Consider the following 67,998-nt stretch of genomic DNA (forward strand, 5'->3'; position numbering starts at 1 on the left):
CGGCCCCGGGGGAAAGGCGGCACATGCCGGCCGGCCAGGGCCCGCTCGGTGCCGGGGGGATGCCGGGGGTCCGGCGGGCAGGCAGCGCTGCGCTGGGCGCTGGGCGCTGAGCGCTGAGCGCTGAGCTCCAGCCCGTAATGGAGATGCTCCTGCCGGGGCTGTCCTTGGGAACGCGCTCCCGTGGAGGACGCAGGAACAGCGGGACGCGGCTCTCCGGAAAATCCACCTGCGGGGCGGCTTCCCCCGGCCGCCGGGCGCTGCCGGGCCCCGGGCCGGCGGGCGGGGGACACGGGGGACACGGGGGACACGGGCACAGGTGAGGAGCCGAGGGCTCGCTGCCCCCGGCCGGCCCTGCGGGATGCTCGGCGTGGCTGCACCGTCCTCCTGCTCCTGCCGTGCCCTGCCGGCAGCCGAGCCGGCGGCGGGCAGAGAGCCTGCTCCGTCCCCAGGCAGCTGCTTCACCTTCAAGCCTGCGAGCGATGCTTAGGCAGCGCAGGAGATGGGATCATTTCCAGCAGCCCGCAGGACATCCTGACTCCCGGCCGTGCCGACGGAAGCAGAACCTTCCCTTCCTGAGTGCCGGACCCAGAGGTGACTGGTGGGACAGAGCCGTGCTGGGGTCGGCAGCCCTGGGGACTGAAAGTGCTGGGCAGTGTCTGTGCTGTGGGTGCTCCTGCTGAGGTAGCTTTGGGGCTGCAGTGCTGTGGGGAGAGGGTGAGGAGAGGCGCTGGGGTGTGGATCAGGGCTGCGTGAGGGAGCCTCTGCTCAGGAGGCTGGGGGCAGAAATGGCATAAGGATTGGCTGGTCATTTGTGGGAAAACAGGTCCCAGGCTACAGCTGGAAGGTGCTTTTTTCCCTTTTGCACAAAGGGAAGTGGCTATGAAATCACGGCCAGAGGTGCAAGATGACCCCATGCAAGAGGAGTTTTAAAATGCAAGTGAACAAACAGCAAGTACCAGTCAGGGAAAAATCCAGATCTTCTTTTCCAGAGCACCAATTCCACAGGGACCCAATATCTTGCTGAAAGTAAAGCCACACCTATAATGACTCTTCAAGGCCTCTGAGACTGTATCATGGACCTTACATCCCAACAGATAATCCTAATGCACAGATATCCACAGACAGAGGACACAGGGGATCCCATGTCTGGCACATCCCTGGCTGGGTCAGGGTGAATAGCTGGTGTGGTAACAGCTGGCACTCTTCCCTCCATGTGCATCCCTCCATCACCACTCGGGGCATCACCATCACCATCACCCCTGACACCCAATGCCACCAAGGTCAGAGCAGACAGGAATGCTGGGGGACAAGGGATGTTCCTGTTCTGGGACCTCACCAGTACCTCTGCACCAGGGGAGGGAGGCAGGAAGGCGAGGGGCACAGCAGTGACCTGCCTGGAGCCATTTCCTTCAGTGCTGCTTCCTCCCATCCCCTCCTGGGTTTTTCCCCTGGACACTGTCAGGTTCCTCTTCACTCACACCAGATTGCAGTGGCTGTCCTGGTCCTGTCCTTACAGCAAACTGACCCTGGGTTGGGATCTGCCCCTAGCCTGGACACTGTCTCCCCTCAAAGCCAGGTCTGCCCTGGCCCCAGCAGTCCCTGCTTGTAGGATCCAGCAGCTCTGCCCCCCAGGCCAGCCTGATGCAGCTGCTGCAGAGCTGGTGGTGTGACATGGGACAAGCAGGGCTGCACACAAAAGGCACAGTCCTGGCCAGAGCACCTCCCAGCTCTCTGCTGCCCACTGCACCCCTCTGTGAGCCCAGCCAGGGGCCCTCAGGAGGAGCCAGCTGGCACATCAAGCTCCAAGCAGGGGCTCAGAGGTGGCCAGAAGAGAGAGATGTGCCCAAAGGTGCATTCGAGGGCAGGCAGGGAGAGAGGGCAGAGAGATCTGCACTGATGAGTGACCAGGGACACTTGCAGATGTGCGTGTGCATCCACTGTATGCCTAGTGGGCAGGAGGGGCAGGGCTCAGTCCCAGGAGGGCAGCAGACATAGGTGGGTGCAGAAAAGGTACAGCTTGCTGCCCAGGTGGCACCGAGAACTGAAAAATGCCCTGGGTCAAGCACATGCTCTGACTCCCTCTGCTCCTGGTGTCCCTCACATCCAGTCTCTCTCTACCAGCTCATGCCTCATTTTCCACCAGCACCTTCATTTTCATGCTGTGGTCTCCACAGGTCTGTGTCCCCTCCCATGCTCTCCCTTCACATGCACTCCTCAGCGTGCTGGTGCTTTGGCAGAGGGGAGGAAGGGCAGCCATGCTGGCAGGTGGGAGCACACCAGGCTCCAGCTGTGCACCATCAGAGGTGTGCAAGGGTCAGGACATGCACCTCCTCAGCAGTGCAAACTTTTCTGCTCCTAGGAGCCTGGGCCATGGCACATCCCCACACAGCACCCCCACTGCATTCCTCCTGCCCTGGGTGGGTGGCCATGGCCAGGACACTCTCTTCAGTCTCCATCAAAGTTTTCCGCACAAAGAGCAGCCCAAGGGGCCAGGTGCAGGTTCCAGAGGTTATCTCCTGGGTGTCCTGCTCAGCTGCAGCTGGCACAGGCTGGTGTGTGACTGGCAGGGCCAAGCCAAAACACAGGGAGCTTTGAGCAGCAGAGGGAAGCTGCTGCAAGGCTTTTTTGAGGACATCCCTGAGCATGAGGACCTTGGTGCTGTCATGCTTCAGAGGCAGAGGATGCACTGCATCCCAGCATCTCAGCTTCCCCTTTTTACTCTGAGTGAGGTCCTTTGTCATGACCAAATTCAGGTGGAACCAAATAAGCCATTTTGCAAAGGAAATGCATCAGCATCTTTCCTGCAGCATCCAGAGGCATTTAATGGCCAAGGCAAAGCCTGGCAAGGGGAATGTCTTGGTTTGAAAAGCCAGGTGTCTGCCAAGGAGGGCAGGAGCCTCCCTTGAAATTGAAAATGTAATTTCCTTCCCTCTGAATTATTATGATTTTGAAATTAAGGGGCTCTCAGGCAAAGACATGGCAGTAGGAATAACAATTCTTTATTAGGAAAATTAAATATACAAATGCAATAAAACAAATAAACAAAACAAAACAAAAAAACCCCCCAAAAAACAAAACCCACTGCCAGAGTCAGAAGGGGAAATGGCCCCCTGTGGGTCAGGGTGGTGGCACAGCCCCATCCCATGGTGGCTCAGCCCTCCTGCAGTGCCAGCTGTGCTTCTGCTGGAGCAGGGATCCTGCACAAGGGGGGAGTTTTCCTCTGGAGCTCCAGGGCTGCTGGAGATGGGCCGGGTCTCCCTGTGGGAATGCAGGGCAGGAGAAAGCTGCTCCTCTGGGAATGCAGGGGGCAAAGGCTGCTGTGCTGTTCCAGGCTCAGATTGTATCCAGGTAGGAATGCTTGGCTCCTGCCCTGGGCGGAGCATCTCCCCATGGGATGCTGGAATTTGATCAGCCATGCAGGGACACTCAGTGGCCATGGACAGCAGAGATCTCCTGGAGGGAGGATTGGCTGTGGGAGAGACGAATAAAACGGCCCCATGACCAGCAGAGAACTGCCCCAGCTCTGACAGATGGGGACAGAATGCACAGCCCCATTTCCAACCTGAGACATTCTATCCTCAGGAACCCCTTGAGCTCAAAGACACCCAGACGGGACAGGTGCCCTCCACACTTAGAGCACAGACACAGTCCCAGCCTCAGGAAGTGTCTGTATGTCTAACAGGGTGTTACTCCAGCACAGAATTTCATTTGCTTACTCTGGTTCCTACTGGGAGCAAGTTTCTGAAGACACCTTTTTTAGTCCTGCAGTGCTGGTCATCCCAGCTATTCCTGAGCTCTGTCAGGGACAGTGGGAAGGAAGGGCAGTGTGTGGTGGGGCTGCCTCCGGCCTTATAGATGTTCTTTCATCCCACACAGGGCACAGAGAATTCCTCAGTCTATCCTCCAGCCACTCTAGGATCTGCAGGTGAGACACGGGTCCTGGATAAGTCTGTTCTGCTGCTGGCCAAGGCCAGCACTTTCTCTGGAGCTTGGGTCCTCTGATGTCCTAGCCCTCGGGTGGCACTGGGTGGCACTGGCAGGGTCTGGCAGGGCTGCCCAGGGAAGCTGTTCTGGCACACCTGCAAACACACAGGTGTGCACAGACACGCAGCTCTCCAGCGAGGGGACAGCACAGTCACCTCAGTGAGCTGGGCTGGGGTGGCTCTGGCCAGAGCAGCCCTCAGAGCAGACACAGGAGAGGTGTTTGGGGTCTGTGGGGCTGTTGGGGTGCAGCAGGAGCTGCTGCAGCACAGCGGGGTGGGGGCTGAGGAGGAAGGAAGCTGCAGAGCCCAGGCACGAGCAAACAGGAAGAGCGGTGGGGATGTGTCAGGAAGGATGTGCAGTGCCCCGAGGGCAGACCTGGCCTACCTGAGCCAGGCCCCAGGGAACTGCGTCCCAAATACATCCCTGCCCTTCCCTGCTGGAAGGACAGACCTGTCCTACCCTGAGGTACCCGGGGTGGTTGTGGGTGCACAGGGGTGTCCCCACGGGGGCAGGGATTGGGACAATGGGGTGGCACAAGGAGCACATGGGCAGGCACCGGGGGTGGGAGGCTCTGAGCGAGCCCTGGCACATTCCAGAGGGATGGGGAACAGCCAGGGCACGGCCTGGGCAAGAGGACAGCGGGCATGGGAGGATTCATCCTGGCTCCCTGTGGGCTGTGGGGTGTGATGCCCCCAGAGCAGCCCCACTGCACCATGCCAAGCAGCCTGCCTCACCAAAATGTCTGGCCTTGCCCATCCCTCCGTGCCCCATGGCGTGCCACAGAGGGCAGGGAGCACACGCCAGCAGCCCCGGCGGAGCTGCCTGTGGAGGCAGCCGGGCTCGGGGAGGCCGGGCCGGGCCCGGGGCAGGCCGGCCGTGGGGAGCAGGGCTGGGCGGGCGGGCCGAGCCAGCCGCAGAGATGTGGCCGGTATGTGTGTGGGCGGCAGCCGGGGTGGGGGAGAAGGAGGGAGAGGAAGCAGCAGAGGCAGCAGCTCCTTTGATAAGCGGCTTCCTGAGCACTTGCAGACCGTGCTGCCAGGCCGGGAGCGGAGCCCTCGCACGGGGCAGCAGGTAGGCAGCCCCCAGGCCAGCAGGGAGCCGGGAGAGCCCCGGGCCTGTGCCAGGGGCGGTGGGCATGTGTGCGTGCATGGCAGCGCCAGGCTGGCGGGGATGCTGGGCAGGCCATGTGGGCGCTCTCCCTGCCGCTGAGGTGCTTCCCTGGCACCTCCAGGTGTTTCCTGGCCGGACTGGGATGGGAGCCTGGGCTGTCTCTGGGCAGCAGCTGCTCTTGACCTGCCTGGATTGAGAACACCCTGCGTGGGGCACGGGGATGGTGTGAGTGGCAGTGGTGGCATTGCCACTGCCAGAAGTGCCACTGGGCAGCAGGGAGTCCTGGGGAGCAGCTCCTGCCCTAGCTGTGTTCCCAGCCACCATGTGGACACCAGCTCTCCACACGACCTCCCCAAGCAGATGGGCTGCCTGGGATCCCACTCTTTGCCCACCAAGAGCTCTGACTCTGCATCATTCCCTGCCTCTGGGTCTGTTTCCTCCTCATGGAGGAAGCAGGGGATGAGGGGGAGGTTCAGGATCCCAGGGGGCTGCCTGCACCATGAGGAGCTGTGCCCAGAGGTGAGTCAGCATCACCTGCATCTCCCAGCCCTGCCACGGGCTGACCCCTGGCTGGTGATGGAGGATGTCTGGCACCTTCCCCAGCTGGGCTGCCCCATGGCCTTTTGCTCAACCACACAGATAAAGCAGTTTCCTCTCGGCAGTTGCTGTGACCTGCAGGATGGAGGAGGCTGTACTAGGGCCATGAGGCTGTAGAGGGTGCTTGGTCTGTGTGTCCCTGCAGCAGGAGATGGCCAGGCTCCGTGCAGTGGCTACAGCCACCTTGTGTCACCTGCTGAGCGCTGCCGTGCTCAGACATTCCAGCTCTCAGTTCCCCACCATGTCCCCAGGATGAAGCAGGACAGTGATGGGGAAGGGCTGGGAGCACAGGGCATGTGCTTCCATGGAGGTGGAGAGCATCTGGGGCTCCCAAACCAGACCTGCCCTGCCACCACAAGGTGGGTGTTCTCCCCTCAGGGGAAGCAGGTGGTGCTTGGTGGCATGCCCAGGGTCACCAGTGTGGGCTGCAGTGCTGCAGGCATCCCCGAGGGTGACTGTGCTGGGAGCTCTCCAGGATATCTGCAAACAGGGGCTGGGGTCTGTTTTCAGGACAATTAAGCAGTTAAAATCCATCCCTTGCTTGCAGACCATCTGTGGGGGCTCCATCCAGCCTTGTGGTGTCTCTCAGATCTGACTTTTCTTTTCCAGCTGCTTCTCCTCTGATGGCTCCACGATCTCCCAGGAGCTGAGAGCCCCCTGTGTGGCCCTGCTGTGCTTCAGGACGAGGGCTCTGTGGTTGCTGCAGCATGGTCCAAGCCTGCTTGGTGTGCTCCAGAGTTCATAGGGGCAGCCTGGCAGCCCGGGCAGCTGCAGTGGACATGGACAAGCCAGACAAGCCCAGTCCCCCTGCCAAGAAGCACGTGCGACTCCAGGAGAGGTGAGTGTGCCTCAGGGTACCCATGGCACTGCTCATCCCAGGGCTCCCCTGACCTTCCTTCCTGCCAGCCTGTGCCTGCAGCTGCCAGGTCTGAGTGTGGAGGCAGCCCTGGCCCCCACCCAGCCCAGGACAAATCCCAACACCTTCAGTCCTTCAGGGGCTTCCCAGCAGAAAGGCAAAATGTTCAGCTAGCTCCGTTCCTCAATCTCCCCATCTGCTGGGGTCTCTGTCTGGCTTTTGCTCAGTGTGGGGTGGTTTTAACTGATGATGCAGTGGGGTGGGCTGTCCTTCTGTCCCAGGGTGGCAGTAGGTCAGCCAGGGACCCCTGTGCCTTGCAGGAGGGGCTCCAATGTGTCACTAGTGCTGGATATGAGCTCTCTAGGGAACGTGGAGCCCATCCAGCCTGTCTGCACGCCACGGGACATCACACTGAAGTTTCTGAGGACATCCAGCCACGTGCTGAGGAAACAGGAGCTCCAGCAGCACGCCCAGAGCCTGGCACAGCTCCAGGAGGAGTTTTCGGTGCGATGATCATGATTTTCTCTCTTCCTCCTCTCAGGAGGAGTGGCAGGGGCTGGCGGTGGTGGGGCTGATGGGGTGAACATTGGGCTCTGAGCCCAGCTGTGCCCCACAGCCCCAGTGGGAGAGCAGGCGGTGTGGGCAATGAGGGGAGGGGTGCCCAGGTCCCACCTGATCCCTGGCGCACACATTTCCTGTTGGGGTCCCTGGAAAACCCTGTCCTGCCCTCCCATGCCATGCTCTTCTCCCAGCACTGCCTCTCTGGAAGGACTCCCACCACAACTGGAGTAAAGGCAGCACTCATCCCAGGAGCTGCCATCTCTGGGATGCCCCTGGGTCAGCTCTGCCCTGCTGGGCAGCCAGGTCTGCCACCACCAGGGGACACAAGTGGCAGCAATGGGCTTTTCCTCATGGCTGTTTTCTCCCCCTGCAGAAAATCCCACCCAACTTTGTGAGTCCGGAGGAGCTGGAAATCCCTGGGCGTGCTTTCAAGGACAGATACAAAACCATTCTCCCCAGTACGTGCCACTGTGTCCCTTTGCCCCCCATTTGCCTGTGTTTGCCTGTGGGTGAGGGGTGGCTCAGAGCAGCCCTGGCACTGGGTGGGCACCCCTGGGTGCTGTTGCTGCTCCGTGTGCCCATGTTGCAGGGGTGTGCACAGTGGTGGGGGTACGTGAGGAGCTGCTCCCTGCACTCCCAGGTGTGCAGCACTCGTGGGGCCTTCCATGTCCCAAGGGCATGGTCCTGAGAGTGTAAAGGCTGAGGGTGTTCTGGAGGGGCTCAGCTGGGCTCTAGTCAGGTTCTGTGGATGTCCTGGGGATCACTGCAGGTGAGTTACCCCACCTGCTCACTAGGGCACCTGCAGGTTTGGGCTGTGCCCTGCCAGGGGAGTGAGGCTGAAGGGGGACAAGAACAGGCCTGAGGGAGGGTGCAGACAGCTCTGGGCATGGCACGGAGCAGGAGGACTCCGCCTCCAGCCCCTGGGGTCAAGGCAGGGAGGATGGGCAGGATCAGTCCCTTGGGTAAGTCCTGTGACATCTTTCAGATCCTGAGAGCCGGGTCTGCCTCAGGAGGGCTGGGAGCCAGGAGGAAGACAGCTACATAAATGCCAACTACATCACAGTGAGTGTTCTCCCAGGGCTGCAGCGAGGGCTCCCAGGGCATCAGGCTGCAGGTGCCACATGCTGGGGCACTGTCACCTGCTCTCCTGTGCCTGCCCTGGGGCAGCAGACTTAACTTTCCCCCCCTGTTGGAGCTGGAGATGTGGCTCCATCTGCACAGGGCAGATACACTGTTCCTGTGGTGGGAGAGTCTCACGAGGGAGCTGCTCTCAGCTCCTGGGCACACTGAGCACCCCAAAGGGTCCCTTGCAGTGGCTTCTCCATCTGCTGCTCACACACTGGCACATTGTCTGGCAAAGGCACGGGAGGCAACCTGTCAGCAGGTTATGGCAGCTCAGAGATCCTCAAACCTCACTCATCCTGGGATTTCCTCTCTGCTCAGGGAGCTTGCTGCAATTTCCCAGGAAGGGAACTAATGAAGATAGGGTGTGGCTTATGTTTGGCACATGGTGGGTTCCTTTCCAGAGACTGAGAAATCCCCAGACCCTAGGGTGTTACTTAGACAACTTGGTTTTGATTCCATCCCTGTGCAAACCCTTCCAGGCTGCAGTCTCTGCCAGAATGGGATCTCTGTGAGCCAGGTGCCAGCTTTGCCCAGCGGGCAGAGTTCTGGCTGAGCAACTGCAGCACCTGCCCATGGGGCTGCCCAGGGCCAGGGAAGCAGAGGGATGTGAGTGAGGCAGTGAGGAAAGCAGGACTTGGAAAAGCAGCCCACAAAAAGTGCTGGCTGGGGTGACACACAAACCCCTGGGAGGAGCTGGAGGGCTGTCAGGAGCATTTCTTTTCTGATGGTGCTTGTGGCTCAGACCCACAGCAGTAACCAGCACCCAGCAGGGAGGGTGAAAGCTCTGTGAGACAGGAGCACTGTGCCCAGAGCTGCTGGGAGCTCCAGGGGCAGTTTGCCCACGGGCAGAGGAGCTGTGTCTCCTGAGGCAGCCTGGCAGCATGCAGCTGCACCTCAGGTGACACTGGCACCCTGTCCCTACACCCCGGGGTGTGGGACACCCAGGAATGCTGGGTTTTTCTTTACAAGGTCTTTTAAGACTAAACTATTTAATTAAGAAATGACACCTAAATTATTTTCACTTTTAACTCAATAACTCAAATAATTACTCAAAGTCTGCAATATGGGCTTGTCTAATTACAAAACACTACTTAAACTTATAAAGAAGAAGGTGAAGAAGAAGGACTAGTAACTGCTTTAAAACTTCCATTTTAGTTCTATATATACTATTGTATTCTAAAACTAAGTTTTCTCCTCAGTGATATTACACACTTCTAACTAAACTACATACTCATAGTCCTAGTGCTGTCAATCAATTTTGGGAGCCCTCTCTACAGCCCCAGGTCAAACAGTGTTCCCCTGGGGGTCTGTCAGCACAGAAATTTTAAAACTCTCAGCAGCCAGGGTTCCAACATCTCCCCCTCTTGTTGCATCCCCTCTGCCTCACCTGACTGCTGGCAATGCACAAGCACTGCCCACCCCTGTGTGCAGCTGGTATTTCCTGCTCCCTTCCTTCCCCTTGCCTCCTCAGAGGTGCAGTGCTGCAGGAATTTGTGGGCACATCAGAAAATTGGCAACACAGCCTGCCTGGGCCTGCCTGGGAGGCACAGGAATCTGGGAGGGCTCTGCAGGAGATTGATCACATCAGCCCCACCTGGGATTGATGCTCTTCCTGCTGAGGTGTTCCATGAAATGTTTTTGAGCATGGCTGCAGGGGGAAAGTGGAATTCTCAGGGTTGACACCCCCACAGAATGACATTCCTTAATCATGTTTCCTAGGAAAAATAAATCATCTCGAGGCATGAAAATAGGGCTCTGCAAAATGTTCCTGAGAACATTCCTGTCCCTTAGCTGGGCCAGTGCTACTTCTTGTGAGACCAAAGCATTAACAGATTGCTGGGAAGGCCTGGATTTTCTATACCTTTGGCAATTTTATACCAGGAGAAGTATCTGGAGACAGAGGATGCTTGGAGCTGTGGAACAGGGATTCCTTTTTATCCTTGTGAAATTCCCACAGTGAGGAGTGCAGCTCCTTGTGTGAGCTTTGCCTCGCCAAGGCACCATCAGCTATTGTCACACGGATAGTGACCTTGGGTGTGCAAGGCCAGCTGCATGGACTTGCTCCTGGAAGATGGGGCCAGTGGGGTGGGGAGGATGCCTGGTGGCTCCTCAGCAGATCTACAAAAGCATTTTAAGGACAGGTTTAGTAGGAAACAGCACGTGTGGCTCAGCCTCTGAACCGTGGAGGAGAGCAGCGCGGTGAGGGCTGGAGCGAGCTGGGCACAGCCCCGGTGCCCTCAGGTGTCCCTGACAGCCCCTGTGCTCGGCAGGGCTACGCGGGGCGGCCCCGGGAGTACATCGCCACACAGGGCCCCCTGCTGAACACCGTGACCGACTTCTGGCAGATGGTGTGGCAGGAGGAGGCTCCCCTCATCGTCATGATCACCGAGCTGCAGGAGCGCAAGGAGGTACACGGAGCCTGCAGGGCCTGGGCACGGGGTGGGTGTGCTCACAGTGCAGGTTGTGTGAGGCCAGAGGGGGGGCTGTGCACCCACTCACTGTGCTTTTGACTCAGAGGGTTCCCTGGTGAATCACAAGTGGAGGAGGAGATCCCCAGGCCTGCACCCTTGGCCCTATCTGGTTTTCCTCCTCACATGGCTGTGTGCTCTGGGCTGGATAATAGGATAAAGGGTTTAGGGCAGCCCCCAGGGATGGGCCAGAAGTAGTGGGCAGCAGTGCCCCTCTGGCCCCCCAGAGCTCTCCCCTGGGCTGGACCCCCTCCTGAGAGCTCTCAGCCCAGGGGAAAGCTCTGGGGGGACAGAGGGGCACTGCTGCCCACTGGTTCTGCTCCTGGGATGGGAGCCACCAGTACCTGCCTGGGGGTACTGAGAACTGGAAACTTTCCTGGCCATGTCCTTGCTCCCTTCTCTCCCAGCTTACAGCCTCCTTGTCCCCTGGTCCCTCTGGAACCTTCCTGGGCTGAGCAGGGATATGTATCCCTGGGGCCTGAAAGCCAGGCCAGGGCATAGGAGAGGGTGCAGGGGTAGGGACCTATCCCTTCTTTGCTTTCCCTCTGTATCACTCTACCTCCACCTTCCCTGCTCCCCTACCACCCCCAAGGTGCTGCCCCCTCCCAAAAGCACTGACTCAAGCACAGTTCAAACGTCCTTGAGGAGGGTCCTTGGGTGCCTTGAGCATCTCCACAGCCACAAACCTGCCTTGTTCTCCAGAAATGTGTCCACTACTGGCCCGAGAAGGAGGGCACCTATGGCCCCTTCACCATCCACGTGCAGGGCGTGAGCGAGTCTGTGGAGTACGTGGTGCGGGATCTCTCCATGCAGGTGGGTCTGAGCCTCATCCTGGGGGCACAGAGGGAGCACTTGGGGCCCAACAGTGCCCCTGGCACCCTTGGCATCTCTGGTGAGATGGCAATGCTCCGTGACAGGGAAGAGGAGGGTTCATGATTCTCAGGAGGCCCCTGCCAGAGGAGGGGCATGCAGAGCCTGGAGAAGCTGGGAGGGAGCAGGAGCCAGCCCTGGGGTGCAGAGGAGAAGGGGTCAGCTGGGCAGAGCAGCACCAGCCTGCTGTTTTTGCACTGTGCCATTAGACTCTGCCCCATGGGCTCTCTGTGTCACCCGGGGCTGACCCCAGCCTAGAGGATCTGGCTTGCTTTGCATGGACTCTGGTGGCAGCACTGGAACACTGCCTTTGTTCTCATCCTCTGGGTGGGACACATCCATTGGCTCTGGCCCAGGGGTCTTTTCTTCATGTCTGGCAGAGGCTCAAAGAGGGACTCAGGAGGAGTGTGGCTGAGATGGGTATGGACTGCTTGAGCTCTGCTGAGCTGAACACCCCGTTTCATCTGGCCCGAGCCCTCACATCCCCATTTCTCTTTGTCCTGTGCTGGAAAAGCTTGGGAAGGAATGCCGCAAGGTCAAGCACATCCTCTTCCCCTCCTGGCCGGACCAGCAGACACCCGAGTCAGCCAAGCCCCTGCTGCACCTGGTGGCCAAGGTGGAGGAGGCTCTGCAGGCTGCAGCCAGCCCAGGGCCCATCGTGGTGCACTGCAGGTAAGAGCTTGCACCTCACCTGGGCCTGTCTGTGCTTCTCCTTGGGGTCAGTCCCCCGAGAGTCCTCATGCACAGATCCCATGCTGGTGCAGAAATCCCAGGGCTCAGCCACCCACAGCAGAGCTGTCAATCAGCAGCTCCCATCCTGGCAGCAGGATGGTGGCATTAGAGTGGCATATCCTGCACTGGGGTCCAGCAGGGTGGGAGCAGGAGGGGTCTGCATTTGGGACCCAGCCACCAGCCCCACCCTACACCCACAATTCCAGCTCTGGAAGATCCTGCTTGAGCAGGGAGATGGAACCAGGTGACCCCATGGTTGGTCCCTTTGAACCTGACCCATTCCTGCTCCCTGTGCCACCAGCATGGCCTGTGGCTTGGATGTGGCACCGTGTTTCAGGACAGCCCTCCTGCAGGAGGTGGCCTCTGCCTATTCTCTCCTTGCTGAGTGAATTTGGGGACGGTGGAGCAGAGCACCTGGTTATCCCTAGGGAACGTGCAGCATGCACTGCTGCAGGCTGAGTGCAAACCCTCGGGGAGCCCAGCTGGGAGGGAAGGGGGCTGCAGAGCCCACTGCACAAGGATGGGCACAGACTGGTTTTGTGTTTGCAAAGCAGCCTCAGCTGGGCTGTGCCACATGGCAAGAACTCCTTGCCATGGCAGTGACCCCAGCCCATGGCTTTTGGTGCCTGGCTCAGAACCTTGGTCTGGCAGCTGGGGCCAGGACCCCACATCCCTCTAGGCAGAAATCACAATCCAGGAGTGCAGCCAGCTCAGCAGTGCAGGTGCAGGCAGTGGGTGCTGTGGGTGCTCACAGCTGTGTCTGCCCTGCAGCGCGGGCATCGGCCGCACCGGCTGCTTCATTGCCACCAGGATCGGGTGCCAGCAGCTGCAGGACAAGGGGGAGGTGGATATCCTTGGAATCGTGTGCCACCTGCGCATAGACAGGTGGGTACACAGAGCAGGTGGCTCCTGGAGGCTCCTGCTGGGTGCCAAGCCTGGGAGCAGGGCTGTGGGTGGGATGTGGCAGAGACATGGGGATGGGCATCTCAAGGGGGCACAGGGACTGTTTCTGCTGGAAACCAGGAGGGTTCTTGGGGGATGCAGGTGTGTGGATAGCAAACAATTCCCAGTGGCAGGCTGGTTCTGCAGTCAGAGCTGTTGTAGCTCTGACATGAGGACATGAGGGAGAGGAGAGGGGCTGTGAACCTGGCAGCCATCTGCTCCTCTCTTCCAGCTCAGCCACTAAATCCAGAAACACTCCACCTGGCCATTTTTCAAGAAGTATAGGTGAAAATTAGCACCAAGTCAGCTGCTAATCTCACTTTGAACAGCCCAGCAATGCTTCTGAACCCCTCTGTTTTTGGGCTGATCTGCTGCCTGCTTCAGAGGCATCTTGACATGGCTGGTGAAGTGGGAATGTTTGTGCCCTGGGGGCAGAGAGCTGGGAGCAGGATTCTGTGTTTGGTGAAGTGTCAGTGGGCCCTGCCTTTCCCTTGCAGAGGTGGGATGATCCAGACGAGCGAGCAGTACCAGTTCCTCCATCACACGCTGGCTCTCTACGCTTCCCAGCTGCCAGAGGGGGCAGGCTGCTAGTGCAGGGCCCCCAGCGGGCTTGTGGCTCCCTGCTCTGACCTCTCCTGCACCAGCCTCGGGGACACCTTCACCAAAACCCCTCTGATGCTGCCGGGCCACAGAGCAGCAGCGTGAGCATCCCTCAGGATGAGTACAGCCAAGCCAACCCCGACTGTGGCTTTGGACCCTGGGGATGAGCAAGGTGAGGTGGTGCACTGGGTGCTCGAGCTGGCCACTGCTGCTGGCTCCAGGCAGATTTCACCCATAGAAAGTAGCTTTGGCTTTTGAGAGGTGCAAGATCCTGACCAAGAAGAGCAAGCTGTGTGGAGGAACTGCAGCTGGCAGATGCTGGGAGCGTGGTTTGCCTTTCAGCTGCACACAAATGTCCACCCTGTCAGACACAGTGCTGGTGGAACTACCCTGAAATAAACAGAGCCTCTGTCCTGGCTGTGCATCCTTTGTGGGCAGGGCTGGGCTTGCTCCAAACATGCACCACTAAACTCCTCTTGCTAAAGACACACCTTGATGGCTTGGTGCACGGGCAGCTAACAGCACTCCACAGCTTGCTTCCCTCTCCACCTTCAGCCAACACCTTCTCAACAGCCTTAAAGCAGAATCCTAGAATTATAAAGATTGGAAAAGACCTCCAAGATCATCGAGTCCAACCTCTGAACAACCCCAATCAGCCCACTAAACTGCATCATGAATTGCCATGTATATTTGTTTCTTGAGCACCTCCAGGGATGGTGAGTCCCCCCTCTCCCTGGGCAGTCTGTGCCAGTGCCTGAGCACCCTTTCAGGGAAGAAATTTTTCCCCATATCCAACCCAGACCTCCCCTCTCTCTAGCAGGGGAGATTCCCAAGTGCAGTTTGCAAGTGATGTGTTCCCAATTGCCATGAGGGTGGGGATTTGGAACTCTTGGGGTTTTTTTCTGAAATCAGAACAAAAAAATATTTGGTTTTATTAGATTGTCTTTTAAGTGATAAATCCAGGGGGGAAAAATCGAAGATGGAAAAGCATTTTGTCATAAAGCATGGAGATGGAAATACTCTGTGAAGTATTTTGAAGTACTGTGAAGGTATTCAAAGCTGCCCTTGCCAATGGGCATCAAACACCCACTTGGGCAGTGAGGGCTGGGAAGGAGATGGGATCTGCCCTGTCTGTGCCCACCCATGTCCTAAGCCTGACATGACCCAGTGTGAGATCCAGGGAGAAAAGGCCCAGTCTTCCTGCTGGAAGACATGTGTGCATGAGCTACCCCTTCCCCACTCCATGGCTCCCCAAAGTGCAGCTGAATTGCTGCCCAGTGGTCTTCCCTGTCCACATTCCTCCTTGGCACCAGGAACAAATCTGCTTCCTGGCCCAGCAGCAGGAAAAGGAGCAGATCTCAAGTGACATCCTTTCACCTGCTGCATTCCATCATCCTGGCAGAGAAATCCCCTTGCTCCTAGTGCCAGGTCAGCCCTTCCTCATGCCCCAGCCTGCCCAGCCGGGTGATTTGGGGGGAATTGTGTTCTCTGTGGGACTCCTGTGTGATTCTCAGGCACTTGGACAGGCTGTGGAGCTTCTGCAAGCTCCCTGCAGGTCAATGCATGGCTCAGGACTTTGTGTTCTCAGATAATTTGGTGTAACACTGTTATCTTTAATGGTGTCTCTGGAAACACCCATAGAGGTTTGAGTTGTGAGACAGGCTTTATTCAGCATCCCCTTCCTCAAGTCTTTCCTCACCCACTGCCATCAGGCAGGAGAAGTTGAAGTCTTGCAAACTGCACCTGGACAGTTTTCCTGCACTCCCTGGACAGCAGGACACACTCCATTTTCCTCATGCTTTCAGTTTGCTGTCCAGAGAGCTCAGGGCAGGCTCAGGCCAAGGGCTGCCTGAGGCTCTGCCAAGGCATGCAGGAGCAGCACCAGGATCACAGCTGGGCCAGGCATGTTGTCACCTCCTCCCAGAATCCCCATCAGCTGCTGGGAGTTTTTCCAGCTCAGCTGTCTGATGCAGATTATTATCAGTTAAGCAGGTTTCCTGCCTTTTGATTTCAGTTTTACCAGCTCCATGGCCCTTCCCTGGCCCCTGTGGGAGTTCTCTCCATCCTGGGTGCACTGACCCCTGAGCAGTGCTGGGGGCTGTGCTGAGCCATCACCTGTGTTATTGCCAAGCCCTTCCTGGGCTCACCCCACGTCAGGGGTGCAGCAGGGTTTGTGTAGCACAGTTTGTGTGGTTGGGATGGGGCTGGCCCAGCCTCATCCCCAGTGGGTGCAGCTGTGAGAAGCAGGTGAGCAGCACTGACAGCAATGAGCCTTGGAGTGCCCAGGTGTGCTGAGCACCCACCAAAGGGAGCAGAGGGCACACGGGTGCTATGCATGAACCATGAGGGGTACAAAAGTTTGGGCTAAAGAACAAGAAGGGCTGATTGAAGCCCTCTGCAGTCGTTTGGTGTTACTCTGCATGGGTTGAAGCCCTCTGAAGTGGTTTGGTGTTACTCTGTATAGGTTGAAGCCCTCTGAAGTGGTCTGGTGTTACTCTGCATGGGCTGAAGCCTTCTGACATTGTATGGTGACACTCTGTGTATTGTGGCCGTCTCAGCTGTGACCTGTGCTGTGACAGGTTTGGTCTGCTCTGGCTGTGTCCTGAGAAACTGTCTCAGGTCCATAAACAGCACACTAGACAGAGGAAAGGAATCTCTCCAAAATCTTGTGCTTCCCCATGCTAGCATTAAGCCCCTGAACTTGGCCAGGGATTTCAGCCCAGCCAAGATTGCTGCTGTTCCTCAGTCCCCCACTTGAACCCCAGGTATGGTCCCAGTGTCCTTGTCCTGCTCAGTGTTCCTGTGCCCCACAGGAGGCACAGCCCAGCCAGGCAGAGCTGGGGGCCCTGGGGTGCAGCATCCTCCAACCATGTCCCCAGGAGGCCAGCTCCTGCCCAGTGCTCAGGAAAAGTCCTTCCTCTACACAATCATAAATAAGTTTGGGTTGCAAGTCCATCTAGTCCCAGCCACCTCCACCATCCCAGGTTGCTCTGGGCCCTGGGCACTCCCAGGGATGGGGCAGCCACAGCTTCTCTGGGCAAACTGTGCCAGGGCCTCACCTCCCTCTTTGTGAAACATTTGGTTTTTTACATCTAAGAAAATATATTAGGTATAAAGATATAAGATCCTGTCCTATCCACATGACTGTAATTTTGGCCTGAGATTTTCCCTGCTGGTAGTCCATTCCCTCCCCTTGCAACAACTCACTGGGATGGGAGGAACAAAACATGGTGGCCCATGGCACACATCACTGTTGTGGCACACATCACCGTTGTGGCACACGCCAGCTTTGGTGGTGGCAAGTAGACCCAGAATGCTCCAAATTCACTTGCAGCTGGAGGAAAGTTTCAATGCCATCAAACAGCATTGCTTCAGCAGGTCCTTGGAAAGGCACAGCATGTGCCAAAATCCAGCATTTTGAGTAATTAGTAATAGCTTTGCTCATAGGTGAGTGGTGGTAACGTGTGGACTCCAAGCAATCAGTGACCAAGCCATCATCTGGAAAGGAGACTTCCAGGGCACACTTTGACACTCCCAGGCAGCACTGGGGTGCCAGGACCTCAAGAAGGCTCCATGGGAGCACCTGCAGCAGGTGGGACCCCACAGCAGCACCCAGCCAGAGCCAGAGGGAGGCTTGCCCTGGGAGCACCAGGAACACTGAGGGACACAGCAGTGACAGCTCTTTGTGCTGCTCCTTGGCAAGCCAGGGTTAAACTCGGCCAGGGGAGCACCAGGAAAAGCCTCCCCTCACCCATGTGGGCTGGCACAGCCCTGACCTCTGCTTCCTTAAGGAATTCAGTTGAGCAACCACATCAAACCCTCGTGGGAATGTCAAACATGCTCTGGAGAGGTCTGGGAGTCTCAGGTCTGGAGAGGCCCTGGGGTGGTACCAGCTCTTGCACAGGACTCTGCCCAGTGCCCAGCTCTGGCTGAACAGACACCATGAGGTGACACCATGGGGACAGTGCTGCCAGGGTGCAGCCCTGCAGGTGCCACCATGGACCCTCTGCAGGGAGCAGAGCTTGGGACCCTGGTTCAAACCAGTGGGAAACGGCCCCATGCCCCCAAACCTGTCAGAGCTGACTCCCCTTGATGGGAATAAGGGAAATAGAGTGGGTGGAGTGGGGATAGTGCATGAAAATGATATTTTTTGCTTGTTTTTTTGTCTCTCCCAGCGTGGGGATGGTCAACAATGGAACTGTAGTTCCTGCTGTGAGGGTGAGTTTGGCTTGGGCACTGGATGGGCAGTGTCTGTGGCAGGGACTACAGGAACATCCAGGGGCAGTCCCTAACAGCTTCAATGCTACAGGAATGCTGGGGGAAGCCCCAAACTGCTGTAGGGACATTGTTAGGCCTGGAGTGTTTATTAAAAATCTGGTTTCTCCCATATTTGTGAGGCCCCACCTCGAATGCTGGGTAGAGTTTTGGGCCCATCATGAAAAGAAAGGCACCTCAAGTGCTGGAGCATGTCCAGAGAAGGAAATGGAGCTGGGGAAGGGTCTGGAGCACCAGGAGCAGCTGGGAAAGGGGCTCAGCCTGGAGAAAAGGAGGCTCGGGGGGAGCCTTGTGGCTCTGCAAAACTCCTGACAGGAGAGGGGAGATGGGGGGAGTTTGGCTCTGCTCTCAGGGAACAGGAACAGGAGGAGAGGGAACAGCCTCAAGTTGCACTGGGGGCAGTTTAGATTGGATATTAGGAAAGATTTATTCACCAGAAGGGTGGCCAGGCCCTGGCACAGGCTGCCCAGGCAGTGGTGGAGTCACCAGGGACATGGTTCAGTGGTGACCATGTGTTGGTATAACAGTTGGACTCAATGATATTAGAGGACTTTTCCCATCTGAACAATCCTCTGATTCTATGAAAATAAAAAACCTTCAAGCAGAAATTACATGCAAGATTTGGGGGATGATGAATTTTTCACTGATATGAGGAGTTCTGAAGGGGAAAAAAACAACAAAAAACAATGGTATTTCTGCTCCCTCAGGCCTCCCTTCAGGAGCACAGGGATCCTGATCTGGCTGCAGCAGCCTGGAAAGCAAAATGCTTTGTCTCCAAAAATAAAGTCAGCTTCCCCGTGACTTATAGCACATGAGGGAAACTTCCCCTCCCTTAATTGCCAGGGGCTGTGAGGTGAATTGAGCCCCAACCCAGTTTCCCCATTTCCTGTGCACACACATTTGTCTCAGGCAGCCCCAGCAGTGGATTCAGCACTTTGTCTCTCACAGAGCACCAGCAACCTCTACGTGTGGGCTCTGCCCAGCAGCTGCTGCAATAAAGGACCTGCTGTGAGGGAACTGCAAACAGCCTGGTGTGTCAGTCCTTGCATTGGGCCTGGCTCAAATCCCACGTGGATGGAACTGAGCCCTGTTGGCGTGGCACAGCCAGGCAGCCCCTGCCCTGAGCGCTCAGCACGGTGTGGGAGAGCACAGCAGAGCCAAGGCACAGCCCTGGGGCAGCTCTGCACCCCCAGCCCAGCAGAGCAGAGCAGGGCCAAAGCAAGAGGGTTTTGGGGCTGCTGAACCTGATGGCTGAAGGCTGCTGTGGCAGCAGGCTGGGTACAGGTCTCACAGGAACATCCTTCGAGGGAGCTGTGCCTTTGGGTTGTGTCTCGTTCTCCAGGTGGGAATTGTCAGCTTCTGTGGCATTGTTTGGGGTTCCTGGCACCCCCTACACCCCAGTGCCACTCTGGCTGCTGGCCCCCAGCTCTCCTGCACACCCCACACCCTGCACCCCCAGTCCTCCTGCACTGATCACACCCTGCACCCTCCAGTACCGCAGGACCTCTGCAACCCCAGCACCCCTGTGCCCTGCATCTCCCCCAGCCAGCCCTGCCCACACTGCCTGCACCCCTCAAACCCTGCACCCAGCACCCTCAGCATCCCTGCAGCCTGCACCTGAACCATCCCTGCACCACTGCAGCCTGCATCTGAACCATCCCTGCACCCCCTGCAGCCTCCACCTGAACCATCCCTGCAGCACTGCAGCCTGCACCTGAACCATCCCTGCAGCACTGCAGCCTGCACCTGAACCATCACACAGACATCACTTGGGGAAACTGAGGCCTGAGACCAAGCACAGCCTCCAAAGCAGTGAGTGGCCCACCACTGAAGAAGAGAGCAGGTGGCTGAGGTGCTCTCTGTGCCCATGGAGGTCCCATGGCAGCAGGTGCACCTCCCTCAGGGCTGGAGCTCCAGGTCCCCCCTCACCCGCCGGTGCTCCCCGAGCCTGGGAACCTGCTGGGGCCTCGCCACCCCTGGTGCCACCTTGCCACACCCTCCTTTGGACAGGGTCCCTGCTGGGGCCTCGCCACCCCTGGTGCCACCTTGCCACACCCTCCTTTGGATGCCCTGGGCAAGGGGCACCCTGGGCAGCTCCTGCCTTGGCCGCTGGCCAGGCACTGCCATGGCTGTACCTATGGCAGGTGACACCAGGGGGACAGCGGGGCAGGAGGGCAGAGGGGCTCGGTCCTGCTGTGTGTGCCAGGGGTCCCAGTGGCACTCCCAGGTGTGTGGGGGGCTGAGGTGCAGGGGGGCTGGTACCGGTGGACTGGGGTGTGCCCCCTGGCACGGCTGGAGGGGCTGGTGCCAGCCGTGCCAGGGCACTGCCAGGGGTGCAGGGAATGCGCCTGCCGGTGCTGGGTGCAAGTGACCAGCATAGGGGGCAGTGGGGGTGACGGAGGTGGGGTGCTGGGTGCAGGTGACCAGCACGGGGGTCACAGCACTGATGGAGGGGGGGTGCTGGGTGCTGGGTGCAGCGGGCACCAGGTGAAGAGGCGCTGGGAGCACAGGAGGGCGGGCTGGGGGGATATGGGGGTGCAGGGGCACGGGGTGCAGGCTGCAGGGAGACTGGGGTACAGATGTGTCGGGGCGGGCTCGGGGGGCTCTGCAGGGCTGAGGGGTGCAGCGGTACGAGGGGGCACCCCCCTCCCTCAGGCCGTACTGTGACCTGAGGAGCCCTGCGTTACCGAGCGTCGGGGATGCCGGCAGTGACCAGGGCAGGGCTGTGGGGTATTCCGGTCTGTCCGGTCTGTCCGTCCTGTCCGGCCTGTCCGTCCTGTCCCTGGCCTCCATTGCGCAGCGGGTCCTCCGGGCCGGCAGGGGGCGCGGCAGCGGGGCGGGGCAGGCGGCGCGCGGGCCCCACCCGGTGCGGCAGCAGGGCCCGCGGCGCGCGGACAATACCGGCGGCGGCTCGGCCTCCCTCGGCTCCGCTCGGCACCGCTCGGCTCCACCCCGACTGGCCCCGCCCTGACTCGGCCTCGCTCGGCTCCACTCGGCCCCGCTCGGCCCTGCCCGGCCCGGCCGCGCTCGGCTCGGCTCGGCCCCGCTCGGCTCGGCCCGGCCCGGCTCCGCTCGGCTCAACTCGGCCCCGCTCAGCGCGGCCCGGCCCGGCCGGCATCATGCTGGCGCTCTTCAACAAGCTGCTGGACTGGTTCCGGGCGCTGTTCTGGAAGGAGGAGATGGAGCTGACCCTGGTGGGGCTGCAGTACTCGGGCAAGACCACCTTCGTCAACGTTATCGCGGTGAGCCCGGGGGCGCCCGCATCGCCCCATCCCCGAGCGGTCACGTGCCCACCCGGGGCTTCACCCTTGGACCCCCCATTGCACCCCAGTGTACCCCCGTTGTACCCCATTGCATCCCCATGGCACCCCACTGCATCCCCACTGTACCCTATTGCATCCCCATTGCACCCCCACGGCATCCCAGTTGCATTCCAATTGCATCCCCATTGCATCCCCATTGCACCCCCACTGCATCCCAATTGCATTCCAATTGCATCCCCATTGTACCCCATTGCATCCCATTGCACCCCCACTGCACCCCCATTGCACCCCTGGGTATTTCTCTGAACGTCTCTGCCCTGTCGCACCCCAGCCTGAAAATGCCTTCGGGGAGGGGGTACGGGCTGGGGGTGCAGCAGTGGGGTACAATGTGGGATATAGGGTACAGTGTGAGGTGCAGGGTGGGGTGCAGCTGTGGGGTACAGTGTAGGCACAGTGTGGGATACAGGGTGCAGTGTGGGATGTGGGGTGCAGCAGTGTGGGTACAGTGTGGGGTGCAGGGTGGGGTGTAGAGTGCAGTGTAGGGTACAGTGTGAGGTGCAGGGTGGGGTGTAGGGTGCAGTGTGGGGTGCAGGGTGGGGTGCAGGGTACAGTGTGGGGTGCAGGGTGCAGTGTAGGGTACAGTGTGGGGTGCAGGGTGGGGTACAGTGTGGGGTGTAGGGTGCAGTGTAGGGCACAGTGTGGGGTGCAGGGTGCAGGCCCGGGGCAGCCCGGGCAAACCGCGGCGTTCTCTCCCCGCATCCCCGCAGCCGAGGCGGTGCTCGGGGCCGCAGCCGGAGCAGGCCCCGGGGCCGGGGCTGCGGCCGGTGCCGGTGCCGGTGCCCGGGGCACTGCGGGCGCTCCGCTCGCACCCGTACCAGCGGGCGCTTTGTCATCGTCGCTGCCTCCCGGGCCGCGCAGCTGGGGCCTCAGCACGGCCCTGCCGGGCTCGGTGCCCCCGCCGCTCCTGCCTGGGCGCCGGTGTGGAGGTGTTTGCCTGGCGACCCTCCCCGGGCAGCACGAGGCGCTCGGCCACAGCAGCGCGCTGTGGGTGCCGGCTGCTCCCGCAGCAGCGCCGGGCGGGGCAGGGCAGCGAGCGCGGCCTCGGGCCCTGCAGCCCCGGCCTGCCCCGGCTGCGCTCCGCCGGCTCCCTGCCTCCCTGCATCCCGGCGCCCAGGGCGTGGCTCCACCCGTGGGGATGCTCGGCAGGCTCCCCCCTGGCTTTTTGGGTTGTTCTCGGCCTCTCAGTAGTGATGGTGCAAGGCGGGAGGATGCTGGAGGGTGGCTTTGGGCTGGTGCCCCCCCAGGGTTTCGTGGAGGGAGGTGGATGCAGATCCGCCCTGGTTCCCCCACTGCCTCCTGGTTGCTCTGAAGTCTGTGCCTGCCATGGCTCCAAAGCAGAGCAGGTTGTTGGTGCTTGCTCAGGGTGCTGGAAGCTGCTGGGCTGTCAGAGGGGCTCATATGGAGGCTTCACTGCACTGGAGCCATGCTCTTTGGGAGGTGCTGAGGGACAAAAATGTCCTTCCTGAAGTGTCTAGGGGCAGAGAGAGGACAACCCAAAATGCTTTTCATCCTGGAGGTGATGGCATTTCTGCTCTCGAGCTGTTTTGCTGGAAGTCACTTGTCAGTGCTCCAGTCTCCAGCTGGTTCCCCCCATAAACCAATACCAGTGTCTGGGGACAGGGAGCATTTTGGCTTTGGGGCAGTGACTCTGAGCGCCAGTCCTATTTTTGGGAGACCTCTCCCTGCCATTTGCATGTTTAATAGTCAATTTTTGCAATCCCATGCCAGGGTGGGATGTGGTGGTGCCATGTGTGCGCAGTTCCTGCTGTTGGTCTGCTGGGTGCTGCTGCCTGTTAAGAGGACCCAGGCTCCCTTCAAGATGGCAAAGTAATTTAGTGTTGGTTTTGATCACCCAGTTAAGCTGTGAAGGGTGATGGAGCTTTATCCCAGACGTGCTGCACTGTTCTGCCTGCGCAGGGCTGGAAACCCCAAGGGCTGGTGTTCCTTGGTTCCCTGTTCCCCACATGCCTCCTGCTCTCCCAGCCACATCTGGAGCAGACAGGGCTCACTGTGGGCTTTGTGGGGTTTGCTTCTGTGAGTAAATACTTTGTACCTGGTATGTTAACTGTGGGCAGGACCCCACAGGCAAGACCCGTGCACTGGAACTCTGCTTAGCCAGAATTGCTGGTGTCGGGAAAAGGGACTTTGAGGAATTACAGCAGCTCTTGAGGTGGCTGGAGTTGGCACCATGTCCTGCTAGTCTGTCAGGTCTGTTGTGGGGTGTTTGAGACCCTCACGTGTCAGTTTGACTCAGGGTGCTGAGTTTGGCCTTTCAAGTTATTTGGAAAGTTCAAGTTTTGTGGCAGATGCACACAAAAAGGGGCACCAACTTTTGAGAAGACATCCTGGAAAGAAGGACTTGTTGGGCACAGCGAAATAGAAGCATGGCACAGGAAATGCCAGCTTGACAGGAACTGCCTGAGAAGGTCTGGAGGCGCCTGGCTTTGGAGTGTTGCAATGGGCTTGTTGGAAGGGGAAATAGCTGTGATTTGGGCTTTGTGGGGGGATAAAATATGAACTGAAGGAGTGTGGGATTTTGGGGTGTTGGAGAGATGTCGCAAGAATCCTTTCTGGGACTGGAGCTGCTCTGGGGGGTTGGCACCATCCTTTTCCTGCAGGATTTGTAGCTGCATCTGACTGAGAAGTGGGCTCTGGTTCCCTGGAAGCTGGGTGGCTCCCTCCAGCAGCCAGGCTGTGCTTGTGCCAGGCAAGGGCTTTGCTGAAGGCAGCTGTGATCAGGGTGACTCCTCCTGGGTCAGCTGCCTGGGGTGGGAACTTTGATTTTCCTGGACTTATTTTTTCTTTTCCTAGGTGTTGATAGCTGAGGCTTGAAGTCTTTCCTTCAAGGAGAAGTGAAAACTGTAGATACACACTTGGTCTTAAGCTAGTGGGCTTTTATATGCCTTTTCTCCAGTCTGGTGGTGCCATGGATGACTCAAGGGTGTTGAGAGCTCCTGAGCAGGTGCTGGGGCCCAAAACCTGTCAGTGCAGGCTGTGGTTAGAAGAGAACATTGCTGCTTTTTAACATCACATGCTTTCTACCTGTGCTAGAGCCTTCCAAGAGAGTGAAGGCACAAGTGCTGGGTGTTGGACATGTGGTGGAGGCTCTGGAGCACCATCCTGTGCTCCAGCCCTGCCTGGAAAGTGATTGAGACCAGTGCTGCAAGAGGAAACATGGAGCTCCTGGAGCGAGTTCAGTGGAGGCTGTGAAGATGCTGACAGGACTGGAGCATGTCTGATGAGGACAGGCTGAGGGAGCTGAGGCTGTGGAGCCAAACAGACAAAAAGAGGTGGCTGAGAAGGCCCTCATCATTGTCTGTCAGTGTCTGCAGGGAGGGCTCAGAGGATGCACCAGGCTCTGCTCCCTGGGGCCCAGCAATGGGACAAGAGGAACAGACAGGAGCTGATGCTCAGGAAGTTCCACCTGGATGTGAGGCAGAACTTCTTCCCTGGGCAGTGACTGAGCCATGAACAGGCTGCCCAGAGAGGTGAGGAGTCCTCTCCCTGGAGACTGTCTGGGAATAATGCTGTGCTCTGTGCTCTGGGGTGACCCTGGTTGAGCAGGGGGCTTGGATCAGGTGGCCCACCATGGTCCTGCCACCATGACCCATCCTGTGGAACGCAGCAGCCTCGTGTTTGGCACCAGGTGGGATGGGTGGGGGGCAGGTGGCCAGCTCTGCAGCAGGGCTGCTGGGGAGGCATGGCCTGGGAGTGGCTCAGGACTGCAGAGCTCAGCACCTGCTCCCAGCCCTCCTCAGAGGGATCTGACCCCTTGGCCAGCCAGCTGACCAGGATGTGCCCTGGATGAGCCTGGGAGAGAATGTGCAGCTCCAGGTGGGCACGGTCCCCAGGGTTTGCTGGGGAGGTAGAGCAGAGAGGTGCTGAGGAAGTAGCAGGGAGATGTTGTTCTGGTGTATTTGCACCGGTCTGTCTTGACACCCACCTCTCCCAAAAACTCTGGGTGTGCCCCCTGAGTGGGGTCTGGCAGGGCCAGAGTGGGTGGGAGGTGGCTCTGGGTTCTCATTCTGCCTCCAGATGCACACCTGGGCCCTCCACAGGTGTGTCTTTGCTCCTTAGCTTCATAATGCAGAAGCTGTCAAGTTTTCTGGGGGATTCTCCATATTTCTGGAAGAGGAGCAGAATCTGGCTGAGGCATGGTCTTGTCTTGCTGCTGCAAGCTCTGTCAAAGCCAGCCAAGAAAAATGGCCAGTGTGGCTTTCCTGAGATAGGATCCCAGATGGTTTGGGTTTGAAGGGACCTTTAAAGGTCACCTTGTCCAACACCCTTACCACTGGCATGCACATACAGGGACACCTTCCACTGGACTGGTTTGCTCCAAGCCCCATCCAGCCTGACTTTGGACATTTCCAGGGATGGGGCAGCCACAGCTTCTCTGGGTAACGTGTGCCAGGGCCTCACCTGGCATAAAACATTTCTTTCTTATATTGTTTATATATAAGTTTCCCTCCTTGTTAGAGCTTGGACAGGGTTTGGCAGGGACTCAAGTGCCACAAGGCAGGAGATGCCTGCAGGAGTGCCAGGCTGGGCAGTTTTGGGGATGGTCCAGGCAGTGGTGGGAGACACCCAACCCGAGGTGCTTTGGGCTCCTGCCTCTGTCCCACAAAGGGCCATACTCTGATGGAGACACAAGTGCAGAGAGCCAGGGCTGGGCTTCCAGCACTGCCATCTCTGGGGAGCAGGGCTGCAGAACAGCCAGCACTGATGTATCTAGAGCAGGTGACATCACTTCAGGGCCATCCTGTGCTGGCACAGGGTGACAGCCACCTGGCCACAGTGAGGAGCAGGGCCTGGCCACCTCAGCCCTGTGTGCTGCTCACCAGAGCAGGGGGAGGCTGAGGTGGCTTCTCTGCATGTGCCAGCAAGCCGAGGCCCTGGGTCCTGTCTGGGCCAGGGGTGATGCTGAAGTGGCAGCTGATGTGGGGTCCATGTGCATGTGTCAGGATGGGCTCAGCATGAGCTGGGGGCATGCTTGCCCTGGCAAAAGCTGAATTCTGACCTCCTCTCCCAGTGACCCAGCTGGAAAGTGTTGGGGCAGGGCACCAAGGCAGAGTGGTTTGAGCAGAGCAGTGGGTGACCCTGGCAAAACCAGCAATGAACTGGAGTCTGTAAAGACCTGATCAGCCATTTGTGGCCACAAAATCCGTCTTGCCTGCAACAATTGTTGTGCTTCCCAGTGGAATTGGGTTGGACTCAGTGATCTTGAAGATCTCTTCCAACCTAGTGATCCTGTGAACTCTGTGAATTCTGTTCTTAAGCAGTTGATGTGGCTTGGCATCTTCAGGGTGAGCATGGATGCTATGCCCATTACATAACCAAAATTTGGGGGAAGACTGTGTCCAGTGAAGCTTTTGCTTGTCTCCATCCAGGTGCCCCCTGCTTTCCTGGCAGTGGAGCTGTGGATGGCTGGACCCTGCAGGGAGTTGAAAATATGTTGAAGGCATCAGCATCAGGGGTAGTTGGAGAGGGAAGAGGAAATCTGTGTTTCCACCACTGAGAGCTGCTTTCAGAGAGCAGCTGATGCAGGATGAGCTGACAGAGGAGGAGCACGTGCAAGATGCTTCTGTGGGTGCTGGGACAGCAGGGAGCACGTGGGAGCCGTGCTGGAGCACAGTGCCTTGCATTCCCTGCTCAGCCTGTTCTGGACAGCTCAGGTAGTTTTATTTTGGCCCCTTGGCCTGGACAACCTGGAGGCAGGTGCTGCAGTGGGAAAGGGATTTGGGGCAGGGAGCAAGGCTGTGGTCACTTACACAGACATGCTCATGCTCTGTCCCACCCGTGGAGGAAAGAAGAGGTGACTTCTGGCTCCTGCAGCTCACCCCTTCCTGGAAGAAGCTTCTATCACATGGGGACCTTATCTTGTATGGCTTTTGCACAGCCAGCAGATCCCATGATGTGGTCTGTAATCCCTGAGGGAACGCTGCAGCTTCCAAGAGCTCTTCAGCAAATGCTCTCTGTGCCCACTGATCAAAGCCTGAGAATTCCTTTGTTTCATAGAGCTCACTTGTGTGTTGAACTCAGTCCATAGGAGATGTCCCCGTGGATCCCTGCCTGCTTCCCCTCCTGTCCCCATGCCCTTCCTCACAGTTCTTTCTGGGTGCAGCATGGGCTGAACACCCCTAGACTGCTGGCTTTTGCTGCTGAATGCAAAAGGGATGTGAAAAAGGGAAGCAGGGTGTATTGCAAAGCCTTTGGAAGAGGTCAGGAAAACCCTGGGGACTTGCTGGTGTGGTGCATCTGGAGGAGCCACGGGCTCAACCAGACACAAAAATATGTTTATGACAAAATAGCATAAACTGACTTCCTGTTTGAGGTTTGTGTTAACTAAGAGAAAAGCCCTCAAGAAACTGAGGATTTTAGGGCAGTAAAGGCCTGCTAGGATGAGTTTGGCCATGGTTGGTGGTTCCTGCAGGTTTCTGGCACTGATGGCTGAAATCCCCAAGGCTGCACTATCCTGGTTGTCAAACATTCTGCCCTGCTGGCTCCTCAGCATTCCCCAGCATGGCCTCCCCCCAGGATGCATTTATGGGTCATGAGCCTGGTCTGAGTGCCAGGGAAGCAGCTGGAGGTGAAGGCTGTGCCATCTCCTGTCTCCTGCCCCAGAGCTGCCACATCCCAGCTGGGACTGCCTGTGATGTCCCTCTGTGCCTGTCCTGCAGCCTTGGGGTGTGAGCAGCACACTGGGGTGGGCTTTGCCACACTGTTAGAGATGAGTGATGGGATGGTGGCTCTCAGTGAAGGGTGAACATTATGTGAGTGTTAAGAGAAGTTCTGTAGATGTAGAGTTGTGTTACTGTGATGTGTCCCCCCTCACTGTTATCATGGGCTGGCCTCGGTACTCGGGCATTTGGGAGGGTTGGCTCGTTACTGTGGCAACACCTGAGCTCCAGCCCAGGTGTGAGAAAGTGATCTGCACCCCTGGGCAGCAGGGAAGGGGTTAACTGACAGCACTTTAAGGGGGTCTAGAGGTATAAAAAGCCAAGCATCCATTTTGAACATGAGCACATGGCTGGTAGTCACAGGGGCTCCCAGCGCTATAATTTTTCCTTATTTAGTCCTTTTGTTGTATTTTTGTTAAGGTTTAATAAACCTTTAAAATTTCAAAAGTGAGGGTCATTTCTCACAAGACCCCTTGGTGTGGTGCTGTGCACGTGGGTTCATGAGCCAGCATCAGCAGGGGGATGGCTCCTGCTCACTGCCCCAACAAGCCTGACCAGCAGGGCTGGGCTGCTGCAGCCCCACAGGGATCTCATGCATCTGATGCATAAACTCAACAGACACTGGAGCAGCTCTGGGGGCAGGAGGGAACTCTGTGATCCCCAAGTCACCCAGCACAGGCAGGATGCAGAACTGGAGGAGCAGTGCAGACAGCTCTTGCCTGAAAGCAGAAGTCAGTCTGGTTTGAGCTGGGCCATAAATGATCCAAAGCACAAAACGTGCTGGTGCCCCCAGGACCTGCAGCTGGGAAGGAGCTGGAGCAGGAGGCGGCTCCCTGGCCGGGGAGCCCAGCCTGAAACCCTGGGGGTCCTTCCAGGGCTGCCTCACCAGAGGTCACTGCAGAGGAGCAAGGTCTCAGCCTCCTCCACAAAGGGTTTGAGAGAGCTGGGATGGGAATGCCCCAGCCCACCAGGCAACAGCATGTCCAGGGCTGGGGTGGCAGCTGGCTACGGGGTTGGGGGCTGCACTGGGGCACCCAGGACACCTGTGCCCATTGCAGCAGTCACAGTGTTGTGGTTTAGGAATGTATTCTCCAGTTTAGTGCTCCCACTGGTGTTGGGTGTTGGCTGCCTCTTGCTTCCCCTTCCCCCTCCAACTGGAAGCACAAAAGGCAAAGATGATGGGTTGAGATAAGAGCAATTTACTAGAAACAGCAAGAAGACAATAAGAGCAACACTACTAATAACAAAAGTGTACAAAGAGAGGGTGATTTACATGCAAAATGCTCACCAAGCCCAGCACAACCACACAATGGCTTCCCTCTGCCCACCAGGCTTTCTCCCAGCTGGAAAAGAACAACATTCCCATAGTCCTGGTGGATTCCCATAGTCTGCTGGGCTCTGTGCTGCTGGCATGGACCTGCAGGAGGGCTGCACCGTGGAGTGTTAAGAGAAGTTCTGTAGATGTAGAGTTGTGTTACTGTGATGTGTCCCCCCTCACTGTTATCATGGGCTGGCCTCGGTACTCGGGCATTTGGGAGGGTTGGCTCGTTACTGTGGCAACACCTGAGCTCCAGCCCAGGTGTGAGAAAGTGATCTGCACCCCTGGGCAGCAGGGAAGGGGTTAACTGACAGCACTTTAAGGGGGTCTAGAGGTATAAAAAGCCAAGCATCCATTTTGAACATGAGCACATGGCTGGTAGTCACAGGGGCTCCCAGCGCTATAATTTTTCCTTATTTAGTCCTTTTGTTGTATTTTTGTTAAGGTTTAATAAACCTTTAAAATTTCAAAAGTGAGGGTCATTTCTCACAAGACCCCTTGGTGTGGTGCTGTGCACGTGGGTTCATGAGCCAGCATCAGCAGGGGGATGGCTCCTGCTCACTGCCCCAACAAGCCTGACCAGCAGGGCTGGGCTGCTGCAGCCCCGCAGGGATCTCATGCATCTGATGCATAAACTCAACAGACATTTGAGCAGCTCTGGGGGCAGGAGGGAGCTCTGTGATCCCCAAGTCACCCAGCACAGGCAGGATGCAGAACTGGAGGAGCAGTGCAGACAGCTCTTGCCTGAAAGCAGAAGTCAGTCTGGTTTGAGCTGGGCCATAAGTGATCCAAAGCACAAAACGTGCTGGTGCCCCCAGGACCTGCAGCTGGGAAGGAGCTGGAGCAGGAGGTGGCTCCCTGGGCGGGGAGCCCAGCCTGAAACCCTGGGGGTCCTTCCAGGGCTGCCTCACCAGAGGTCACTGCAGAGGAGCAAGGTCTCAGCCTCCTCCACAAAGGGTTTGAGAGAGCTGGGATGGGAATGCCCCAGCCCACCAGGCAACAGCATGTCCAGGGCTGGGGTGGCAGCTGGCTACGGGGTTGGGGGCTGCACTGGGGCACCCAGGACACCTGTGCCCCTTGCAGCAGTCACAGTGTTGTGGTTTAGGAATGTATTCTCCAGTTTAGTGCTCCCACTGGTGTTGGGTGTTGGCTGCCTCTTGCTTCCCCTTCCCCCTCCAACTGGAAGCACAAAAGGCAAAGATGATGGGTTGAGATAAGAGCAATTTACTAGAAACAGCAAGAAGACAATAAGAGCAACACTACTAATAACAAAAGTGTACAAAGAGAGGGTGATTTACATGCAAAATGCTCACCAAGCCCAGCACAACCACACAATGGCTTCCCTCTGCCCACCAGGCTTTCTCCCAGCTGGAAAAGAACAACATTCCCATAGTCCTGGTGGATTCCCATAGTCTGCTGGGCTCTGTGCTGCTGGCATGGACCTGCAGGAGGGCTGCACCGTGCCCAGGGCAGGGCTGGCAGAGCCCTTGGGTTATCCCAGGCTGTCAGCCTTGCTGCCCTGCCATTCCTCTGCCTCCTAACGCTGTCTGCCCTTGTTCCTTGCAGTCAGGACAGTTCAATGAGGACATGATCCCGACAGTGGGTTTCAACATGAGGAAGATCACCAAAGGGAATGTTACCATAAAGGTAAGGTGCAGTTGTTACTGCTGGTGAGGGCTCTTGGGATGAAAGGTGAAGGTGAGGGAGGTTGGTGGCTCTTCTGCTGGAGGTGGAAGAATTCCAGGGATCCCAGCTGCAGCTCACAGAATAGAAGCATAGCAGCATTAGGGTGGAAAGTCCCTTTAAGATTGAATCCAACCAGGAGTGCCATGTTCACCACTAAACCATGTGTCCAAATGCCACATCCATGTGTTTTGTTAACATTCCCAGGGATTGTGATTCCACCTCCTGGAAGTGAAAGATTTGCCCTGTTAGGGTCCTGCAGGTACCCACCAGACAAGGTGGTGGGAAGGGCTGTAGGAGATCCAGACTTGTGCAATGAGAGCCAGTCTGGGCTGCGAGGCTGGAGCTTAGGGTTAGAGCTGCAAAGCTGGAGGTTTCCTTGTATCTCTGGCTTGCTGGTGGGGATTTCTGGATGTGGTCACCTTGCTGAGGGTGGTAGTGCTGGGAAGAACAGGTCCTGGCTTGCAGTGGTGGTCTCTGCCTTGGGAGCAGAGGAAGGGGAGGGTTCTACCTGGATTTGTCAAGGGGCCGGGGTTGTACTGGGACAGTAGCTGTTGACAGGCTTGAAAAGCTGGCTGGGGCATCTCTGGCTGATGCAGGAACACTTGGGAGTGTGCTGAGTGTTCTTAAATGGGAAATGCCTCAGGGAAATGGCAGCAGGTGTGATGGGCACGGGGAGGAGCACCCAGCTTGGGCCAGGGGTCCCTCTGTGCCAGCAGAGGCACACACAGGGGGATTCAGCATCCTCCAGCTCCCCTTCCTGAGGTTTGTCCCCTCTCTATCAAGCCAGGAGCTCCTCCTGAGGTTTGAGCTGAGGAGGAGAGGATGGGGGTGGGTTTGGTGCACGGCCAGAATGCCCCAGGTGGCCACATGGGGGAGGAAGGGTGTCGGGCAGGAGTGTGGAGTGCTGAGCATGGTGCCAGGTAACAGTGCCAGGGTAACAGTGCCAGGGTAACGCTGCCATCTCCCTGTCACAGCTCTGGGACATCGGGGGCCAGCCGCGGTTCCGCAGCATGTGGGAGCGATACTGCCGTGGAGTGAGTGCCATCGTGTGAGTATCCCAGAGCCCTGCTGTCCCCCTGCTGCTGCTGCTGCTGCTGGGCCTTGCCAGGGGAGGGGGCATCACCCACCCCGGGCTGCTGGGGTGCCTTTGCTGCCCGAGCTGGAATCACTGAATCATCGTGGAGTCGTGAAGGCTGGAAAAGGCCTCTAAGATCATGAAGTCCAACCATTAACCCAACACCACCATATTCACCACTAGACTATGTCCCCAGATGGTTTTTGAACACCTCCAGGGGTGGTGACTCTACCACTGCCCTGAGCAGCCTGTGTCAGGGCCTGGCCACCCTTCTAGGGAAGAAATTTTCCCTAATATCCAACCTAAACCTCCCCTGGTCCAACTTGAGGGCATTTCTTCTGGTGCTGTTGCTTGTTTCCTGGGAGGAGAGCCCGACCCCCACCTGGCTTCACCCTCCTGTCAGGGAATTGGAGAGACAAGAAGGTCCCCCCTGAGCCTCCTTATTTCCAGATAGTTCTCCAGGGGACTGATGTCTACATGGACTTTGAGCAAAGGACAACCAGGTCCCTCCAGCTGTGCCAGACCCTCCTCTTCCCTTCCAGCATCCCCCAGTCCAGCTCTGCTCCTCAGATCTCCCCCTTCCAGGCTCCCATGCACCCTCTGTGCTGGCTGCTCACCGCAGGGCTGAGCACACCCGGTCATGGAGCTCAGCCCTTCCCACAGGAGAGGCTGCTTTCCAGGTCAGGATGTTTATGTGCTGCCAGATAAATCTTGTGCTGAGAGCAGGAGTCTCACCCGCTGCTGAGTCAGCAAATCTGAGTGTCCCTGGGTGTCCCCTGCTTGCAAACAGTGCAGGAAAAGCTGTCCCAGGGAGTCCAGGCTGGGGGTGAGCATGGCCAGGCACTCATGGGAAGCAGCTTGCCTATTCCAAAGGACAAATGCTGATCTTGGGACACCATGCTGGGGTTACTTAAACCCAGTCAGAAAATGAGATTTATGGGATCTTTCCCAAGTGACCATCCCTTGAGATTTGGAGGACTGCTTTCTGTGCTGCCCTTCCCAGTGTGGTACTGCCTGTTCTGCATGTTGGGACATGGCCTTGGACCTGCAGAAGTGTTTTTATTACACTTTTTATTACAGTGAGCTTTGCTGGAAATGACAGAATCTCTGTCCTTTCACTCCTTTTGCTGCCTCCTTCCATAATGTCATAATTTTGGCCCATGTGGCTGTCAGGAAGCAAAAGGACCTGTCAGCATCCAGGTCACACTCCATCCAGGTCTGCCCTCATCACATCGAGCTGTGTCAGGTCCCTTTCCCTTTGCTCTCAGCTCTCCCCCATGCCCAGCATGCCAAGGGCTGGGGCAGTCCCTGGGGGTGTTTTTCCCTCTTGGCCCAGCATTCCCATTTTCCTGTGTTAAGCATTTGGTAGTTAGTAGCTGTTTTCCCATTTTTAAATAACTCCCCAAAGCCTGACGAGCTGGTGTTTCTCACTCCTCTCCCAGCTTCTTGAGCTTTGAAATCAAGGCTGCTTTGGTCGGTTCCTCACCCAAGTTTTGGCTTGACTGACATAATTTGCAGGATAGGAGTTGGCCTTTAAGAACAAAATCCTTTCCCAAATCTCCCTCTCTGCTCAGAGAAGCATTGGTGGCCACCAGCTTCACATCCACGTGCTCCATGGCCCCTCCCAGGACTACCCCATCGATGGGATGGGGAGGTCCTTCCCCTTCTTGGGTCATTGTCACCTCTGCACCCTCAGCTTCTCCTGCCTTCTCTGCTTCTCCTGTGTGCTTACATGGAGCTGCCATGTGCATGTTGTTGGAGACAATGTGTGTCCTGCAGTTCTCCTGCCTGGCCTTCCCTCGCCCGGCCTGTCGCTGCTGTCAGCAGGGACACACCTGCAGAGACAAGGGTGAGGTGTTCCCCTGCTCCCCTGGGAGACAGGAGGGGCTCTCAGCTCCACAGCCATCCTTGGGAAGAGGTGGAAGGATCTGGCCCAGTTCCCAGTGGGGGCAGTGAGCTGCCGTGGGAGGAGGTTTGGGGGTGGCACGGCCCTCAGCACAGCACGAGGCCACAGAGACCTGGGCACCTGTGCTCAGGGCTGTCCCTTCCCTTGCAGGTACATGGTGGATGCTGCTGACCAGGAGAAGATAGAGGCCTCGAAGAACGAGCTGCACAACCTGCTTGACAAGCCACAGCTGCAGGGCATCCCGGTGAGCTGGTGCCTCAGTCGTGGTCCCCAGGCTGGCACTGCCAGCGCTTGCAGGGCAGATTCAGGGAGGGGCTCCCCTTCCTTGGAGGCATCACTTCCCTGCTGCACTCCTGGGGGAGCCAGCTGGGACAGTGACACTTCTAGGTCAGAACTGGGCCAAGCAATCTTTAGGGCAGAGAGCACAGATCAGGCCCCTGGGTGAAATCTGTCCTCTCACATGGATTTACACCTGGTTTGTGGTGTGACAGGAAGGTGCTGTCTCCTGTGAGAGGGGCTGCTGGGCTGGGATATGTGCAGGAGATGGGACATGGGGCTGGGATATGTGCAGGAGATGGGACATGGGGCTGGGATATGTGCAGGAGATGGGACATGGGGCTGGGACATGTGCACGAGGTGGGACATGTCACAGGTATGCTGTACCTGGGGGTGGGCTGTGCAGCAGCCATCCCAAATCAGCATCCTTTGAAAGGAGCTAACTGAAGATCTTGCCACGGATCCCCAGTGCCCACTGGCAGCTGAATGAAGCTGCTGACATGCCAGGCTGCGCTTGCAGGGCTCTGAAGGCTCTCCTGAGAGCACGGCTGCTGACTGGAAGCGGGGTGGGGAGATGCTCAGCCTGTGCTGCTGCAGAGCCCGGCCCGGCGCGGGCAGCCCCGGCTCGGCACCGCCCTGTCAGGTGACAGTCACATGGAGGGACAAACCAGTCCTGCCGGGAGAGAGCCGCGCTGGCACAAGCTGCTGATCCTGGTTTGGGCTGGCTGCCTGCACAGTGCGTCCTGCCCAGCATCTCGGGCTTGCTCCTGCTGGATGGATGCAGTCAGTGTTGGCCATTGCACTGGACTGCAGCTCAGAGACAGCGAGAGGCTCCTGGGAGGATGTCCTGGGTGGCACAGCAGTGCTGGTGCCCTCCAGAGAGGAGGAGCTGTGGGGCCATGCCCGCACTGGGAGCAGGGAGTGCACAGGAGAGGCTGTGTGTGCTAATTAAGGCAGTTAATTGAAGTGCTCTGCCTCCTGAGTGCTGCTGAAGGGGTTTCTGTCTGGGACATCCTAGGGGAGTAGCCAGGGCTGTCTGGTGCCACAAGCAGGCTCTGCTTCTGAGTGGCAGGAGCAGGTGGCCAGGTGCTTCAGGTGTCCCCTGTCCTGCCCTGCAGGTCCTCGTCCTGGGGAACAAGCGGGACCTGCCCGGTGCCTTGGATGAGAAGGAGCTCATTGAGAAGATGTAAGTGTGCCAGTGTGTCCCTGGGGCACAGGGGTGTGACACGATGTGACCCCTGGGCACAGGGGTGTGACACAGTGTGCCAGTGTGCCCCTGGGGTACAGGGGTGTGACACAGTGTGACCCCTGGGGCACAGGGGTGTGACACAGTGTGACCCCTGGGGCACAGGGGTGTGACACAGTGCCCTCCCTGTTCTGCCGTGTCCCCCCCAGCACGGTTGCCCATCTGGGGTGGCACAGTGGGCCTGGGGTGGCTGGCAGAGACGAGTGGCTGAGCATGTCTGGGGTGACGCCTTGTGGAGACACAGAGGAGCCGGAGCCACCGGTGCCAGGGCTGGGTGCCACGTGCCACATGGTGGCGTGGGGGCCCGGCACAGCGTGGCACTGGCTGCTGGAGCTGCTCTGCCCCAGATACCTGACACAGTGTGACCCCTGGGCACAGGGGTGTGACACAGTGTGACCCCAGGCACAGGGCTGTGACACAGTGACCCCTCCCTGTTCTGCCGTGTCCCCCCCAGCACGGTTGCCCATCTGGGGTGGCACAGTGGGCCTGGGGTGGCTGGCAGAGACGAGTGGCTGAGCATGTCTGGGGTGACGCCTTGTGGAGACACAGAGGAGCCGGAGCCACCGGTGCCAGGGCTGGGTGCCACGTGCCACATGGTGGCGTGGGGGCCCGGCACAGCGTGGCACTGGCTGCTGGAGCTGCTCTGCCCCAGATACCGCCCTGGACAGTGGCACTGGGCTCCTCCACAGGGATGCTGGATGCTGCACTGACTGACAGCATTTCCTCCCCTTCCATCTCTCAGAGCACCTCTGCACTGTGCAGCTCCCAGGCTGCCAGCCCTGTGCCACTCCCAAAACCTCCCTGCACCATCTGGCTGCAGGCCTGGAGGGACCTATGGAATTTGGTGGCCAGGGTCTCCCTGGGATCGGGTCCCTCCTGCCCTGTCACAGCTCCCCCTCCCACAGCAGCCCTGCCCCTCCGGCATGGAGCCATGGTGCTCTCTCCTGACCCACACACAGCCCGTGGGGAGCTGCTGCCCCTCCACTGTGCCCTGTCTCAGAGGCAGAGTCAGAGAGACCCTTCAGGAGCTGCCTGGGGTGTCTGCCATGGCACCCCACACAGCTCAGAGTGTGCAGCCAGGCTTGCTCCCTTCCCACAGGAACCTCTCAGCCATCCAGGACCGAGAGATCTGTTGCTATTCCATCTCCTGCAAAGAAAAGGACAACATTGGTGAGTGCTGTGGGCTGGGGTCACGGGGGGGTGTTTGCCTGGGAACAGGGGGAGGTGACAGCCAGGGACAGAGGCTGTAAGTGTCCCCTTGCCTCTGCAGACATCACCCTACAGTGGCTTATCCAGCACTCGAAGTCCAGGCGAAGCTGAGGTCCCGCGGGCCTGGCTCAGATTGGGAAGATGCCATTGTCCAAGCCCATGCCCCTCTCTCCTGCTCTGTCCCTCCAGCTCTCTCTCTAGATGGGTATTTTTAGGGGACCCCAGACTCTGCTGACATTGGGGCAGAGTCCTTGTTTTTATTGTAAAGAAGATGTCTGACTGCCCTCCTCTCCCCCTTCCTCTCCTGCCCCCTTCCTCCATTTTGGCACTGTTCTGTTGTTGTCTGTGTATACAGTATATATATATGTATATATATTTTAATTTTTTAATTTAAGGGATAGTGCTGTTATTAAATTGGGCCCTGTGAGCAGTAGGAAAGCTGGGGCTCCCCAAGGCCAGCCAAGGGTCAGTGCTGGGAGGAGGAGGAGGGTGGTAGCAGAAGGCAGCCCGTGGGGATGGGGCTGTGCCAGCTGCAGGCAGGTCCCCTGGGGCTCCCTTTTCCCTTCTCTGGGTGTCCTGCTGCTGTCTCTAGGCAGAGACCACCCTGGGGGTGTTAGGGGTGCCCACCTTGCCCTGCCTGCCTCAGGTTTGGGGGTGGGGGGGGACGTGTCAATGCCACCTGCAGGCTCCTCACCCCTCCAGGGGACAGGGATTAGCCACAAGCCACTGCCATCAGCCTCCCCCTACTGCCTCCACTTCCCCAGCTTCTCTTTGGGGTTCAGGGCCACTTGTCCCCCTGCCCCATGAGTCCCCTGCTCTTGTGCCTGGCCAAATCCTGCCCACTGCCCAGCCTGGCTGCTCGGGGATGATCTGGGGCACTGGTACCAGTGCTGGGGGTCCAGCAATGCCAGCAGCCCCTGGGGGAGCTGGGGCTGGCACCTGCCTCCCATGTGTCTGTCCCAGGGCTGCCTCAGCCCCAGGTGACCTCTCAGGAGAGCTGTGCTGGCTGCCCACGTGCCAAGTGGCATCGCCTGTGCCCGGCTGGGGCTGCTGGCTCTGCCCTGGCCAGGGACATCCCTGGGGATGCCAGAGAGGGAGGGACACCTGGAGGCACCTGGAGACATGCTCAGAATTACCTGTGCACCCTCAGTGCTGCTCACCAGACCCAGGGGTGTGCGCTGTGCCTGCTCCCCATGTCCTGCTCCCCATGTCCTGCTCCCCATGTCCTGCTCCCCATTCCCTGCTCCCCATTCCCTGCTGCCCATGCTTGCACCACATTCCTACTCCCCGTGCTGTGCTGCCTGTGCCTGCTTCCCATTTTCCTGCTCCCCATGCCCCGTTGCCAGCTCCCTGCTCCCCATGCCCCACTCCCCATTCCCTGCTCCCCATTCCCTGCTCCCCATTTTCCTGCTCCCCATGCCCCATTCCCAACTCCCCGCTCCCCATGCTGCTCCCCATGCCCCCCTCCCCGTGCCCCCCTGCTCTGTGCCCTGCCTGGGGGGCACAGGAGCCGTGGGGCAGGGCCAGCAGGGCTTGTGGGGACCATGGTCAGGTCTGTGTGTGCACGGGGGGGACTGTGGAAGTCCTGTGGTGTGACAAAGGCTGTGCCATGTCTGTGCCACGGGCTGGGGCTCTGAGGTGCAACCTGTGTTGTTTGGGGCCAGTCTGGGGGGCTGGGCTGGCACGGCAGGCTGGGTGTGCAGGGGCACAGGTGGGGATGGCCGGGGGGGCTGCAGGGCCCCCTCAGCCTCTCCCCACTTGGCTCCAGGGCGTCAGGCCAGGAATTTACCTTCTGTTCTTGTTTTTGCAGAATTGCACAAAGAGAGGTTTCTTTTTGTTGTTGGTTTTGTTTTTCTTTTTTTAATTTAACAACTTGTAAAGTGTTGTCTCCCTCCCACCCTCCCTTTTTTTTTTTTTTTTGTAAGAGATATTTTGACTCAGATTTGACCTCTGTTGGGAAATGATTCTTGTAACTGTACAATTTTTTTGCCTCCTAATAATAAATTAACAATTTTGCGTTGCGGGTGTGGTTGCTGTCACCTTACTTCTCTCCATCTCTGCCACCCATCCTTGGGGCCCTGCCTGGGAGGGAGGTCCCTGTCCCCTGGGTAGCACTGGGCACTGTGTGGCCATTGAGCAGGCACCTCTGATGGTTTCAGATCCTTGTTTCCCTGGCCTGGGTGCCAAGACCAGCTCAGACACTCCATCTGTGTCCATCATTGCTGCTGGGCCTTCCTCTGCCCCCGCTGTGTCCCAGAACTGCTGCAGAGCCCTGCTGGGTCTGGGGTGCCTGCAGTGCTCCTGCCCCCTCTCCCTGCTCCCTCCTGGGGGCTGTGCCCACTGCTGCAGGGCTCCTGTGTCCTTTGGAGGTGGCCTCCTTCCCCGTGTCCCCAGGAGCTGCTGGGGTCCCACCGTGCCACGTCCCGGGGCTGGCCCCTGCCCTGCCTTGTCTCTGCGCGGGCAGCAGGGTGGGAGCAGGGCTGGCCCGTGGGGTGCTGCCACAGCCCTGGTGACAGTGCTGCTGCACCCCCTGCCCCTCCCCACGCCTGCAGCCCCGCCAGGCTGCAGCACAGGCCAGCCTTTGTTCGCCCTTGGCCCCAGCTCAGGACAGAGCGATGTGGGCCAGGCTGGTGAGAGGTGCCCTCCCCCAGCCCCCCAGAGCCCCCAGACCCTGCCAGGGACCCCGCTCACCCCGTGGGCACGCTGCAGGCATGGCCTGGCCTGCGAGCCCCCCGCATCCCTGGGCCGAGACGAGACCCCTCTTCTCCCAAAGCGTGGGGCCCAGCACGGGCTCGCGGGGAGGAGGATGAAAGGAAAAACCCAGTTTTGTGCTCTCGAAAGAAAACTGGGGCTTTTGTTTCCCTGGAAACGGGTGTGCGAAAGCGGAGCGCGCGCGGGGCCCGGTGGGTGTTGCGCACAAAGGCCGCAGTGAGCCCCTGGCTTTCAGTGCCCCTGGCAACCGGCTCCCTCGCCCTGGCACGCCGGGGCTGGGCCGCTGCCAGCGCGGGGACAAGGAGCTCTAACAGCCCCGCTGGCCGGGCTGCCCTCGGGCAGATCCGTCCTGCCTGCTCCTTGACCCCCTGCTCCCTGACTCCCCTGCCTGGCAGGAACATGTGGGCTTGGAAAGCCTGGTGCCCTCAAACCATCCTCCTGGGACTGTCCCTGCAGTGGGCACGTGGATGAGGGCCAGGAGCCCTGTGGGGCAGTTTGGGAGAGATGCTCTTGTGCCAAGGGGTGCTGGGGGTGGTGGTCTCACATCTTCCCACAGCACTGCACAGCTGCACGGTGCAGCAGCAGCGCTTGGTTGTGCATAGTGCACCTGGGGAACCAGGCTGGGGGCTACCTCAGCCCTCTGCTGAGCTGGTTGGACTTTACTGGGACCAGTTCAGGTCCTACAAATCACCCCAAACCCAACACTTCAGTGGGCACCCTCTCACAGGCACTGCTCAGCATCACCCGAGAGGGAGGGAGCAAAAGGGCTGGGGGCCTTTCCCCATCTCCCCTGGCTGCTGCCCGCTCTGGCACAGCTGCTTCCCTTCCCTCCTGCCCCCCAGCTGCCCGTGCCCACCCCAGAGCCCCCCAGGTTTAGGGAAGAGCCATTCCAGGGGGCTCCCAGGGCTCAGCCCAGCAGTGCCAGAGGGTGCAAGCATGACGTGCTCTAGGTTACTGGTTTATTGAGCTCATACAAGGCACGGCTTGGATCCGTGGGATACGACCAGTTGGAACTTTTCCTCTTGTGGAGGGGCTGGCAGGAGGGGAGGGGACAGGAAGAGGGCAGTTTGTGTTTGCTGTGTCCTCTGCGAGCCATCATGGTCAGCCTCTGTAGTTTCAGGTACGACCTTTCCGGCACAATGCCATCTCCAGAGCAGCAGCCCTAGGGACAGGAGGGTGCTGCTGTCCTCACTGACCTTTGGGCAGAGTCAAGAGGGTCACCAGGGTAGCCGCGGGGACTGGCATTTCGAGCCCCACCTGCCCAAAGCTGGGTTTGAAGCCCACGGCGCAGCCCCCTGAGCTGTCTCTTTCTGCTTGCTCCACGTCCAGACATGAGTACTAATGGCAGAACAACGTTTGGTCTTGGGAGGAGGAGGTGAAATGATCTCTACGGCTCCCCAGTGGCACTTAGCACGGGGTGCCAAGGGCCAGGAGGGGCGGGGGAGTCTCCCGGGGCTTGTCGAAGAAGATGGAGGAGGACATCTCGGTTTTGAGCTTGCTGTCGGCGCTGCTCTCGCTGGAAGTGGTGTCGGGGCCGCAGCCCTCGCAGCAGCAGCAGCAGCAGTCCATGAAGGCCTGGCCCAGGGGACGGCAGAGACACAAGAGCAGGACGGGCGTCACGGAGCACTTGAAGAACAGGAAGAACTGGTTGATGAGGTTGAGCAGATCCAAGGTCTGCTTAGACAGGTCGGGGGACATGTAGGCCACCACGATGTTGCAGACGTTCTCGGGGGTGGTGCAGAGCCCGTAGATGGCGGTCAGGGCGATGATGGTGCAGTTGAGGTGGCCCTCGCTCTGGCCGTGCTTGGCGCCCCGGCACTCGCTCTTCTTGTCGGAGCCGCGGATGCGCCGCGTCACCAGCTGGCAGCTGACGGTGAAGAGCACGGGCAGGCAGAAGTAGCAGCCGAAGTACCACCACATGCGGGCGTTCTGGTAGGTGAGCACCAGCGAGTAGATGGACTCGGGCAGGTGGGACCAGGGCTTCATGGTGCAGTACTCGGTCACCACGCCGGACACGGGCGACGTGTCCCGCGCCAGCTGCCAGAGCAGGACCTCGGGCACCGAGAGCGTCATGGAGCCCACCCAGATGACGGCCAGCTTGGCAATGATGGACTGGCACTGCTCGATGGGCCGGGTGCTGGCCTGGGGGCTGGTGGCTGCGTGGAACCTGTCGATGCCCAGGGCACAGAGGCTGAAGGTGGTGACTCCCAGCGAGGAGACCTGAGGGAGGAGGCAGAACAGGTGGGCCCTGCTGCAGGGACATCACAGGGGGCTTGGCTCTACCAGGCTCGGGGAAAACCCCTGGCTACCTGAGACCACCACCCCTCCTCCAAAGGCTGTAGGGAGGTCACAGCCTGTGGCTGCATCCCAGGGTTTAGAGCCACTTTTCTGTGACTCCTGAAAGGATAAAAATGTCCCCTGACCCTGTAGTCCCTGCCCAGCTCCCTTTTCTGCAGAAGGGAGAAGGTTAGCTGGATGTCTGTCTGTCCATCCAGCCAAGGATTGTCCTTCAGGCTCTTCCTCTATTCTAGATGGCTCTTGCAGAGGAGAAGCAGGGACCATCACAGCCACCAGCACCTTCCCAGGGTTCCCAAGGCCTGCCTGGACAGGCCAAGCGAGTTGAAGGCGCTCTTGTCCCAAATCAGCTTGGGGCAATTTCCGCTGCATTGAGAATAGCAAGAAAAACATCCCCTTTGCCAAAGGAGGAGGCCAAGGGAGGGAGAGGATTCGCTGTGGCTCTGGGAGGGCTGGCCTGGACTGACCAGCATTCCCAGTCCCAGATCTGGGAGCCAAGTCCCACAGCCCTTGGCCAAGATGATGGCAGAGTCACATGCTGGTGTCCCAGTGCTGTGGCCATTCCTGGCCTCACGAAGCCATCAAACATCAAACCCCTGCTGAAAGACCTTCCCAGCACTCAGGAAACTTCCCAGGGCTCCACGTGGTGCATGGGGAACAGCCTGGAACACTGCCCCCCCAGCCTTTTCCTTGGCCCTGGGCTGGTCACTGCAGCAGCTGATGGCCAGAGTGATGCCAGCACTCGGCAGCACCATGGGTTATGCACAGCAGCATCTCCCCAGACACAGCATCAGGACACCAGCACCAGCATCCTGCACCCAGCACCACCTCCCAGCTCTTGCCCAAAGCCCAGAGCCAGCCTGGGCACCCAGCAGCCTGCTCTGCCCCACAGCCAGCACCCAGCACACTGCGCCTGTTCCCTGCAGGCACCTGATGCATTGGTGCTGCTGTGCTGCTGCCTCCTCCCCTACACCCTTCCAAGGGCTCTTCCATCTCTCCTGGTGCCCTTGGTGCTGTGGAGCACCCATCTGCAGTGCCCTGGCAGGGATGGCACTGGTGGCACCAGCCAGTGCAGCACGTCCCTGCACTCAGCCTGTCCCCAGGAGCCCCTGTAAGCGGCTCTGCTCCCAAAGCCTGGCTCTGTGCCAGGGTACATCTGCTTCCCACAGCCTCCATCCAGTGCCGAGCCACAGCCCCAGCAGACAGGAACCCCTGGCCTGCAGAGCTCCCCTATCTCGGCTGACTGCTGGGGATTTGGCTCTGGCCTGGCTGTGGCTCCCAGCCAGGCTCCCTGCAGCTGGGCCCAAGTCTGGGGGCAGGAGGGCAGGGCAGGGCTGGTGCTGGGGGGCAGAGCAGGACCCCCACACCAGGACCGTGCTTCAGGCTCCTTCTGCAGCACCAACATCCCCCCAGCATTCCTGTGCCTTCCTGACTCCTCTGGGACCAAGCTGTCCCAGGGCACCCTGGTGCTGCTGAACCTGGTGGTGCCACCCCCAGGGTTCTCTCAGGGGGACAGGGAGCCCATGAGCAGCAGATCTTCCCCAGATCCTCCTCGAGACAGCGTCTGTTTTGGGGACAGACTTCCCTGTCCTTCCCTGGGACACTGAGCCAGCTTGGGCAAATTCCTGCCCCTCTCTGAGTCCCCCCAGATGCAGTTGGCAGTCTGAGGTGCAGGACAGGGGTGGGGCAAACACTCCAGTTAGTGAGAGGATGGCGTGGGACAGCTCTGGAAAGGAGCAGTGACCGCTGGGCAGGGCACAGGGGAGCAGGGGGCTGCAGGGCTCCCCCAGCAAACACCCCATCCCTGTGCTGGGCTGTGCAGGTTTGGGGCTGTGCTCAGTGGGATGGGACAGCCTGGTCCAACACCCTGCACCCAGAGGAGCCAGGGGCATTGCTGGAGCTGTGCCCAGCCAGGGACCCTTGCACAAGTGCAGGTGACAGGTGCCTGTCACAGACAGGGGGCTGTCACAGGGGGCTGTCACAGGGGGCTGTTCTGGGGCCAGCAGGGCACAGAGCAGCCGGGAATCTGGAGCACTGGGGTGGATGCTCAGTGGGAGAGGGAGGTGCTGAACCCTGGCTGGTCTGACCGAGCCTGAGGGGTTCTTCAGTGACCTGACACTGCCTCTGAGCTCCTCCAGGTGTTTGCAGCCTTTGGTGAACGGGGCACTGAGCACAGAAAACAGGCAGGCTTGGTCTGTCTGTCCCACTGGGGCACGGAGGGGCACAGCTGGACCCGAGGTTCCCTCGAGGATGGGAGATGAGCACACTGAGGGGGGGTTTCCAGCACCAGCCCAAATCCTGCCCTCTGGGGCAGGTCTGCTCATTCTGCCATCCCCTGAACCAACAGTCCCTCTGGCCTTCTCAGTGGGTGCCTGGCTCTCCCTGAGTGTACAGATCTCAGGCTTCCAGACCTAATTCCTGGGCTGTCCCATTGCAGTGCTGACCAGCACTGCCCACCTGCAGCCCTCTGCCCCTGGGCCATCCTCAGTGGTCCACAGTGGCCAGTTTCCGGGCCAGCAGGTTGAGCCCCCAGGCTTTGGGGTGGGACAGGAACGGACAAATGGAGGGACCCTGCTGACAGAAGTCCCTGTGCTGGCTGGATGGGGTCTAATGGGCTTTTCCCAGCCTTGGCAGCATCAGTGCTGGCTGCAGAGCTGAGCCATGGCCTGGGACAGAGGGAAGGCCACTGTGGGGACTGCCCCTCAACTCCTTGCTGTGCCCCACAGCGGGGATCTCTGGCACACAGTCCTTGTGCCAGGCCACCGGCCCCACAGCCTGCCCCGGAGCAAGAGGGCAGAGAGGAGCAGAGCCCTGGATCCCTGCGGACCCGTGCAGCCCCTTACCTCCATGAAGGGCACAATGCGACAGGACACGTCCCCCAGCAGCCTCTTCTTGGTGATCTCGTTGAAGATGACCACAGGCAGGCAGAAGAAGAGGATGAGGAAGTCCCAGAAAGCCAGGCTGGCCAGGATGGAGTTCCAGGCACTCTTCATGTAGTAGTTGTGCCACACGATGCACATCACGGAGAGGTTGGCGATGATCCCCACGGTGAAGACGACGAGGGACAGGAACATGACGGCGTAGGCGCTGTAGGAGCTCTCGGTCACCGGGTACAGCGGGTTGTGCATCTGCAGCCGCTTGTCGGACACGGTGGTGAGGTTGGCCCGGGGCTCTGCCCGGTCCCGCTCCGTGGGGACCCCCGGCCGCCGTTCGGACGGCTCGGTGCTGGAGGGCAGCAGGGCCCGCGTGGGCTGCAGGCTGGCAGAGTTGAGGGGCCGCGGGAACTCCACCCGCACCCCCGGCACGTACTGCTGCACCGACCTGGCGTCCTCCTCCGTGCCCCGGCGCAGCCGCTGCCTCTCCCCCGGCGCCCCGGGGCTCCCGCCGCTGTCCGCAGCCTGCCCGAGCCCGGCGCTGCCCGCGGCCCCCGGGGCCAGCAGCAGCAGCAGCAGCAGCAGCGGCAGAGGCGGTGGCGATGGCATCGTGCCCCGCTCCGGTGCGGGAGCGGCGCAGCCCCGGCTCCGGGCACGGCCGCTCGCTCCGGCTCCGGCCGCGCTCTGGGCGCCAGCGGAGCGCCCGCCGGGATAAAGCGGCGGCGGGAGGGGACCGAGCCCTCTGCTGGTCACCCACCGCCCGGGAGATGGGACAGCGGCCAGGCTGGGCAGGACCGCAACCCCCAACACCCCCAGCGTTTGCCTCAACAGCCCCAAACGGGCCCTCAGCATCCCCCCCGGCATCCCACAACATCCCCCAGACATCCTCAAAACTCTCCCCAGCATCCCCACAAAACCCCCAGTATCCCCAAATTCCCCAATGTCCCTCCAGCATCCCCAAAAAATCTCCAACATGCCCAAACATCCCTTCAGCATTGCCCCTAGAATACCCCATCCTGGAATACCCACTATCCCCCAACACCCCCAGCTTCCCTCAGCATCCCAAATATCCCCCAAGATTCTCCAATAGTCCACAACAGCCCCAGGCATCCCCCAAGGACCCCTGAGAAGAAGCCAGGTGAGGGGTGCCCACAGCCTGGCACTGGCCATGCCTGCCCAGCTCAGCCTTTCCCATGGCAGATATTCCACACTCTCCCTGGAGCAGGGGGCACTCAGGAGGCCTGAGGGCCAGCACTGAGCCGCCTGTGGCAGGACTGGCACTGGGCACGATGTGGCACATCCCCTGCACACTCAGCCTGGGCACAGGACACACTCAAACGGCCAAAAATGCCCAAGGGGATGGGTCTGACAGCCCTGTCCCTGGCAGGAGGAAGGACTGGTGACTCCAGGACATGCTGCTTGCAACAGTGTGGGGCCAGATGTGCTGACCCAGCTCTCCCAAGCTTTGTTACTGCTTTTCCTGCTGACTTCCCCTTGGGGCAGTGCTTTGAACAGAACCCTAAACCTAATCCAAACCCTAACCCTAAACCAAACCCTAACCCTAACCCTAACCCTAACCCTAACCCTAACCTTAACCCTAACTCTAACCCAAACCCTAACCCTAACCCAAACCCTAACCCTAACCCTAACCCAAACCCTAACCCTAACCCTAACCCAAACCAGAACTGGGGTGCCTGATCTCTGTATCTGGGACTCCTCCCCAAACCCAGACTCTCTCCTGCACCCATTGTCTTTCCCTGTTTGCCCCTCCTGTCCCCAAATCCACCTCATCTCGTTGGTCCCAGTGCTCTGCTCCCCTCCCTGCTCTGTCCCCTCTTCCTCACCCCGAGGGGCTGAGGGCCATGGGGCTCCTTTGGGCACTGCCCTGTGCCGTGCAGGCAGCTCTGGGGGTGGGTGTCTGCCAGGCCTGGAGCTGCAGGAGCGTGTCCCTGTCCTGCCCAGGGCAGTGACAAGGGCCAGGACATCTCAACCCTGGCAGCCAGCAGAGCCCAACTGCCCTTCCTGGGACCCCTGCTGCTGGAACCCGGTCACTGAGAATTTCACATTTCTGTGCTGCCAGGCACTGACCCCCAGAGAACACTGCATTGACCTGAGGCCGTGGAGAAGCTTCCAGAATGGAATGGCAGCACTGGGATTGTGGGTGTGGAGTTTGAAGTGTGTAATATCACAGGGTAGAAAAGAGTTTAAGGTTTTGGAATATAGTAATATATATAAAGCAAGATGGAGGTTGTAGGGCAGAGGCTGCTCCTTCTTCCTCACCTTCTTCTCCACGGGTTTGGGTGGTTTTGTGTAATTGGATTAAAAAGTGCCCATTGAGGCCATGGGTGGTTGGTTATTGGGTTAAAAGTAAAAATAATTGAGGTGTCATTTTTTAATTGGACAGTTTGTCCTTAAAAGGCCTTGTAGAGAGAGAGACAGGGCTCCATTTTTAGTTTGTTACAGTGAAGTGCTGCAGAACTCAGGGTTTGTGAGACTGTGACAGAGATAAGAACCAATAAACATCTGAGTCCCAGCAAGAAATATCATCTCACACACTTAATCCCGACCCTGACAAAAAGAAGATAAAAACTCAACCCCCTGCCACACCTGTCCAGCACTGCCCAGCCCTGCCTGAGCCAGAAGGGACAATGGGCTGGCATCCAGGGCACAGGGGGACAATGGCATCCTGCTGTGTCCCTGGAGCTGGGGCAGACAATGGCAGAGCAGGGAACGAGCCCTGGGACCCAGAGGTGCTCCTGAGGGCAGGGTGTGCCCCAGACAGGCAGGACAGTGCTGCCAGGGGTGCCAGGGTGGGACACAGGGCGTTCTGACAGGGGTTCATGGTGGCATGTGGGACATTGCTGACAGGATTTTGGTGGTGGGATGGCCCCTTGCTCCACTCAGAGCCACGCTGTGCCCAGCTGGCACTTGGTGCTCGGCCACCACAGCTGGGCTGACACTGGCTGTGGGTTGGGGGACAGAAGGAGTGAGTGCTCCCAGATCAGTGGGCTCAGAGAGGCACAAGCCCCTCACCCCTCCTGCACTGGAGCTGTTTCAGAGTGTGTGACAGTGAGGGGCAGCCAGGGCCACAGAGCCCGGCTGGGCTCAGCTGTGCCCGAGGTCTCTCCCCTCTCATGATGCCTCAGGTTTTGGCTTTTCTGTTTTTCAGATTCTGTGCTGCTTTAGTGTGTGGGTCTGGGTTCACATTAGGGGATGGTGAGCTCTCTGCACAGAGCAGGGAGACAAAACAATTCCTTCTCTAGCTGGGGAGCAAGGACAAATGATCCAAATCTCAGGCCCAAGAGCACAAATAATGTGGGCTGAAGAGAGAAAAACAAGAAGGATGGGACTGCAGGGGCTAAAGCTGGAATTGGACAATTAACTCCAATATGCAAATGAAGTACTCGCCATAAAACTCTCACATAAAACTCTCCATAAACTCTCACATAAAAGTGAGAGACCCCGTGAGCAGTCGTGTATTTTGTGCCCATTTTGGGTTCACCTGGGGTATCCCCCTGGCTGGGCTCTTGTGCTGCCCAAGGTGGATCTGTTGAGGTCGCCTAATAAATCCCTGCTTTATTCTTTATCTCTGTCCAGCCTCTGTTCTAGGTCAGCCTGCACCAGGCATCACTCACCCTGCCCCTGCAGCCACGTGCTGCTCTCTGACTCAACAATGCTCTGAGTTTTGAGCACCATTTGGAAATTTTCATGAGAAAAGGAGGATTTTGGCTCCTGCTGGGCTCTGCAGGAGCAGACAGTGGCAAGGCCCAAGGTCTGGCCTGCGTGAGGGAGGCACTGCTGCCTCGGAGGGATCCCTGCAACAGGGGAAGAGCAGCTCAGCCTGAGCTCCCTGACAGCCAAGGACCTCACAGCACTCCTGTGAGCTTCAGGTGCTTGTGGATTCAACAGCCTGGTCATAGAGAGAGACAGCCAGATAAGCTTTCCCATAAATTGGTCTGGGAAGTTTTAGGCAGGCAGAGAGAAAGAATCGTAAACAAACGTAAACAATCTGCAGCCCGTGTTTTGAACAAGTTGTTTTTCCCGTAAGGTGTTTACCAAAGGGTGGTTCCTTAATTAACCAGTTGGGTTTCAGGTGTTGTTGAGAACCAGTCAGGTTCTGGGTGAACGATGTTGGTTATAAATATCATGAGACTGTAATAAAGATACCTTTTTAGCCTTCTGATTGTGGATGGAGTGTGTCACTATCCTTGCTCCTGACTCAAAGGTGACAATGCTCTGGCTGCAAGGACTCCAGGGAATCTGTAAAAGCTCACATGTCATCCTCAGGGCTCATGACTGCTCTGCCCTTGGTCCACTGCCCTGTACCTGAAATGAGCCAAGCATCTTCCTTAGTGGAGAAGAAATTCCCCAAAGAGCTGAGCTGTGTCCAGTTTGAATGGGCACAGCGCTGTGCCCGGGTGTGGGGTGCCAGCAGAGTCAGGGCACGGGCAGCTTGGCCAGCCAAGCACAAAGTGGGTTACCTGAAGGATGAATAACTTGAACCTGCTCCTCTGCCAAACCCCAGGGCTGACCCCAGCTCCCTCTGCAAAGCTCAGGCAGCAGAGATGGGGGCACCAGTGCCCGTATCAGGCTCAGGGGGTGATGACACTGCGCCTTGGTGAGGCTTGGGCAGAACCCACGCTGTGCCAGGGGCCAGGATGGGCAGCTTGGCAGCACCCAACACCCCCTGAACACCCTCCAACATCGCCCAACTTCCCCCCAAAATCTCCAGCAACACCCTAACATCCCCCAGCACCCACCCAACATGCCCCAGCACCCCCCAGCACCCCCCAGCACCCTTCCCACACCCCCAGATTGCTGAGCAAGGGCTGAGGCAAGGCCTGGGGCAGGAGAGGAGCAGGCTGAGCAGTGCCCTCACTCAGTGCCCACATCAGCTCGGAGGAGGGAGCCCTTGGAGCGCAGCTCCTGGCAGGTGCTGGCAGCCAGGTGCTCTGGAAGGAGCTGCAGCTATTTTTAGTTTCATTCCATGGCATTGCACAAGGTTCAGGCGTTGTCACGGAGCTGCCTGGAGACAACAGGAGAGGTCACTGGGGCAAGGTGACACTGCAGTGGCACAGGAGTGACCTCAGGCTGGCTCTGTAACCCAGGGGATCCCTGCCCAAGCTGCCTCTTTGAGATGCTCCCCTGCCCTCCCTCCCTGTTTCCAGAAGCTCGCAGCCAGTGAGGGTCCCTGGCTGTCCCCAGACTGTCCAGACAGCAGCCCTGGACACTGCCTGGGAATGGCACATCCATCTTCTCCAGCCTGAATTCACACAGGCTGAGACTGTTTCCTGGGAGATGAGTGCGTGTTTTGCAGATGTCTCCTGGGAGGTGCTCACCAGAGTCCAAATATTCCACTGGGACCCAACAGAGGTTTTTTCCTACATTCCCCCTCCAGGTATTTCATTCAGCCCTTTGTGTTTTGGACAAGTCTGCATAAAAATCAAACACTACTGACATCCCTCCACGTTGTGGCCCACAGGGACACCCCCAGTAGCACATTCCAAACCCAGGAACACATTCCAAACTCTCTGACAGAAGAGGACACGGGTCAGGAGTGCTCCTGAGCCTGCACTGTACCACACACCAACACACTGCCCCATCCTGGGGCTCTCTACAGCTGCTCCTCAGGGACAGGGGAGCTCTGCTGTAGCCAAGGGCTGGTGTAAAACCAGCTGGGAATCTGTTCCACCCCATGCCCCCATGGCCATGGACCCCCACGGCTCCCCGGGCGCTGGGGGTGGAACAGGGACACACATCCAATCCCATGGGTGGGGAGGACAATGAGGGTACAGCACCACATACCAGGGCCAGCGGGCGGGCACTGCCAGGACCCCCAACTCTGAGGAGCTTCTCAGATCCCTCCTTGCCCTGCAGGATGCCCCTGTGCTCTCCTGCTCAGCACCTCCCTCGTGGAGGAGCCCAGTGGGGTGAGCTGTGCGTGGTGCCTCTGCACTGCTCGCTGACCTGGGAATTTCTGGGGAAAGAAGTTTCTCCTGGGAATTTCTGGGGAAAGGAGAGTTTCTCCAGGCCATTTGCTCCAATCCAAGCCCAGAAGAATGGCTGAGATGGAGAAAGCTTGAAAGGCTGGGCAGCAGTAAGGTAGCAGTGCCTGCAAGGGTCGTGCTGGTGCTCAGATGGGCAGTGGGTGGGCACTGGGTTGGGCAGTGGATGGGCAGTGGTGGCAGTGGGTGGCAGTGGGTGGGCAGTGGATGGCAGTGGATGGGCAGTGGATGGCAGTGGCGATGGGCAGTGATGCTGGTGCTGAGATGGGCAGTGGGTTGGGCAGTGGATGGGCAGTGGGTGGGCAGTGGGGATGGGCAGTGCATGGCAGTGGATGGCAGTGGGTGGCAGTGGGTGGCAGTGGATGGCAGTGGGTGGCAGTGGATGGCAGTGGGTGGCAGTGGATGGCAGTGGATGGGCAGTGGATGGCAGTGGCGATGGGCAGTGGATGGCAGTGGGTGGCAGTGGGTGGCAGTGGGTGGCAGTGGGTGGCAGTGGATGGCACTGGGATGGTGGTGGATGAGCAGTGGATGGGTCCCCTGAGGGTCCCCCCTGACGGAGCTGCCTGTGTGCAGCATGAGGAGCCTCTTTGCCAGGTGGTGCCTGCACTGGGATGGTGGTGGGTGAGCAGTGGATGGGTCCCCTGAGGTCCCCACTGACGGAGCTGCCTGTGTGCAGCATGAGGAGCCTCTTTGCCAGGTGGTGCCTTTGCCAGTGATGCTGAACTGCTTGCCTCAGGCTGGGAGGGCAGCAGGGACAAGCTGCCCTGTCCCCCAGGCGTGCAGCACCCTGTCACCCTGTCCCCGAGGCTCTTGTCTGTCACTTCAGGCTCTCTTCATGTGGCCATCATGTCACAGAGCATCCTCACACTGAGCCCTGGGGCTGCCAGGGCTGCCCAGCCCCTCTGCCCTTGGCAGAGTCCCCCATCAGCCCTGGCAGTGAGAGCAGACCCAGCACAGCTCAGCTCTCCCAGGGCCCTGCAGGGCTCAGACTCTTTCACCCCTGCTCCATCAATGAAAACATCTCTTTTTTCTAAACTCAGAATCCACGTCAGAACCCCATGAGGCTCAGGCACCTTCTGGAGAGCTCTGCTGAGCTGCCAGGGCTGCCACGAGCTCTCTGTGACAGCACACAACAGCAGACCTGTCCCGGTGGCCTCGCAGAGGTGGCAGAGGGGACACTGCCCTAAACCCCCTGCTCACCCCCTGGCACCTCTCCTGCCGGACAGAGCCAGGGCACGTGAGGCACACAGAGCCCGTGGGAGGAGGAGAACGCTCCCCTTTGTTTCCAGCAAACAGTCGGGCTGCGGGAGCCGGGCAATAACCGGGCTGGTCCCCGCCTGTTTGCCCAGGAAAGGAGGGAGAGGGCAGGGAGGGGACACAGCAAACACAGACGGCGGCTGCAGCCCAGCCGGGGCTCGGGCTGCTGCTGGAGGGTCCCGCAGGGGCTACACCCCCTGTGCATTCCTGTCGTCTGTCCTTCCTAGAAGGACACTGGCCAATGTCCGTGCCAGCCCTGTGTCACAACGCTGAGCCTGCCCCACCCCACTGGGGCTCCCGTCGGTGTCCCCATGGCACCGATCCCACACCCGGCTCCTGGAACTGGGGGCTCCCTGCACAGGCAAGGAGGGAGTCAGAGAAACCCACCCCTCCAGCCCCAGGCTGTGCCACTGCTCCTGCAGGGATGGTGTGCCATGGAAACTGGGCTCTGGGGAGTGAGCACCCTCAGTGCTTGCCCTGCACACCCCGGTGCCAGCCAGGGGCCAGGACAGGCTCTGGAGCTGCAGCTTCTCCTCCGCTGCTCCTGGAGATGATGAAAAGCTGCTGCTGTGTGACCGTGGCACGCTGCACTGAGCTCACTGCTGGGGTACCTCACAGCCTCCAGGGCCTCTGTGGGATCCCAGCCCTGCTCCACGAGTGGGTTTTTGCAGAGTCAGCGTGTGCAGCACGACAGGAACACCCAAACCCAAACCCAAACGACAGTGGGATTTCCCCTGAGCACAGCAGCAGGTGAGTTCCCGGGGCTGCCAGGCAGGGAACAGCCCGGGGACAGCCAGGCACTCCTGGGGGTGTCAGGGAGGTGTTCTCAGCCCTGGCAGCAGGGGCTGCACTGCTGCTGCACCGGGGCAGCCTCGCTGTTTTCCCGGAGGAACTGAGAGCCCACAGCAAGCTCAGCTCAGGGCAGAGGCAGCGTTTGCACATGGAATTGAACAAGCAGCAGAAGGCCATTGGGAGAGGCCAGGAGCTCTCCCCTTTGGGGGACCCCTCTTGGTGATTTACCTTTAAGTTCCCTGTAAATGTCAGGGAGAATCACAAATGCAAAAATGTGACTTGGAGCAAAAGCACTCCTAAGTTAAGTGTGGAAAATGAACCATCCTCAAGTCCACTATCTTTCTTTTGGGATGAGTATTTGGTTTCTCCATTTGTGTCAGTTCAGCCCCTTTGTCTCCAGCAAGAAATCCTTCATTTTTCCCAGCTGTGGGTAAACCTCCTGTTCCCTTGCTGCTGTGCCCCCCACTCTGGCCATCACACTGTGCCCAGGGCTCCAGAGCTGTGTCAGCTTGGGTTTGGTGACACTGCACAGGGGGTGCTGCAGCAGCTCCCCAGAGCCCTGGAGCCCTCCTGGTGAGGGGATGCACTCATTCCCCCTGTTCTAGCAGCACTCTCAGGGTGCTTCAGCACCCCTGGCTGCTCTCAGTGAACCCCAGCACCTCCTGCAGCCATGGGGGTCCAGCCCTTCTGGCACAGGGCACTCTGAGGCTCCAGAGAGCCACGGGGAGGCTCTGGGGGCAGAGTCTGTGCTGGGTCAGTCAGACCTGTGCTGCACCCACCTGCACTGGCACTGGGGGAAAGCAGCCTGCTCACAGAGCCCGAGCCAGGCACGGTGCTGCTGCCCTGCCATGCTCTGCCCCGGCCACCCCAGGGCTCTGAGCAAGAGTCAAGGTGATTTGTGCTTCCCAGGAACACTCGTTTGTGGATGCTGCCCTTTGGGAACGCTGTTGTTTGTGTTTCCTGGGAAGGCTGCGAGGGGGAGGTGGCACAGGGCAGCCTGTGCTTTGTGTGTCCGCAGGGCAGGGGACACTGGTGCCACACGGCTGGCACCGGGGCACCAGTGCCACCCCCTCCGGGAGGGGTCCAGGTGGGCCCGGAGCCCTGGGAGGGGCCAGGGGCATCCAGGGGCTCGGTGAGCACCGACAGCCCTGCCTGCAGTGGCTGCCAGCTCCTCCCGTGGTGTCCTCAGGTGTTCCAGCTGCAGGTGTTCCATCCAGAGACCTCCAAGGCACGTTCTTCATCTCCTGAGTGCCTCTCCTGGTTGTCCCACTTCCAGCCCTCCAGCAGGCAGTTCACCCTCTCCATCCTGAGCAGATCCTGCCCACCCTGCACCCACGGGCAGCCCCTGACCACAGGGCCTGATGCTGTGAGGCACTGAGGGACCCCAGAAATGTCTGTGCCTCATCTGCCACCCACAGAGCCTGTGCCACAGCTCAGCCCTCCCTGCAGGGCTGGGGCAGCACCAGGGGCTGGCACAGGGTGGGCAGGGGGTGCTGGCCCCCACTGATGCCCAGAAGTGGCTGGGGGCCCTCCCTGGGGAGATCTGGGGGGTCCTGCTGGGTTTGAGCTGGCAGTGCCAGGGTGTGGGGGCAGAACGCAGCCCCCCTGGCTGCCCCAGGGTGTGGGGGCAGAACACAGCCCCCCTGGCTGTTCTCTGGGGGAACAGGGCACCACAGTGACATTTGTCAGCTGCCACGGGCTCCCAGCCTGGCTGGGGACAAAGGTCACCGTGCACAAACTTCAGCTGCTTGCTGGTGGAAAATTCCCTGCTTTGCACACATGCAAATGAGGGTGGGGAGCTGTGCCCACGCCCCTGCCACTGCATTCCCTTCTCCAAGCTCCAGCCAGGCTGGGGGTTTCCATTCTGCCCCCACTGAGGTCACCATCACATATACTGCCCCCCCCAAACCTGTTCTTGCCCCCGAGGTGTCCTGGCACAGGGCATGGCCGTGTCCCCCAGCCTGTCTGTGACCTGGGGGGCTGTGCCTGTGCCCTGCCATACAGACCCCGTTCCACTGGGCCTTGCTCTGGGCCAGAGAAGCCTCGCTGAAGCCACATCCAGTCAGGGCTGGTCACATCCCCACTGCTGTGCACAAGTGGGGAGAAAGGTTACTCAGGCTCCCTGGAGGCAGGAGGCCATGGCAGGAGGGAGGCACCTGTCCGTGCTCTGCTGTGTGAGTTTGGTACCTGTGCACTGCAGGGCACTGCAGTGCTGGCACTGTGCTGGGTTTGGGGGGCAGGAGCCCCCTGAGGTCCCAAAGCTGCACACCATCAGCACCACCAGCACCACCAGCACCACCAGCACCACCAGCACCATCAGCTCTGGGATACCCACAGACCAGCCTGGGGAAGGGCACAGGACAGGAAGGGAATATCCTAAGCCTTTACCTAAAAAGCCCTGTTTTCCAGGATACTGCCTGGGATGCTTGAAGGATGATGCAGGAAAGGAAAAACCTCCCTGCTAAGCTTTTCACCTCGCAGACTCTCTGCACCGTGGGATGCCCACCTGACAGCCATGAGGACCTGTCCATGGGTGGGCAAGATGTGCTCCACCAGTGTCAGAGCTGCTCTACCCAACATCTGCAGCATCAGCCAGGCCAGCCACAAGCACAGAGGTGCAAGTGGGATTCCTGAGGCTGTCAGCACCATCCATGCCAGCCTCCAAGCTGTGCCACCTGCAGGACAGAGCTGTCAGCTATGGCTGTGGCAGCACAAGAGCCAGAGGGAGAGGATGGAGAAATCCCCAGGCCACCTGAGCAGTTTTCCCCTCTCTGCAGTGACTCAGTCCCATCAGTGGATTGCTCAGCAATGACCCTCTGACCCACACGGCCTCCAGCCAGCAACCCACAGAGGCCTGGAGCTCCCCAGTGCCACAGAGAGGCAAGGGCCAGCAGCTCCCAAGAGATTGTCCCCTAGGCTCAGGTCAGAGGCTCCAGCTTAGAGCCAAAGCCAGTGGCCCTGAGTCACCAGGTGACGATATCCTGCTGGAATGTCGCAGGTGTGGCAGCACCATGGGTGATGTGAGGCAATGCTGGTGCTGATAGCACTCGTGACTGCAGGTGGGGGAGGTCTCTCTGCTACTCACAGCTTTGGGCAGTTGCTGAGGAGCTGGTGAGACAGATCTCTCAGCTGGCAAATGTCCAGTGTCTGCCAGGATTTGGGCTCTTCTCTGGGAGAAGCTACTGAGCTCCAAGGAAGGCTCCTCACCCCTCTGTCCCTGTCCCTGGCAGCAGAGCCATGGGCACAGTCTGCTGCCTACAAATCCTGACCATCACACTGGGACCTTTCCTGCCCACTCCTCAGAGCCAGATGCAGCAGCTGGGGACAGAGCCAGCCCCAGGCACCACATCCTCTGCTGTGACAGGACCTGAAGGTGTGCCAGGGCAGGTCAGGCTGGACATCAGGGAAAGCTTCTTCCCCAGAGGGTGCTGGCACTGCCCAGGCTCCCCAGGGAATGGGCACAGCCCCGAGGCTGCCAGAGCTCCAGGAGCTCTGCGACAAAGTTCTGGAATGGCTGCCCAGGGAGGTGGTGCAGTCACCATGCCTGGGTGTGTTTAACAAAGCCTGGATGTGGCACTGGGGGCCAGGGTTTAGTTTGGCTGCTGGGGCTGGGTTGGGCCAAATGATCTTCAAGATCTCTTCCATCCTGGTGACTCTGTGAATTCTGTGATTTCTGTGAATTCTGTGAGCGTTGGACAATGCTCTCAGGGATGCACAGGGTGGGATTTTGGGCTGTCTGTGCAGGGCCAGGAGTTGGACTCCATGATCCTTGTAGGTCCCTTCCAGCACAGGAGATTCCATGATTCTCTGGTTCTGTAGTGGAGCAGTGTCCAGGGCTGGCTGCAAACCCAGCAGGGATGATTTGTATTTGGGGCAGAAGGTCCCTTGGTTCTACCAGGCTGTCTGAAGCCCTACTGGTGGTCATGCAGGTGGCTGTGTCCTGCCCAGCCTGGCAGGTCCCTCTCTCCTGTCTGGGACACAGAATACTGAAACATTTCTCTGCTCCTCCAGTGCAGGAGCAATCCTGGGGCTGCCAGCAGGGAGCAAGGTCAGAGGGGACAGTAGGAGAGTAGGATCCAAGTGCTGATACTCCATGAACACCACGAGACAAAGCTCTGGAGGACTTCCAGCACCTCAGGACCTGACATCCCTTTGTATGTGGGGTGCTGAGTGAGCCCCCAAGAAGGGACAGGAGAGCAGAGGGCCAGGGCTGAGCAGAGCCAGTGGGGCACAGCCAGGCTGCCCTGCCCTGCGTGCCTGTGGCTGTAGGAAACCCATGGAATGGAATTTCTGGGCCATCTCCCCACTCCCAGTGTGCAGATAAGATACCAGGGGCAGGTGTTTCAGTTAGTGCCGTGGCAGGCTCCAGGACCAGGGAAAGGACACGCTGCCAGGCAGGTGGCAATGCTGCCAGGCAGTGCAAGGACGCTGCTGCCAGCCCGGAGTGCCAGCCCACTCCTGCAGCATGAGGTGATGCCAGCAGATACCCCATGTGTTCGTCCTTTGCCAACACTTTGACATATAGCAGTCAGAAAAGACAACCACAATGTGAATGAACAGCTAAAAAGCAGTAACTCTGCCTGAGTCTTGTGGAAGGTGAAGAGAGCAAGGTTTGGAGGTGAAAGATCCTGCAAAAATAATTGCTGATGCATCCAGAACCTTCCCCAAAACTGTTTTGTCGCTGCCAGTTGAGAGAACCCCACGCAGAGCAGACCTGCCGTGGCAGCCCTGTCCTGTGTCCCAGCCCCAAGGCCCAGCCATGCCCCTTGTGCAAACACCTCAGAGGGGGTGGAGTGAGGCTGACAGAGACCAGAAGTGTGAGAGACTGAGTCAGTTCCACTTAAAATAGAAATCCCCTGACATCAAGGTCTGGCCCTGAGTTTTGGTGCGTGCTTGGAAGGAAGTTGTTGTTCCTCTTGCATTTCTGCTCTGACCTTCACCAGCCTAATTTGATCAGTGCCATGGCCCCTGTTAGGAGGTCACCAGTTCACTGGGGACAATGCCTGCTTTTAGGTACAATTTCAGACACATACAGTCCCTGGAACTTGGGGAAAGGCCTGCAATTTCTGCTGTCCAACATGGCCTTCAGCCTACAGTGTCTTTCTCATCCCATCTCATCTCCTATGCCACTGCCAGAGACACTTCTGGTCCCTCATCCATGTTCAAGCTGAGGATCCATCTTCAGGCATCTCCTCCTCTGAGCTTTGCTGAAATGGAACAATTTGCTGAAACGGAACAATTTGCTGAAATTACTTTTCAATTTTCCCTATCACTATTTTCTTCTTGTCCAGTATATGCAGATGGACAGCAAATACTTCTTTTCTTCTTCAGCCTGGAAGATGGAAGGACCCTTCTAACCCCACTGGTCTTTTCCCACTCAGTGATGGAGAAGTGCCAAGGAGCATTAACTGCTGGCTGCCAGTCAGTCAATGTTGCTGTGGTTTCCTTGGAGTCTGCTTTGGAGGGCAGCTGAGCCTGGGATATCCTGACAAAATCATGCTGATGGGTCACTGCAGAGGTCTCCTCTCACAGGAGCGAGGAGCTCTGCAAAATCCATCTACTGTAGCTCCAAGTCTTCCATGATGGTACCCACACTCCTCCCTCCCCCTTTCCCTGATCCCAAACACCTCTGTGACCTTGAGTGACTGAGTTCTGCCAACCTGCTCTGCCAGGAGGAGGGGCTGAGCCCTCCGTGTGGCTGGGCAGGCGTGGGCAGTATCTGCAAACCCTGAGTCAGCCTGCAGGAATGCGGTCGGGATGGGGTGGCAGAGAAGGACAACAAAAGGACAACATGACCCACGATGCAGGGGATCTCCCAGTCTGTGGGTGATGTCTTTCCCTGCAGGTGACATGGCCACAAGCCCTCATGCTCACACCTGCAGCAACGTGGGGTTTAGATGGTGGTTGCTGCTATTTCCCAATAAGCATCACCTGTGGAAAAGCTGCTTGGGTAAACATTGAGGCAAAGCAGTCAAGTGCACACACCACACTCACCATGGCTAGCTCAGCGAAGAGAGGCAGGAGGGCCTTTTGTATGATAAATTCCAGCAAAGGTTTATTCCAGCACACTGAAGGGAAAATAGGGACAAAGACATAACCGTGTGCTGTGCACAGGCTTCTGTGTGGGGTCAGTGGCCAATGGCCTGAGGGCACAGGGGCAGGGCAAAGGGCAGCAACCTGTAGGGGGTTGAGGGGTGAACAGCTGGGGTGGGCAGGGTCAACCTGCCAATGGAGGAAGGAATCTAATGTAGATTGGCAATAGTGCTGCACAGCACCATGGGGGAAGTCTTCTCTTTCAGCCTAGGTGGGGAAAACTCTATGGTAGATCTTTCCAAGGCAACGCCTGGAGGTTTCCGAGGGGATTTTTACATTGCCCCACACACCTGCACCTTGCTGTGAGCACCAGCCCCACCTCTGCTGGGGAAGTGGTGTCCCCTGAGCAGCCCCTGTCCTGGGCAGCCTTAGTGCCCTGCACTGGGGTGACACCACAGGGATCTTCTCCTGGGTGAAGCCTGTCCAGCCATGTGTGGGATCATAAAAAACCCCTCGGAAAACTCTAGGCTTTTCCCTCTCTCTACCATAGAGTTTTCCCCACCCAGGTTGAAAGAGAAGACTTCCCCCATGGTGCTGTGCAGCACTACTGCCAATCTACATTAGATTGCTTTCTCCATTGGCAAGTTGACCCTGCCCACCCCAGCTGTTCACCCCTCAACCCCCTACAGGTTGCTGCCCTTTGCCCTGCCCCTGTGCCCTCAGGTCATTGGACACTGACCCCACACATAAGCCTGTGCACAGCACTTGGTTGTGTCTTTGTCCCTGGTCCCTTTGGCACGGTGGATGCAATAAACCTTCATTGGAATACACCATACAAAGACCCTTCCTGTCTTTCCTCTGCTGAGTTATCTGTGGTGTGTGTGTGCGCATGGACTTGAAATGGCTGCTCTCGTGGCCTTACTCCGAGTGGCCTCTGAAGGAGATGTTTTGAGGAAGGCTGCAGCATTTCTGCCACAGCCATGGATCTACAGGGTTTCAGCAGGGCCAGGGTGATCACCAGCACAGATCTTCTCTCAAGAGTTACTCTCCTGCAGTGTTGGAGTCACACTAAGTAGAGTTCTCCCCAGCTCTGGGGAACAGGAGCAGTGCTGCCCACCAGAGAGGAACCAGGGCACAGAACCGTGGCACTGGCTGCCTTCAGGACACCCCTCTCCACTGGACTGGGCAGGTTTGAGGAGGGCACAGCACCAACTCCCTGCACACCATCCCCAGCTCTCAGCTGCTCCTGCAGCTCTCTAGGATTTCACAGGGGCTCTGCCTTTGTGGAATCCAACCTTGCTCTCCAAGAATGTGCTCCCAGCAGCTGCTGGAAGCAGCACCACCAGCCTGGCCAGCACATCAGCAACTCCTCAGCCCACAGACAACTGCACTGGGCAAAGGGATTGCAGCTCCAGGAACAGTCCCAGCCAAGGCACAGGTGTGTGGCAGAGGTTGAACATACGCAGATACCACTGGCACCTCAGCCCCCCAAAACTGTGGACCAGGAAAGCCCTCCAAGACTGTAACAATGGGGTGCATGATGGGCTTGTGCTTCCTCTGGGCCAGGCACATTATATGGTGTAAATTCCTTGGAAAAGGGGATTTTTATTATAATGAACTCCCTAATGTTGGAACCGTGGATACTGAGAGTTTTGGGCTTTCTGTGCTGCCAGGCACTGACCCCCAAGAGAACACTGCATTGACCTGAGGCCGTGGAGAAGCTTCCAGAATGGAATGGCAGAACTGGGATTGTGGGTGTGGAGTTTGAATAGAAGTGTGTGATATCACAGGGTGGGAAACTTAGAAATTAAGGTTTTAGAATATAGCAATATAGGTAAAGCAAGATGGAGGTTTTAGGGCAGAGGCTGCTCCTTCTTCTTCACCTTCTTCTTCACGGGTTTGGGTGGTTTTGTGTAATTGGACAGAAAAGTCTGCATTGCGGGACATGGGTGATTAGTTATTGGATTAAAAGGAAACATAATGAGGTGTCATTTCTTAATTGGATAATTTCTCCTTAAAAGACCTTGTAGAGATAGATACAGGGCCATTTTGTAGCTTGTTAGTGAAGTGCTGTAGAACTTCAGCTTGTAAGACTGTCATATAGATAAGAACTAATAAACATCTGAGTCTGAACATGAAATACCATCTCGAGAGCTTTCAATCCTGACCCTGACCCTGACCCAGGCAGAAAAGAACCAAAAGAACCAGCATTAGCCTCAGTCACTCCCACTGTGTATCCCAGTGTCCCTCACCCTCACCTGGACAGGGTCTGACCAGGTGAGCAGTGCAGCACTGGGATGAGGGTGGTGGTAGCTGGGTCCTCACTGTGGCTCATGGGTTCCTCTTTACTGGCCACAGCAAACGGTGCCAACAGCTCTTTTACAGCCTGTAGGAACTGACCATTGTCATGGAGTGTCTGATCCACCTGCCAAGACCCTCAGCTGGATTATTGCCTCTGTCTGGGCTTCCTTGCTGTGGTGCCTTGACAGCTGCTACCACGGTGTCAGGGGAGGAGGATGTGTGAGGGACATGTCTGTGTCTTGTGGCCATCCTCCCACTGTCAAAGCACAGCTCTCCTGCCTGTGTTAGTGACACCCCAGCCCAAATCAAAGTCCAGCCATCTGGGCTGATGCAAACAACAGATAGCTCAGCATCTTCCTGGTCTTGACTGTGCCCTGTGCAAGCCACACTCATAATTTTCCTCTTTTAGAGTTCCTTCTGGTACTTCCAAACCCAGCCAGTCACACAGACACTTCCTTCATCCCAGCCTCAGTGTACATGTTAACTTGACTTTACCTGCAGGACAACAAACCTAGGCCAAAATGTTCTTCTGATGACCACAAAGATCTCTAGGACAGGAAAACCAGCAGCAGAAAACCAGCAGTGCAAACAGAGGGACACTATGAGAATCAGGAATCTAAAAAAAAAAAAAAGAGAAGAAAATTAAGAAATTAAAATTAGCAACCAGAAGAGTTCCTGAGCTGGAAGCAGCCTTTGAGTCCAACCCCTGGCCCTGCACAGACACCTCAACAATCCCACCCCGTCCCTGAGAGTGTTGTACAATCCTCCTGGAGCTCTGGGGCTGTGACCTGAGCAGCCTGTTCAGTGCCCAGTCACCCTGTGGGGGAAGAACCTTTTTTTAATATCCAATCTAACCCTCCCCTGGCCCAGCCCCAGCTGCTCCCTCAGGTCCTGTCCCTGTCACACAGAGCAGAGGGAGGAGCTGCAGCCCCCAGTGGGGTCTGACCTCAGGCCCCAGGTGAACAGACCAAGTGCCCCCAGCCGCTCCAGCCCTCCCACCCTCCTTTGGCTAGTCTCTAACAGCTTTATCTCTTGCCTTTATAACAGGCTGGATGTTGTGTAAATATGATCCTGGAGGCAGAAAGTGAATGTGTGTGTCTGTTCATAGAGGCTGTAGCAGAGTTACAGCAAATGTTTGCGAAAAGCAAGCGTGGGAGCCGGCTGGAGGTAAAGTGATATCTTTGAATAAGGCAAAACCGTGTCCAAACACCAAGGAGGGGAAACCTGGGCAAGTGAAATGTGAAACCATGGTCAGGCAAGCCAACATTTTTTTGAGGAACAGCTTGCTAAAGGCATAACAACTAACGTCCTAGTGTTTCTGTGAGTAGACAAAAGGTGGGTGCCTGCCAAAGAGGTTGAAGTCAACAAACAACAGAGTACAACAGGAGCACTCATGAAAATGAGCTGTAAGGAGAAGTGAGATGAATCCCTCACACTGTCCCTGCTGAGGCACTCAGGGGCTTCCCAGGCTGTGCTCTTTCTGCACAGTGAAGTTCAAGGAGGTTCCTCATATGAGGATGCCAGGAGAGGAACATTCCAGAACACACTCGTTTACACGAATGGAGAGAATAATGTCAGGATGTCCCCATGGAGAAATGTCTTCACCTGAGGTTTGGGAGCTCACGGGTGGGGCTGCTGCCTGGCAGGGCATCCGTGCCATGTGGCCTAGCAGTGAGCTGTGCTTAAGAGGCAGAGTGATGTTGGCAGTGAAGTGCTCCCAAAGACTGATCACCAGCTGGGTGCCTTGGGAATGCTCTCTGGAGCTGGTGCTGCTGCGGGCATTAAAAGCCCCAGAGGCCCTTAGGGTGGCACAGGGTCAGCAGGGAGGCTGGTGCCTCACAGAGCTCCCAGGACCCCCTGTGTGTGTGATGGAGCAGGAAAGGACTGCTCTGGTGGCACCAGGGGAGGTTCAGGCACAAGGGGGGACAGAACACGAGCGGTGCCTCACACCCATCTCCCCTGATGCCTCTGCCTGCCCAGGTGCCAGCCCCAGGATCTGGGCACAGATGGAATCCCCCCCTTCCACTGTTCTAAGGAACCCCAGATACTGTTCAAAGCTCTCAGACTGCAGCCAGGAATCATTTCCCACCTGTAATGTTTGGTTTTCTCAGGCTCTGGGGCTCATCCAAGACCACAAACTGAGAAAGAAGGACTGGGAACTGACACTCAAAACCCGGCCCAGGCCCTGGCTGGCCACCAGTGGCCATGGCCAGCAAACAGCGACCACAGGGAGGCTGCAGGGGAGGCTCTGCCTGCTGAGGTGGGACATGGACCAGCGCTGGGCTCCAGCAGAGCGGGCACTGCTGGGACGGGCCGCGGGAAGGCTCTGCCCCACAGGAGACAGGGCACGGGATGGGACAGGGCAGGGCTGAAATAAATGGGCAGGAGATCTTTCTCCTTTTTAATGCCTTTATTAAGAAGAATCAGCTCAGCTGGGGAGAAGCCGATGGGTTGCGCCCACGCCACCGCTGCTCTCAGGTGTGGCACGGAGAAGGAGGGTGATGCAGCTTTGTCCGCTGGTCTGCAGGCAGAGCTGGGGATTCCGTCCTCACGGGAGAGTAGCACATTCCCCCTTTTTTGTCTAACACCCCGGGTTGTCTCTTTAATCAGCATCTTTTGAGGTTAGGGTGAGAAGCAAAAAGGATCCAAGCAGTCACTGGACTATGCTCCCATCCTTAGACATCACCTAGGTCACTTAGTTCTATGTTGGCTCGTAATTTTTAGGGTTTTTCCTGGAAAACTGCAAGATTTGGTGCAATGCATTTCTCATCTGCATACCGGCTCTGGTGCCACTCCCATTCTCCTGGTACCTGCAGGGTCCCTGCCAAGCATCAGGAGGACAATGGTTAATCACCAACCATTAACAGGTAATTGAAGAAGAACTCTCAACAATGAAGCTAGCACTGGTCCAATTTGTTTTAACTCTGCAACCTTAAAAAAAAAATAGATAACTCTTTATTCATAACAAGGGCCAGGGGAAGGGGCTGGGCCTGGACCAGGGGAAGGGGCTGGGGCTGTGCAGGGCAGGGGAACGGGCTGGGGCTGGCACAGGGGCTGGGGCCCCTCTCCTCCCTCACGGCCCCGCAGTCCCAGCTGCCATGGCGGCCCCCATCAAGGAGCCAATGAGCCTCCAGCACCGACCCCCGCAGCCAATCAGCGCCAGGCACCCGCCAATAAACCCTCAGGAGAGGCTCGGTAGCCAATCAGAGGTCTCCTATCGCAAGCCGCACTGGCGGGAGTGGTAGCTGTGTTCTGATTGGCCGTGTGAGCCACCTTGCTCTGCGCTGCAGCCAATCAGAAGCGTGGTTACTCGGAGTCGGGATTTCCTGCGCTGCACCAGCCATGACGTCACCGTACCTGAGGCTGAGGGGCCGCGCCTCAGACACACCTGGAGCACACCTGAGGTAAACCTGGGGCACACCTGGGACACACCGGGGGTACACTGGGTGCACACCTGAGGTACACCCGAGATACACCTGAGGTACACCCGAGATACACCTGAGGTACACCCGAGGTACCCCTGGGCACACCTGAGGTACACCTGAGGTAAACCTGGGGTACACCCGAGATACACCTGAGGTACACCTGGAGCACACCGGGGGTACACCTGAGGCAAACCTGGGGTACACCTGAGGTACACCTGGGGTACACCTGGGTACACCTGAGGTACACCTGAGACTCACCGGGGATACACCTGGGTACACCCAAGGTACACCTGAGGTACACCTAGGTACACCCGGGGCACACCTGGGGCACACCTGAGGTAAACCTGGGGTACATCTGAGGTACACCTGAGACACACCTGGAACACACCTGCGGTACACCTGAGGTACACCTGGAGCACACCTGGGGTACACCTGAGGTACAACTGGGGAAAACCTGAGGTACACCCGAGGTACACCTCAGACACACCTGGAGCACACCTGGGGTACACCCGAAGCACACCTGGGTACACCTGGGACACACCTGGGGTACACCCGAGGTACACCTGGAGCACACCCGAGGCACACCTGGGTACACCTGGGGTACACCTGATGTACACCTGGAGCACACCTGAGGCACTCCCGAGGCACACCTGGAGCACACCCGAGGCACACCCGGGGCCTGCAGGGCCGGCGGCTCCTCCCCAGCCCCAGCTCTGGGCGCTCTGTGTCCCTGGGCACGAGGGGCAGGGACGGGCCCAGAGCAGCCCCTGGAGGTCACCCGGGCCAGCAGCGCTGCCCAGAGCAGGGTGGGAGGAGGAGGCTGCCCAGGACCGTGCCCGGATGGTGCCCCCACCCTGCCCGGGCTGTACTGAGTGATGGCATGGTGGCTCTCACAAGGAAGGGTGAACATTATGCTAAGAGAAGTTTTATAGATGTAGAGTTGTGTTACTGCAGTGCATTCCCCCCAGTATTGTTATCACAAGATAGTCTTGGTAGTCAGGACATCTGGGAAGGTCAGCTCGTTACTGTGGCAACACCTGAGCTCCAGCCCAGGTGTGAGAAAGTGATCTGCACCCCTGGACAGCAAGGAAGGGGTTAACTGACAGGACTTTAGGAGGGGCTGGAGATACAAAAGGGGCAGCATCCATCCTGAAGAGGAGCATCCATCAGGAAGAGGAGCATCCATCATGAAGAGGAGTCTCGTGGCTGGCAGTCATGGGGAGAGGGGGGCTTCCAGCGCTGTAATTTTTCCTTATTTAGTCCTTTTGGTGGGTTTTTTTTTTGTTTGTTTGTTTTTTTGTTTGTTTGTTTTTTTTGTTTGGGGGTTTTTTTTGTGGTTTTTTTTTTTTTTTTTTTGTTAAGGTTTAATAAACCTCTCAAATTTAAAAAGTGAGCAGTCGTTTCTCACACCTGGGTAACCTCTTCCCTGGTTCTCTGTGGCTGTGGGCATGGAGGACTCTGGCATGCAGTGCCCTGAGCCACCTCGGAGCAGAGTCCCTCCGTGCCCCAGGGTGGGTGGCAAGCCCTGAGCACCCCAGGTGAGCTGCCCCGCGGAGGCAGCGCAGCCCTGGCTGCCTTTTCCCCGAGGCCATGGACTCCCAGTGAGCTGTGCTTGCAGGAGCAGCCCTGTGTGTGTGACAGGGTGAGCAGGTGCCATCACCAGGATGGGCAGGGGCTGTCCCGGCCCAGAGTGGAGTGCCAGTGAGGAGCACCCACCTGCAGCACTCACCTGCTGGGGAGCAGGCTGGGCGGAGCGAGGCAGTCCCTGTGCTGCTCCCCCAGCTGTGAAACTGCACAAATCCCTCTTGGCTCTGTTTTTTTGCACAGCAGGACAGTATAGGTAAGGTAGAGAAGCCAGGAAAGGGTGGGCTCTGTGGCTAGAGGATCTTGCTTTAGTTATCATGGGGCTCTTCAAGAGGCTGTGCTGGCCCCTGTATCCATGAACTGATGTAGCACCAGGGGCTGGGGTGGAAATTGGCAGAAACAGCTCTGTCTCCAAGGAGGTTATTCCTGGTTGCCATAGAAACCAGGGGTTTTGGTGCCCCCTCTGTCTCTCATTGTTGTAAAGATGTGATAATTGAAATGAAACTTTATTTCAGTCGCTGGATATTGCTGGAGGGATGGGTGTATCCCAGGAGTGCCATCTGCCAGAGACCACCAAGGGGCTCCTGAGTTCCTGTCACATCCCCACAGGTGATGAGAGGTGGTTGGGGAAGAGCTGGTCCTGAATGAGGGGCACTGCTAAACAAGGGCTACGAGAGGCTCAGGTGTGTGTCCCACAGCTCAGGCCCACAGCTCCTGGACCAGGGGGTGGGCACGACCCCGGGGGAGAGGAGCTGTCCCCTCCCCACTGTGCGTGTCCCAGCAGTGACGCTGCAGGGCAGTGGGGCTGGTGTGTGTGGCAATGGATGGGCACACCATGGAACAGCCACACCATTGATATCCACACCATGAACAGCCACACCTTGGAACAGCCACACCACTGGATAGACACACCATGGAACAGCTACACCATGGAACAGCCACACCAGGGAACAGCCACACCATGGAACAGCCACACCTTGGAACAGCCACACCCGACCCCGGGGAAGAGGAGCTGTCCCCTCCCCACTGTGTGTGTCCCAGCAGTGACGCTGCAGGGCAGTGGGGCTGGTGTGTGTGGCAATGGATGGGCACACCATGGAACAGCCACAGCATGGAACAGCCACACCATGAACAGCCACACCATGGAACAGCCACAGCATGGAACAGCCACACCATAGAACAGTCACACCATTGCACAGCCCCACCATTGCACAGCCACACCATTGCACAGCCATAGCCCTGCCTGTTCCTGCCCCCCAGCCTAGGGGAGAGGCTGCAGGCTGCAGTCACATGAGGAGCTGTCACTTTGTCCTTGATTTACTGCATGGGTGGCTCCTGAGTGTGCTGTGCTGCACTTTCCCCACCTCCCGGGATACCCTCTGAACCCGGGAATGGGGACAGCAGTCTGATATCTGCCAGGCACTGCTGAGCCTGCGAGCTGCAGGTCAGCCCGAGAGAGGAAGGGGCTGGGCTGAATACACATTTGGGGACCCACTGGAGAATGAGCTGAGGCTAAATGTGCCATGCCCATGAGTGCACGTGGCCTGCAGGCAGATATTCCTGGCATGGGGTGGGTGAAGACATTTCTATTTCATGTGTGGGCCCTGCCCTCTCTGATGTTCCTGCTGTGGAGCTGGGGCAGGAAAGCAGTCAGGGTGAATGCTGGGGCACTGTCAGGGTGGAGCAAGTGCCTGGCAGGAGCGAGGATGGCTGAGCCCTCCCCAGGCAGCCAGAGAGCTGCCAGGCCGGGCCATGGCACTGCACAGCTGCCTCTCACCATCACGGTGATGCTGGAGGGGCCAGCTCAGCTGCCCACCTTGACCCAGCCACAGCTCCTGCCAGGCTGGGAACACCAGTTTGTGCCTGTGGTGCCAGCTCCTGCCAG

At 58.4% G+C, this 67,998-nt stretch overlaps 3 protein-coding genes across 5 annotated transcripts; 2 read left to right on the top strand and 1 right to left on the bottom strand.

Moving 5' to 3' along the window:
• Positions 1-274: 274 nt before the first annotated feature.
• On the top strand, positions 275-16,360 carry PTPN7 (protein tyrosine phosphatase non-receptor type 7). Of its 3 annotated transcripts, XM_039698569.1 has the most exons (11): positions 275-591; positions 3,877-3,925; positions 6,301-6,529; positions 6,868-7,051; positions 7,482-7,566; positions 8,094-8,170; positions 10,504-10,641; positions 11,404-11,514; positions 12,086-12,243; positions 13,075-13,188; positions 13,743-16,360. In XM_039698569.1, the coding sequence occupies exons 3-11, from the start codon at positions 6,399-6,401 to the stop codon at positions 13,834-13,836; spliced, it is 1,092 nt and encodes a 363-aa protein (XP_039554503.1). In that variant the 5' UTR covers positions 275-591; positions 3,877-3,925; positions 6,301-6,398; the 3' UTR covers positions 13,837-16,360. The 3 variants fall into 3 exon arrangements, with proteins under 3 accessions (XP_039554503.1, XP_039554505.1, XP_039554506.1); XM_039698571.1 differs by lacking the exons at positions 275-591; positions 3,877-3,925 and adding an exon at positions 4,327-4,449; XM_039698572.1 differs by lacking the exons at positions 275-591; positions 3,877-3,925 and adding an exon at positions 4,970-5,055.
• A 4,620-nt stretch (positions 16,361-20,980) lies between these two features.
• On the top strand, positions 20,981-38,857 carry ARL8A (ADP ribosylation factor like GTPase 8A). The gene is made up of 7 exons (XM_039698518.1): positions 20,981-21,362; positions 31,005-31,085; positions 32,099-32,172; positions 34,256-34,349; positions 35,500-35,567; positions 36,727-36,797; positions 36,898-38,857. Exons 1-7 carry the CDS (start codon positions 21,240-21,242, stop codon positions 36,945-36,947), a joined length of 561 nt encoding a protein of 186 aa, XP_039554452.1. The 5' UTR covers positions 20,981-21,239; the 3' UTR covers positions 36,948-38,857.
• Positions 38,858-40,489: 1,632 nt separating this feature from the next.
• GPR37L1 (G protein-coupled receptor 37 like 1) lies at positions 40,490-45,432 on the bottom strand. Its single transcript, XM_039698516.1, has 2 exons — positions 44,687-45,432; positions 40,490-41,768 (listed from the first exon to the last, which is right to left on the bottom strand). The coding sequence occupies exons 1-2, from the start codon at positions 45,323-45,325 to the stop codon at positions 40,956-40,958; spliced, it is 1,452 nt and encodes a 483-aa protein (XP_039554450.1). The 5' UTR covers positions 45,326-45,432; the 3' UTR covers positions 40,490-40,955.
• Positions 45,433-67,998: the final 22,566 nt, after the last annotated feature.

Source organism: Passer montanus, unplaced genomic scaffold, assembly GCF_014805655.1.
Source record: "Passer montanus isolate IOZ18808 unplaced genomic scaffold, ASM1480565v1 scaffold127, whole genome shotgun sequence".
NCBI classification, from domain to species: domain Eukaryota; kingdom Metazoa; phylum Chordata; class Aves; order Passeriformes; family Passeridae; genus Passer; species Passer montanus.

Excerpts from the sequence above, each read along its gene's own strand:
- PTPN7 (XM_039698569.1), top strand. The coding sequence starts at position 6,399 with ATGGTCCAAGCCTGCTTGGTGTGCTCCAGAGTTCATAGGGGCAGCCTG. Across the intron at positions 6,530-6,867 it reads CACGTGCGACTCCAGGAGAG|GAGGGGCTCCAATGTGTCAC; the intron begins GTGAGTGTGCCT and ends TGTGCCTTGCAG. Across the intron at positions 12,244-13,074 it reads CCCATCGTGGTGCACTGCAG|CGCGGGCATCGGCCGCACCG; the intron begins GTAAGAGCTTGC and ends TCTGCCCTGCAG.
- ARL8A (XM_039698518.1), top strand. The coding sequence starts at position 21,240 with ATGCTGGCGCTCTTCAACAAGCTGCTGGACTGGTTCCGGGCGCTGTTC. Across the intron at positions 21,363-31,004 it reads CCTTCGTCAACGTTATCGCG|TCAGGACAGTTCAATGAGGA; the intron begins GTGAGCCCGGGG and ends TGTTCCTTGCAG. Across the intron at positions 34,350-35,499 it reads CACAGCTGCAGGGCATCCCG|GTCCTCGTCCTGGGGAACAA; the intron begins GTGAGCTGGTGC and ends CCTGCCCTGCAG.
- GPR37L1 (XM_039698516.1), bottom strand. The coding sequence starts at position 45,325 with ATGCCATCGCCACCGCCTCTGCCGCTGCTGCTGCTGCTGCTGCTGCTG. Across the intron at positions 41,769-44,686 it reads GCATTGTGCCCTTCATGGAG|GTCTCCTCGCTGGGAGTCAC; the intron begins GTAAGGGGCTGC and ends CTCCTCCCTCAG.